We start from the raw sequence: 72,089 nt of genomic DNA on the forward strand, positions 1-72,089 counted from the left end.
AGTCTATATTATGGAACCCCAATGCAGATTCAAAGTGACAATGGGTCACATTTCAAAGGCAATGAAATGAAGAAGTATTGTATACTAAACCATATAGAATGGATATATCATATTCCATATTATCCAGAAGCATCTGGGTTAATTGAAAGAATGAATGGATTACTGAAAGAACAGTTGAGGAAGTTAAGTTCCAATAATTCATATCAACATTGGAAGGATAATTTGTTCATGGCTTTGCGTAATTTGAATAATAGACCATTGGGAGGAATTACACCTCTAGCCAGAATGATGACCCCCAATCTGCAAATTAGAAAACAACAAACACACAAGATCCCAAATATTGAGTATTGGACCTTGAGGCCAGATGTCCCAGCACTGTACCCAGGACCACCTGGTTCAATGGGGTATGATTTACATTGTTTAGAGGACTTTAGGTTGGACAGAAAAGAAATAAGAAAAATCTCCACTGGGATATGCATAAGAATCCCTAAAAATCACTTTGGACAGATTTTACCCAAATCAGGATTAGCAGCTCAAGGAATACATGTATTGGCTGGAGTAATAGATTCTAATTATCAAGGAGAAATTGTTGTAACATTCCAGAATTTAGGTGAAGGGCCCATACAGATTCACAAGAATGATAGGATAGTTCAAGTGATTATCGTTCCTTGTAAAACAATGCCACTTGTAAAAACTGACCCTCCTTCCAAAATAACTGTCACAGGAACTGAAGGATTTGGTTCTACTGATAGAATAAAATCAGGAGCTAAAGAATGGGTAAAACGGAAGCCAGATGATGTTCCAAAGGCTGCAGAGATTATAGCATATGGGAGGGATAACACTGTAACTATTGTTTATTCTGGAGAAGATGATTACAAAATTGTACCCTTAACTCATTTATTCTACCGTGAATGAGGCTACGATAGTCTGGTTATTGTCTCTTTGCTTTTTCTTGATTTTTTGTTTGTTCACCTTGTTTGTTAGATTTGTTTCCACAGGCTTGGTACCCTCCATCTGTAGATGCCTGATAGCTTAAGCTGGATGTCACCCCCTGTCTGCAACTGTGATGTGTCACCCTTGGACCTAGCATCAAGCATATTAAGAACTGACCTCTCAAATGGGACCCCTTAGGACAGGGACAGCTCTACATCCGATTTCAGCAGCAAGTAGCCATAGAAGAAGAGATCTTCACCCCTTACCACAAGATTTTGGGGCCCCATTTGTTCGGGGTGGGGGGAATGATGGGGAGCTTGTGCTCAAGCCCCACCCTAAAATATGGTTTTCTGTGTTTATTGTGTGCTATTCTTATTATATTGTTGTAAAATTTTGTTGACACCAGTTATTCCTACTGTATTTTTGCCAAGTGAGGGACATGAAAGATCTTGGGGCCGAATGTAAGGGTTACGGGATTTAAAGATCTTCCATGCCCCATTGGACTTGCTGACATAGCAGGAAGGGGCGGAGCAAGAGGAAGCGGAAGCCAAGCTAGAGTTCCTGCGGAGGCTGGCGGTGGTGGCGACGGCGGCAGCAGCAGCAGAGGCAGCGGCAGCGCGAAGCCCTTTTTGAATTAGCCAGAATTTCTGCTAAGGACTCCTGCTAAGGACTGCCAGGGGCCGGAGCTGCTGGGAGCGCGCTTCCCGGACGCTGGGTGGTTGCTGTGAGTGGGGAGAGGAGGACCTTTGCCTGAGGTAGCCTGTTCTGTTTTAAAGGCTTGAAAATGTGGGTGCTTTCTACTTTATCTACCTGTGCCAATATCATAACTACTCTGATGGCTTTCACTTTCTGGTTTTGGGACTCAGTCTTTTGGTATCTTAATAAATTTTCTAGTTTATTCCCCCATATGGCAAGCATGACATATTTTGTGATGGATAATTATATCAGCATATCTGTAATCTCCATAGGCATTGTGAATATGGCATTGCTGATACAGATGGCTTCCAAATGCCATAGGGAGAGGGATTTCTCTTCCCCAGGCTACTGGATAACCTCTGAGGCTTCTTTCAGTTCAAAGTCTATAACCCTATGATAAGTTTCTTAGAGGTTCCAAAGCAGTTGTTCAAAGCATAATTTGGTATGGAGTTCTACAATGAAATTCTTAATCAAGATTGCCGTTTTAATTTGCGTTTATCCTGAATGCAAATATCTGGGGAAAAGTATTTAGAGCAGAAGAAGATCTGGACAGGGACTTAGAACATAAATATGTTAGAGCTAAAAAGGACTTCAGAACATAGAACATCAAAAATCATAGTAAGAGGCAGAATATAGACCTTTAAATGTTGGAGCGAGGAGGGACTTTAGAGATTATTTCATCCAACTTCTCAGTTTTACAGAGGAAGAAATTAACATCCAGAGAGAGGAAATTGCTTTCCTGTCTTAGAGTTTAAGTGTTCCTCACACTCTTCTCTCCTGACTCCAAGGAGTTAGCTATATGTCTCCATTTAGCGGAAATGTATTGTTAAATTTAGCTCAATCAGCTGAAAGAGAAATATTTATCTGAATGTCATTATGGATATGAATTCATAGAGATTATTTTAAAATCATGTTTTAAAGGTACCTTCATCAACCCAAAACCCCAAATAGCGTAAGAAAAAAACTGGCTACCCTTTTTGGTTACTATTTATTGCAATAATTGTCTGTGGAAAGCTATTCCATAGGAAGCTATTTACTTTGAACAAATTTCAGGTCCATTAAGAAACTATATCACTGGGTTCTGGCCATAGATCTTGGCCTGTTACATATGTAATTATTAATGGATGAGAAAGAATATTTCTAGACCTTTCAGAGGTCATTATGTAACAAGAATACACTGAAGTTATTCATCATTCCCAAAGGATAACCAATCAAATGCTTGAAGTTATTCACATAGAGGTTATTGGTTTATTTTTATTTGTACAGTATCAGACACTTACTAGCTGAGTGACCATGGGCAAGTCAATTAATCCCACTATGTCTCAGTTTCCTCATCTATAAAATGGGGATGAGGATACCATTTCTCTCCCAGGGTTATTGTGAGGATCAAATGAGATATAAAACACCTAATAAAGTGCCTGGCAAATAGTAAACACTATATAAATGTTAGACATTAGTATTAATTATTTTATAATTTAGAAGGAACCATTAAGTAGAATAAAGGAAACAAAGGGGTCATAATGAAAGAGGGTAAATTCAAGGTCACAAAAATTGTAAAGAATCTTAGGGGTTATCTTAGTTCAATCTATACCTGAAAGAATTTGCTCTATAACATCCCAGACAATTGGTCATCTAGCCTGCTCTTGAAAAGTCACCAAGGAAGACAGTCTACTCCATTTTAAGACAGCTCCAATAATTTTGCCTTCCATTAAACCTAAATCTGCCTTTCTACAACTTCTACCTCTCCCTTCTATTTCTTCCTTCTGGAGCCAAGCAGAACAAATCGAATCCCTCTTTCACAAGACAACTTTCAAAATACTTAAAGGCAGTAATATGTCCCCTGCCCTCTAGTAAGCCTTTGAAGCAATCCCAATCCCATGCACTGAATAATATATCATATAACCTTCTGTCCTCCAATCATTTTGCTCTCATATTCTTACTGTTTCCTCTGGACATGCTGTGATCTGTCATCAACCATCTGCATCATACCTAGACCTGAACACAATATTCCAGATATGCTCTGACCAGCACAAAGTAGAGTGACGTTATTCTGCTTCTCAATGATGCCTAAGATAGCGCTGACTTTTTATTTAAAACTACAATTGTTTTACATTGTTTACCCATTCAGAGCTTGAAATTCACTGAAACCTTCAGATTATTATTCACTCAGATTATTGTCTATCCATATATATGTGTGTATATATGTATATATGTGTGTATGTCTATCGATCTATACTTATACATAGATATGTGTGTTTGTATGTGTGTGTGGATACTGTCCAGTATCAGTATATGCTTGTGTAGTAGAATATTTAGGCAGCTAGGGGACACAGTGGATAGAATGCCAGGTCTGGAGTCAAGAAGACTCATGTGACTCTGGGAAACTAGGGGGCATATATGAATAGAGCTTGGGATCAGGAAGACTCATCTCCATGAGTTCAAATCTGGCTTCAAACACGTACTACTTGTATGACCCTGGGCAAGTAACATAACCCTCTTTGCCTCAGTTTCTTCATCTATAAAATGAGTTGGAGAAGGAAATGGCAAACCATTTCATTATCTTTGCCAAGAGAATCTCAAATGGGTCAGGGAGTCAAACATGACAACTGAAAAAACAGTGACTAAACAGAACAGTTGAATATTAAACCTAGGGATGGTTCATTTCTCTCTATTACATTAAATATTATTAGATTCACTCTATATCAAGATTTATTTGAACTCTGACTCTCATCCAGAATATTAGTTTTCCCTTCTAGCATTATGTCATCTGTAAATTCGATAATAGAAATCAGTTAATCAATAGACATTTATTAAGTGCCTACTATGTGCCGGTCGCTGTGCTAAGTTCTGGGGATACAAAAGGAGGCAGAAGACAATCCCTGACTTCAAGGAGTTCATAATCTAATGAGAGAGACAATATCAACAAAAAGCAAATATGTACAAATTAATTATATACGGGATAAATAGGAAATAATTAAAAGAGGGAATTCACTAGATTTAAGAGGGGTTGGGAAAGGCTTCAGGTAAAAGATGGTATTTCAACTGGAACTTAAAGAAAGCCAAGGCAGCCAAGAGGTAGAGAAGAGGAGGGAAAGCATTCCAGGCAGCCAGGACAGTCAGAAAAAAATGCCTGGAGTCAAGAGAAGCATCCTTGTTTCGGAAACATCAAAGGAACCAGCGTTACTGGATCTAGGAGTATGTGGTGGGGAGTGAGGTGTATGAAGACTGGAAAGCTAGGTTATGAAGGACTTTGAACACCAGAGGATTTTGAATTTGTTATTGGAGGTGATAGGAAAATCACTTTGATGGATTGGAATGGGGAGAGACTTGAGGCAGGTAAACCCACCAGCAGTCTATTGAAATAGTTCAGGTATGAATGAGCTTAGGAGGACTTGCACTTGATCAGTGTCAGTGTCAGAAGACAGAAGGAAACATATTCGAGAGATGTTGCAAAGTTGAAATTGACAAACCTTGGTAACAGATTGGATATAGTGGAGGGTGGGGGGTATGAGATAGTGAAGAGTTGAAAATGACACGGCTAAGAAGTCTTAGGGGTGGGATATAAGCCCAAATTTCCTCTCACTCTGGTTCTTGGCCTCTGTCTACTATAGCACATTGACTTTGAAGTTCTTGTCAATATAGCAATCCAATCCCAGAGTCCATAGAATCTGAGATGCTCTATTATACAGGAAATATCAATGTGGCAAAATTTTGTAAGAGACAAAGTTCCCCATTCATATTTCAGTCCAGTTGCCTCCATTTTTGCATTTTCCCTCTTCAAATGTCCATCATTGCCTTCTCATAGCCTAATCCCCATCATAGTATTCTCTCCTATGGCATCACTTTATCCTTGGGATGTTCTTTCTCTAGCCCTCAACACTCCCTACCAAAATAACTCAATTGAATACCTATCCTTACAATCATATTACAGACTCATTCTTCCCCACTAGTCATAGGTAGTATCATGGGATAGTAGAAAGAACCCTGAACTTGGAGTCAGAAGAAATGAATTCATTTCCTGACTCTACCACCTATTAATTAAATGACCTCAGGCAAATCATTTCACCTCTCTGAGACTCAGTTTCTTCATCTGTGAAAATGGTGGTAATAAAATTCATAGTATGTACCTCTTATGGTTGCTGTGCGAATCAAATGAAATAATGCACGTAAAATGTCTTATGCTATCAGGCACTATTCATATGAGCTGCTATTATTACTGGTCTGGTCCAGCTAAAGGACACTGGAGAAGCAGGATTTTTATGTGGAGGACAAGTATTGTCAAAGTATCCAGGAATGGTTGGACTGGATGATTTCTGAGGTGCCATACAATTCTGAGATTCCATGATTCTGTAATATTTCCTCATCTCTTTCGACCTAGGCAAACATCCAAGAACTGAGAGAAAGGAAGAAAAAGAAAGGCTTCTTTATTATGCTGGAAGAGAATGGCAGGCACCCTGGGCCTGAAGGGAGATAATGGCCCATCCCAGCAGTTAGCAGCAGAGAGGGACTGGCAGGCTTTGAAAAGCAGGTGTGCTTGGCTAAAACCAGAGAGTTTCCCAGCATGCCCCTGGCACCAGCAGAGACACAGATGCACCACACAGGCAGATTAGAGCTGACTAGAGACTAGTAAGGGAGCCAAACATTCAGAGGCCATACAAAAAATAGTCACTGCGTAGTCCAGTGCACACAGAATGAACCTCTCCCTGACCCTGGTGTCCATGGTGTATACTTGACTAGGACCAGATTTCATCTATTAAATCACAGAATCTTTGAGCTGAAAAGGACCACAAAAGTAATTTAAGGTAACCTCCCTCATCCAATTTGTCTTTTTAAGGGGTTTCCTTTCTCACGGGGTACCCAGTTATGGCTGCCAAATCCAAATCTCCCCTCAGCTTGGTTGCTTGTTGTCTTTCATTCTCAAAGAGGAGCAAAATGGCATCACTATGTTCGAGTCAAGGTACAGTGTGTCTAACTGTGGCTGATCAGACCAATATGAGCTCAGAAGGCTCTACCATAGGTGGGGTACAAATAGTCCATGTGAACATCTGGAGTGGAACTTTCTCCAAATTTGTGCATCTAACAGTTCTTTTGAGCTACTGTAATTCTGCTGTGATCACAGAGCACTGTGTCTTCTTTGATGTAGGCATGCCACGCTGGGTGGTTCTTTGTCAGTGTCTCCTATGACATGTATTTGATTCCAAAGTTCCTCAGAGAAACCTTGAGAGTGTCCTCATATCACTTCTTCTGACCTCCATGCGAGCAACTGTCCTGTGTAAGTTCTCTGCAAAATAGTCTTTTTGACAAACATACATTTGGCATTCAAACAATGTGGCAGGCACATTGCAGTTGCGCTCTCTGCAGCAGAGATTAAATGCTTGACAATTTAGCTAGAGAAAAGATCTCAGTATCCAGTGCTTTCTCTTGCCAGGGGATCTTCAGAATCTTCCTAAGACAATTCAAATGGAAGTGACTCAGGTTCCTGGCATGGTGCTGGTAAACTGTCCAGGTTTCACAGACATACAACAGTGAGGTCAGCAAAACAGCTCTGTAGCCTTCAGTTTGGTCGTCAGTCTCATAGCTCTTCTCTCCCATACTGTCCTTCAGAGCCCCCCAAACACTGATAGAAAAGTACTAAATACTGATGAAATCATAGATACAATGCTCTTACCATGTCCCTCTCTTAAATATCCCTGAATTCAACTCAAAGTAGGCATGAATTTTCTTTTTCTTTTCTTCTTGGAGGCAATCACAGTTAAGTGACTTGCCCAGAGTCTTACAGCCAGCAAGTGTCTGAGGTCGGATTTGAACTCGGGTACCCCTGACTGCAGAGTCTGTGCTCTTTCCGCTACACTGCCTAGCTGTCCTAGGCATGGCATGGCATGGCATGGCATGGCATGGCACCAGCCTCTTTTGTGTTTGACTATTATATCTTTGCTGCCTGGCTTCCTTTGAGCATCTTTCTCTCTCTCTCTCTCTCTCTCTCTCTCTCTCTCTCTCTCTCTCTCTTTTTCTCTCTCATTTCTCCTAAATATGAACATATGAATGTTTTGAATGTTTTCCTTTTTTTTCAAACTCTTCTTTCCTTGAGGTTATAGACGAAAGGAGACTAAACTTGGAGTTGGAGGATTAGGTTTAAAGTCCCAGTTCTATCCTGTTGCTACATATTTTGAGTAGTCTCCTAAGTCACAATTTCTGCAACTATAAAGCCGGGATTGTAATATTTGCTTTGCCTATTGCATGGGACTATTTTTGTTTGGAGTCAATCAGGGTTAAGTGACTTGCCCAGGGTCACACAGTATCTGAGGCCAGATTTGAATTGAGGTCCTCCTGACTCCAGGCCTGGTGCTCTAACCACTGTATCACCAAGCTGCCCACTGCATGGGGCTATTTTAAGGATTGAGAACAAATGAGAACCAATTGAAACTCAAAAGACCTTGACTTTGAATCCTGGTTCTGCCACCTGCTACTCATGTTAACTTGGGTAAGTCACTACATTTCTGTAGGCCTCATATTCCTCTTTTGTAAAATAAAGGGGTTGGACTAAATGATCTTCAAGTTTTCTTTTGACTCCAAATCTCTGCATTTTTTATCCTAAATTGCACTCTGGACCACCATCTTTATTCCCTAATCCCATTTTCCTATAATAATTAAATGAACTAATCTACTAAAACAATCCCAAGTCTAAATCCCTGTCAAATGAACTCAGTTTTGGAACAGTAACAAGGAAATGTAGTTCGCAGTTAGCATCAAGCCTTTTAGAAATGAGGGAATTAAAAGTCATTGCTGGAGAAAGATGAATTCCCTGACAGTTGTGGGGGAGGTGAGATGAGAGGCTAAAACTCCAAGAGCAGTTTAAGAGATTTCCTGCATTATTAAAAGGAAGCTATTACTATTCAGGTCAATTATGCAAGGCAAGGTAAATGTGACTTAGAAACCTTAGAGGAGAATGATTTCTTTGCCCTCTGTGTGAGGACCTTACATAAAGCATCATTAAACCTACATGGGCTTAATTAGGGAACTACACACCATCAAGTTATTAAACAAACAGAATGGTGTGCATTCATCCTGATGAACTCTCTAGCTTACACATCTTCCAAGTAGAATGCCCTAAGAAGGGTTACTTCTAACATTCAAGTCTTGGTCGAAAGTTCCATGGTATTATCTAGGATAAGTAATGTTTCATAATGGAAAGAGGTAGTGACACCTGACTTCAAATCCCATTGCTATCACTAGCTTTGTGACATTAAGTAAGTCATTTAACTGCTCTGAGTTTCAGTTTTCTCACCTATAAAATGGGGATAGCCATGTATCTCACTCCCAGGGCTATGTGGAACTCAAAGGAGATAATGTATATAACACGCTTTGCAAATTTTAATGCATCACATACATGTCAGTAATTTTTGGCAAGGGACTGGGAGGACCAAGGTAATCCACACATTTCTCTAAATAGGTATACATGCAGGAATGTCTCTACTCAATGAGATTATGGGATCCAACAACATCCTCTCTTATCAGAAACATCACCTTCATTCATTCACTCACCCAGTATTTATTGAGTGCCAGTTCTGTGCAAGGCCCTAAACAATCCTCTGGGGTAGTAATGCTATAGGAGACTGTGTCATATAGTGGGAAAGATTCCATACCTGGAGGAAGGAGATGTAGGTTTGAGTATATACCTCATTAGTTGAGTGACCATAAAAAAATCACCTGAAACCTCTGATCTTCATCTGTGGTATATGGTCCACAGGTACCACCTTCCTCAGGTGACTGTTGTGAGGAACAGTCCCATTTAGAGGCTCTAAGGCACCACATAAATACAAGTGCATTCTTATTCTTGCACTTATTCTTATTCTTACAGTGCATGTTAGAAGATGCATTTTGCCACCATAGGACATAGATTCTGGGAATTCAGCTTTGCAGGGGATACCGCCATCCTTTTTATGAATGGTTGTCTACTCTTCAACAAAGAACCACCACCCACAAAGACAGAACAAAGCTATTAGGGTATGGTTGTCCTCTCAATCGAGACTGCTTCTTTATTCTGAGACAGCCCCACTAACTACTCCATTTCAGCTGCTCCTACTTGCAAAGCAGTGCAAAGGAACCTGAAAGCAAACTCCTGGATGCTAGAGTAACTGTGAGTAGAGACCTGTGTCTGGATTCCAGAAAACTCGAACTTGAATTCTGCCTAAAACACCTCCCGACTGTGTAATCCTGGGAAAATCACTGAAATTCTCTCAGCCTCAGTTTCCTCATCTGTAAAATGAGGATAATAATAGTGCCTGCCTCACAGGGTGCTGTGAGAATCAAATGAGATAATATATGTCACATGCTTTGAAAACCTTAAAGCATAAAATAAATATTAGCTATTATTATTTGCTCACTGGGTTGTTAATAATAAAGACCAGCAGGTAGGAACGTGTCAACCTGCTCCTAGCCACCTGAACAAATATTTCTCCTCCTTATGGCAATTGTTAAGCAATGATATTGCTATAAAAACTAAAAAATGAGGAAATTTAAGGGGGTGCCCATCAAATGGAAAGAATAGTTAAAAACTGTACTATATGAGTGTAATAAAATATTATCATGCCATAAGAAACAATGAATATAATGAATTCAGAGAAACGTGGGAAGGCTTGTATGAACTGATTCAGGGTAAGTAGGTAGAACTAGAACAACGTGATGCACAGAGACAATAATACTCTAAATAACGTAGCCATCGTGGGTGAATTCAAATAACCTGACCCAAATTAGCTACTACTCCAGGTACTAAAAGAATTTGCAAGTGTTAATTATTGTGACTGCCATTGATAATAATTTTAGATCAAGGAAAATGGAAGTGGTATCACAAATTGGAGAAGGGCAAATGTTTCAAATTTCAAAAGAGTCTGTGAAGTATAGACTAATTCCTGGAAAAAATTCTAGAATTGATCATTAAAAAGATGGTTGACTAACACAGATAGAAATGAAAGCAGTGACTGCCAATAGCCAACATGGTTTTACTATGAACAGGTCATGCCAGACTAACTTTACTTCCCATTTGGACAGAATGACAAACTAGTATTCCAGGGCAATGATGTGGATATATTTTGCCTATGTCTTGGCAAAGCTTTTTGATAAATTGGCAAAGCTTTTTGATAAGCAAAATACTATTCTTGTGGAAAAAAATGGAGAGATTCAAATGTTTATTTAAATGGCTGGTCAGACTCAAAGAGAAGTTGTTAATTGTTTAATGCCTTTTGTTTAAATAAAAATTCATTTCATTTTTATTTGGAATTTTACCAATACCAAATAATATGAGAATTTCAATATACATTTTACAACATAAGAAGATTGTACATGAAACTAGGAACTCCATTACATAGAGCTTAATACTCTTTTTAAGTACATAGTGCATTCAACATGTACATTTCAAAACTATCTTGCTCACCTATGATTCCTACTCCCTTCATTCTGTTCTCTTCTATTACTGATAGGGGATTCTATCCCCAGCCTCCATCACTCTCCACTTCCTCCCTTTGGGGAAAAAAATCCTTGTAAAAAATATGCATTGTAAAGCAAAACAAATTCTACATTGGCTATATCCACCAAATGCATTGTTACATTCTGCATTTCAAGCCCATTACTTCTTTTGCTTAGAAAGAACATAGCATGCTTCTTCATTATTCCCCTGAGGTCACAATCAGTCATTCTGTTAAGCAGAATTTAAATCTTTCAAAGTTGTATTTCTTCACAATGTTATGATTGCATAAATTGTTCCCCTGGTTCTGCTCACTTCATGCAAGTCTTCCCAGGTTTCTTTCATTATTCCTTTTGATATATTCTTCAAATGGTGATCACCCCTTAGTTTCCAATTCTTTGTCCCTCCAGAAAGAACCACTATATGTATTTTTATATATTTGGGTCTTTTTCTTCTCTCAATGGTCCAATATCAACATGGCAGGAGGTTTCCATTGGAGGACTCCAAGGATCTGTTCTTGGCCTTGAGCTATTAATATTTCTGTCAATTACTCGGATATAGCCATAGATGGTATACCCATAACATTTTATGATGAAATGAAGCCAGAAAGGAGAGGAAAACACACTGGATGATTTTCAGCCCTTTAAGTGGTATATATTAGTTACTAATTACTGGTATTGTATTATCATATTGTTTAGAAAAATAATGAATTTGAACTAATCTGCCTCCTTTCCACCCCACTATCAGGTTATTTAGGGGTCTCCAGCAAAATATCACTAATAAATGGCCATCTACTCTTTGCTTAAAGACTGCCAGTGAAGGGTAATTCACTATCTCATGCAATGGTCCAACTGTATATTGATAAGACCTTTTGATCCAAAGATCTTCCTTATAAGGAGTTGGAAGCTGCCTCCCAACAACTTTTCTATAATACCTTCAGTTGAATTTATGATCCATTTGATCTTAGAACAAAATGGTAGCTTTAATGCTTGCAAATTGAGACTTTTCATGTCACTGTTCATAAATTTCAATGAAATCAATGGAGGTTAGCAAGCTCTTGCACCAAGTGCTGGCTATAATGAATTCACAAATTCAGTAGTCATAAATAGGTCAGGGGCCTTTGCCATTTAGACCTTGAGGGTTTATTCAATGTTAAGGCTATTTTTAGAAAACATTTGATCCAGCTTCTCTTCAGCAAGTGTTGGAAAAACTGAACCCCTCTGTGAAGATGAGTCAGAGTTCCTTAGTGGGAACTGTGCCATTTAGAGCACCCCCAATGACAGTCCTTTCACAATTAATCATTTTGCCATTTGCCAATTCAACCACTGCCTATCCAGACTTTTCCAGCAATAACAGAGATGTATCAAAATAGTTTTGCTCTATAATTTTGTGAGGGCAAATGTCAGTTTTCAAAATCTACAACCAGTCAAAGTAGCATTCAGAAAGAGATAAATCACTATTACCAGAGCAGGGCTTTGACTACATTTTCAAGATGCCTTACTTGGGTTTCAAAATCCTTCCATCTCTTTTCCTTCCTCCATTTCTGTATCCTATTATGTCCCAGTGTCTTTGGATTTCTCCTGGTATTTAGAGCTATTTGGTGCTCCATGTTCCAGATCCATTGCTTTTTGCAGTTTCACTTCAAAACATGCCTGCCTCCTGTTTCATAATTACCTCAGGATGTTAACCTGTGAAAAAGTCGAAGGAGTAGTCAATCAAGCTTTCCAGAGCCAGTGTAGATGCTGCAATCATGACTACCATGAAGAAAAAGGACCAGATTCCAAAAGGAGATCTTTGTCAAGAATTTGCAGGTTAACCTATGACTCTCCAAGATTTTGATGTTAGGACATCTCCCCCTCCACATTTATGACACAGGTTCAGTTTCTAAAGGATTTTTACTGAGTAAGTCTAAGGACAGAACCAAAACCTGGAATAAGATTGTGATGAAACTTAGAAAGATTTGTTTAAAGCATACTGTTTTGTTAAATGGGATTTAGAAAATTTGTCTCAGCCCTGACCCTTAAGGAACTTAAATCTAGGAGAAAAGATAAGACACATACGCAAATAAGTATATAAAAATAGAACAAGATGGAGTTATTTATGGTGCTAAATGAAGCCCAAGGAAGGGGAGATAGTTTCTAGTTGAGGATATCAGAGAAAACTCCACAGAGTAGCTAGTTTTAGAGTTAGACTTGGAAGGAGGGGCAAAATGTCAATAGAAGAGAAGAATATTCTAAGCTTATAAGCCTAGGTCAGAATGAACAAAGGTAGAGAGACAGGAAGGGAGATACACATTCAGAGGATGGTGAGTACTGAAATCTATTTAGAACATTGAGCACATAAAGGAGAGAAGAATGAGCAAAGACTGGAACAGTAATTTGGCCCAGTTTGTGAAGTGTCTTCAATGGCAGTCTAAGGAAAGTGGTCCTGAAGCTAGATCGATCTATGGCTTCCATTTCATGCTTTGGAACAAGCGAATCAGACCTTCCTGTTAGGATTTCTCTAGAAGCAATGTGGAGGATACATCAGAATGAGAAGTAATCTGACCCTGAACAAATCATTTAACTTCTTTCATCCTTAATTTCCTCATCTGTAAAATGACACCTTTAACAACAGCAGGGTTATGAGAATCAAATGAGATATTATGCATACAGTGCTTTGCAAACTTTAAAACATCATATAAATGCTATTGATTATTTTTATCAACAAAAGCCCTACCACACCACTCTGATGGAGCAAAATCAACCTACACATTCTTCATTCACTCATCATTCACCCTATCTCCCTGTTCTCCCAGCTCATTTATAACTACACTCCCACCCATCCTCCTGCTTGAATTACTGGCTGTTCTCCATGGCTTTTGGCATCTCACAGCTGTGAGCAGCAAATGTCCCAATTATGCAGCTGGCTCACTGTTGTCCTTTCCTCTGCTGGACCCAGGAAATCCTGGGGTTGAGGAGGAGGCAAGCAACCTGGACCATGGATAGTCAATCCCAATCCCCAGAACCTCACTTACAATGATTTCATTTATAGACATGTGGAGAGAGGCAATGAGAAATGTAAAGAATATCAGAGAAGGAAGAAGTTATCTTGGCTGAAGAGATTTAACAAGTGTTTACTGACTTCTGTTATTCTATTTACTGTGACTCAATCCCTCAGAGCTTATGCCAATTTTGTGCCCTTGTAAATAAATGACTCCTCCCCAATATCCTGGGAACCTCATTGCAATTTATTGAAACCCAAGGAAACAGATATACAGATGAGTCAAGTGGATGACTCAAGGTCATGTGCAATGTGAATAGCCAATCCCAGAATAGGACCTGTGTCTTCAAGTCTTTAGTCTAGCATCCTGTTCACGACATCATCCAACTCATTTTCAACAGTCAGGGGAGCTGGTAAAGGCTTTAAAATCTGTGTTCAACAAGTATTTCTTCCTAGTAATGCCTTAAGCTACAGTGATTGTACCCCCAGAGTAAATGGTCATGAGAAGAAGAAAATTATCTATTTTCTTCTAATAACTTTAACAAGGTTTTTAAAAATAATCTAACCTATGTTTTATTTTTATATTTCCTTTCTAAATATACCCTTCTTCCATCCTCTCACCAGAACCATCCCATACAACGCCTTGAAAAGTTAGTTGTCCACAGTTAAAGATTTCATACATTTCATGCACTAGAGTCAGGGAGACCTGAGTCCAAGTCCTACTTCCAACACATATAACCACATACAGTGGATATAGACCTAGCGCTCGAGTTAGGAAAGCCTAAATTCAAATCCAAGTTCAGAAATGTACTAGCTACATGACCCTGTAAAGTCAATTAATATCTGTCTGCCTAAGTTTCCTGAACTATAAAATGGTAATCATTACAGCACCTACCTTCTAGGGTTGTTGTATGGATAAAATGAAATAATCTTGCTTATCACTGCACCTAATGAATAGTAGATGTTTCATAAATGGTTCCTTCTTTCCTTCCTTCCTGAATGGCCATGGGCAAGTCTTTTAAAATCTACATGCCCCAAACACCTCTTCTAGTTATAGATAAGTAGTCAGTCTGTATCTAGAAAGTAAAGAGTTTCAAAACCAAGAGTTTCCTTCAGTGATGAATAATGGGGCTAGATACACATACACAAACATACGTATAATCCAAAGAACATGTAATTCAAGGAAAGTTGAACATCTCTTTCAAAATATCAGATGTTGCCATGAGAACTTGAGTTCTGGGAATATTAGAAAGTGTGGATTTTTAGTAAAGTCTGTACTCAGGAGGCACAGGTTTAGATTCGGCCTTGGCCTTTGGAGACTTACCAGACAGTGTTGCCCTCACTGGCTGCCCAGAGGCGTCATGAGCCTGAAGCAACAACTCTCAGCGATAGCTTGAAATCTAATTCTACAGCCATCTCATTTCCTCCAGCTCAATCGATTGCTTTAGAAAAGCCTAGCATCCTGTTCCGAATGATTTGTAAACCACTAAGACACACTTACTTTTTCTTTTCTGGGTCGCAGAAGAACAAGGTCAGTTGATTCTTTCCATGATCAGACTTCCCCTTTAAAACAAAATAACAACAATAACAAAAACTTCTCAAATTTCAAACTTTAAAAAAAATCATGCATATAATTTAATTAGATTTAACTGGTTACTTATACTTTTATTTATTCTAACAGTTTATCAAATCACTATTAATGTCGTTATCCTCATTATCAATAAGTCAACAAGCCTTGATTCATCTTTTTACCTACCATGTGTTCTGATTTGTATTAAGGGCATTGGCAGTGAAGAAATACAGGAAAGGCATAGTCACTGTTCTCCTGCAGCTCAAACTCTGAGGCATAAAGACTAATATACATGAAATGATGAACAATAAAAGTAAATTCTTCCTCTGATACCTCAACCTGGGCATGGAAATGATCTTTCAGATTTCTTTGTTAAATGTTGCTGTTATCTTGTATTTTTACGTCACCTACATTTCCAAAAATATCCTCCCATCCTCCCCTACCTAGAGAGCCATCCCATGTATCAAAAACTGGAAAGGAGAGAAAGCAGATCAGCAAAACTAACCTGACACATCAACCAAATCTTAAAAACTATGCAGTGTTCCATACCCATTGTCCTCTTCTTTCAAAAAAAGGGAACAAAGTATATTTTCTCTCCCCTTCATCAGGGCCATACTTGTTCAATACATCACATAGGATTCAGTTTCTGTTAATTTGAGTCTTTCATTGTATATTTTGTTATCCTGGTTCTGATTATTTTGCTTTGCATTAAAATCCCTGAGTTCAAGTACAACCTCATATACTTACTAGCTGCCTGGGCTAGTCACTTAACCTCTGTTTACCTCAGTTTCCTCATCTGTAAAATAGTATCTACTTCCAAGGGTTGTTGTGAGGATCAAATAAGATAATAATTATAAAGTGCCCAGCACACAATGAGCATTATATAAATTTTAGCTATTATTATTATTAATTAAATTCCATGTCAATCTTCCCATGGTTCTCTGAAGTTTTTATGTTCATCACTTCTTATATTTATGTTTCATAGTTTGTTTAGCCATTCCCCAGTGGAAGGGCATCTGCTTTATTCCCAGGTCCTTACTATACAAAAATGCTACATTACAAATATTTTTGTATATATAGTACCTTTCTTTTCTACTTTGACCACCTTAAAGAATATGTCTAAAATTATATAGCAGTAGTCATCAAAACTACTTGGTATTGACTGAGGAATACAGTAGTGGATCAGTGGAATAGATTAGGTACACAGGACACAGCAGTCAATGACTATAGTAATCTACTGCTTGATAAATCCAAAGGCTTCAGCTTCTGGGATAAGAACTCACTACTTGACAAAAATTGCTGTAAAAACTAGAAAATAGTATGGCAGAAACTGAGCATAGACCAATATCTTACACCGTATACCAAAATAAAATCTAAATGGGTTCACGATCTTGATATAAAGGATGATTCTGTAAGCAATCTGGGGGAGCAAGGAATAGTTTACCTATCAGATTTATGGAGTAGGGAAGAATTTACGTCCAAACAAGAGACAGAGAACATTACAAAATGCAAAAGGGATAATTTTGATTACATTAAACTGAAAAGGTTTTGTACAAATAAAGTCAATGCAACCAAGATTAGGAGGGAAGTGGAAAACAGAGAAAGAATTTTTACAACTAGTGTCTCTGATAAAGGCCTCATTTCTAAAATATATAGAGAATTGAGTCAAATCTATAAGAATAAAAGTCATTTCCTAATTGATAAATGATCAAAGGATATGAACAGGCAGCTTTCAGAGGTAGAAATTAAAGATATCTATAAGCATATGAAAAAATGCTCTAAATCACTATCGATTAGGAAAATGAAAATCAAAACAACTCTGAGGCACCACATCTCACCAGTCAGGTTGGCTAAGATGACAAAACAGGAAATGATAAATGCTGGAGAGGATGTCGAAAAATTGGAACACTAATGCATTGTTGGTGGAGTTGTGAACTGATCAAACCATTCTGAAGAGCAATTTGGGACTATGCCCAAAGGGCTATAAAAATGTACATACCCTTTGATCCAGCTATACCACTTCTAGGGCTGTATCCCAAAGAGATCATACAAGTGGGAAGAGGACCCATATGTATAAAAATATTTATAGCAGCTCTTTTTGTGGTGGCAAAGAATTGGAAATCAAGAGGATGCCCATCAATTAGGGAATGGCTAAACAAGTTGTGGTATATGAATGTAATGGAATACTATTGTGCTATAAGAAATGATGAGCAGGCAGACTTCATAATAGCCTAGAGAGACTTATATAAAATGAAGCTGAGTGAGGAGAGTAGAACCAGGAGAACTTAGTACACCATTACAGACACATCATATCTATGATGACTAACTTTGATAGACTGGACTCCTCTCATCAATGCAAGGCTATAAGACAACTCCAAAAGACTCATGATGGAGAGGGTTATCGACATCCAGAGAAAGAACTACAGAGGCTGAGTTCATAGTTAAGTAAACTACTTGCTCTCTCTCTTTTGTGTTTTGTTTCATTCCTTCTTTCCCACTGTTCACTCCATTGGTTATAATTCTTCTTTACAACTTGACTAGTATTTAATGTGAAGGTATTTGTAGAACCTATATCAGATTGCCTGCCACCATGGTGGGGGGGGGGACAGAGAGGGAGAGGAAGAAAATTTGGAATTCAAGACACTGTGGAACTGAATGTTGTAAACTAAAATTAAATAAATATTTTTTTAAAAAAAGAATATCTAATAGGGGGTATCTTTTGTTTTTTGAAAGCTATACAAAAGCTCTAGTAGGTCCTACAAATTTAGGAAAGCCTTGAGTAAGAGTTGAGAATTGAGAGTGTGTTTATCAAGTGAGATCAGTCTAAGGCTAGAGAATTTCATCAAAGGAAGACCACCATGTGATAACCATAAAAACTATGACCATAAACTCTACTAAAGAGCTCATGATGGCTCATGATCTAGATGAGTGAAGGGAACACACCAATGAAATCATGGAAATTTAAAATTTTGAAGTATATAATTAAGCACCAAATTCTGTAGTTCAGAGACATACCATGGGATAGTGAAAAGAACTTAGATCTATGAATCAGGAGACCTGGGTTCTGGTACTGTCTATGCCAATAGTTAGCTGTGTCACTTAGGTCTTCAACCACTTTGAACTCAACTTTCCTCACCTGCAATATGAGAGTAATGCACTAAATTATCTTTAATGTCTTCTAACTTAAACATCAGACAGTAAGAAAGACATTTCAGCTGCCCTGGTGCCTTTCCCATTACACACAGGCCACCAGCCTAAGACTAAAGACATGCTTGATTCTCCATCATTCTGGGAGACATAATCTGTTCACATTAGAGAATTCCCCTAGGGCAGAGTTGGCCTAGTTGAGAATTGGAGGGTTATTACCTCAAATAAACTTCAAATCTCTATAACCAGCCAGGCACCAGGACTGCCTAGACCCCTGTCCTGACCATCAGGCATCTACCCAAAAAAAAACCACCTTTCTCCTTCCTGCTCAGAGAATGATAATAAAATCAACATCCTTGATAGTGTAAAGGGTATATTAAATGACTTCCATATGACTCCTCTCAGAATTCCTGTGACTGAGTCATTGACTGCCTAGTAGGACTCTCCCAGTCCCCCACACCCATCCATATCAGTCCCATCCCTCCCATGTCATTATCTCATAGTACTCTATTATTCCTGTCTATTATTGCAAAGCTGCTTTTCATGTTAGACCTCATCCTAAATGACCTTGAACACATTATATCTACATGTATCTTGTTTGTCCTCTTTCCCCCTCAACAGAATATAAAGGCAATTACTTTTCTATTTCTATTTTTGTATTCCCACAGTCTTGCATCATGTTTTGCACATGTTGTATTTGTTGTTCATTCATTTCAGTTGTGTCTGACTCTTCATGACCCCATTTGGAGTTTTCCTGGCAAAGATACTGGAGTGGTTTTTCATTTCCTTCTCTAGCTCATTCTGTCAATAAGAAATTGAGGCGAACAGGATTAAGTGTCTTGCCCAGGGTCACAGGCTTTGCACATAGTAGGTCCTAAATAAATGCCTGTTGAAATGAATTGAATTTGAGAGGTCCTTTTCTCCATTTAAAAGCAGTCATGTGGAGAGAAAACTAGGTATAAAAACAATCACTAAGGCTCATGCTGTCAGCCTAAATGAATTCCATTTTCTTCCATTTATTCCACAGTTTTTAGATAGAGGAGCATGGGATGGAAGCAGCAGCACCAGAGGGGATGAAAAAGGCCATTCTTTGGTCAGCTCCTAAAGCTAAGAAGGGAAAGTGAATTGTTTTGATGGTTGCAAAAGGAAGCTTTTAAAATGAAATAGCTCAGAGGTTCTTGACATAAAATGATCACAAGTCTAGGTCTCCAATTTAAACTAACTCTAAACAAGATTGAAAATAATCATCCCACACAAGCCTGGAGATAAAACCAGGAGAGAACTGGCCACTGCTTAATAACAATTTAGGGACCTAATTATACTGAAGTCTTTGCTATTATTTATGAAGATTTCTTTCTATAATGATTCACCACAAGTTCCAATGTTTTTACTTAGCTGTTTTAAGAATTAACTTGAATTCAACGAGTTTTGATTAAGCACCCATAATGTATAAGGTACTATGTGATAGAAAGACAAAAAATGATATGATTAATCACTGACTTCAAAAAGCTTGTGGTTTAACACAAGAAGTTGATACTAGCTATGTATACAGGCTAGGATCTGGGCAAAGGAGAGATCCAGACTAAATGCCCCAGGAGAATTCAAGGAAGGAGAAGACTTATGTTGTTGACTAGGGCACTTTAGAAGGTTTCACATAGGAAGCAATACCTGAGCCGAGCATTGAAGGAAGAGAAGTGTTTGGACAGGCAGAGAGCATATTCCAGTCAGCCAGGGGAGATGACCTGTAAAATGAAGCAGGACAGACAGAGTAGGGTGAGTTCAGGAAGCAGCAAGTCATCTGATTTCCCTGGAGAGTGGAACGCATAAAGGAAAGCAATGTGAAGTCAGGCTGGAGAGGGAAACTGGAGCAGGGCTGTTAAGAGCCTTCTATGCCAAGATAAGGAGTCTGTCCTTTTATGATAGAGGTCATTGGGAGTCACTAAAGATTTGGGGACAAAGGAGAGACATGCTCAAACTGGTGTTAATACTCACAAGTTCTGGGTTTTTTTTTCCTCTGTAAAAATAGCTACGTAATCATTATGTAATAAGAACTTCACTCTCTTAGATCACCATAACTAGCTGAAAATGCCTTCTAATCCCTCTGTCTACATAACTCTATCTACCCATGATGTCTCCCCATGCAGATCATTGCTTTTCCTGTGACAGCATACTTTATGTGCACATCCAAATACCTCAGGTGCAATAAACAGCCTCTTGAGCCCTAAATTTGGAAACTTTAATAGAAAGTGACAGAAATGTCCCAAAGCACTGGGCAAAAGGAGCCCAATACCACACAAGTGGAAACCAGAAGCAAAGAACAACCTCAATCTCTTTAGCTTATTGCACAGGAAGAAAGCAGGAAATCATGTGAGTTCCTAATATAACCACATCTCCTGGGATAACCTGTTGGGTTTTGTACAAATTAAAAAGTGAATCATGATTCCAGTCAAACTTTTGATAAAAGAGTTGGGATTTTTCCATGCTCAGGGACCTTGGATTCTTAAGGCTAGAATTCTGCTGCTGCACACAGGATCTCAGCAAAAATCTTTGGGGCAGTTACTTATTAACACAGTTATTTTAGTACCAAATATAAGTGATGGGGTCATAAACTGAAAACCAACAGAAGGCCCAGGAAACTTTTCCAGGTCATAATGTCCAAAGAATTCACCACCTTGGGCCACATTTAGCCAGGGTAGTCTTTAAATTATAAATTTTTTAGTATTGGCCAAGGGATGGATGGTGTGTCTTTCTGGACTGATAGGACCTGTCAGAATTTATGCTTCCCTAGGAGAGCCTTAGGATTTCAGCATCAGCTCTAAAGAATAGGGAAGTAAAAGCCTCAGGGTAAATCTGTGCTGATGAAATCATAGATCCAGCATAGAAGTACATGCAAAGCTTATAGAATTAGCCAAGGTTATAGAGAAAAAAGGTATAACTTCATTAGATCATAGCCTTCTTCAAAACATTCTGCTCACCTTACAAAATGCCTGCTCTTCCTCTTACTTTCATTCCCTTAGAAAATATAAACTCTTTAAGAGTAGGGATTGTTTCATATTCTATATTTGTATCCCTGGTTTCTAACATAGTGTCTGTCATTTAAAAATCTGCTGATTGAACAATGCCTGAGTGGCTCTATAATGAAAGTTTTGATAACTCTCAGTAGGTCCTATCTTCAGTGGAAATTTCCAGGATTGTAACTTAAAACGAAGCAGAGAAACTACATTTCATTTTAAAGGCTTGAAAAAGAAGTGTTATATTATGAATACTGTGGACTTACTCTCCTAATCCTCACATGCAGTCTGGGATCCCAAAGCACAGTTGCTATGTTTCCCCTCAGGGAAAATTCCTGAGTCTGTCTGCTCTGGCCAGAGCCTGGAATCTTGGACATTGTTGCCCTTCTCTATATCCATGAGAAGCCCACTTCTCGGTCTGAATGGTTAAGGCAGCTAAGACATAAAAGGGTAGTTTTCTAATGCTATAGTTCACAAGCCCCCACTGGTGTCCTTGCCATCATTATCATTTGACATCAGGTAGCTAGGCAGGCTCAAAGAGCTTTTAGAAAAGGGTATTTACTAAGGGAGTTCATTAGAACAATTGGTGCAGAAAATCTCTCTACAAGTCTGTGAATATACTCTCCCACTATTATATATTGAATCCAGGGGAAAACTGGTAGAGAAGCTAACTCAGAACTCCTAGAAGTCTTTTTGCTAGACTCCTCAAGATGTTCCTATCATTTATGGCATAGCTTTTCTACTGGGATCTATATAGAGACTCAAATCTGCCTTTCTCCATGCTATCTAGTATGTGTTCAACCCCCAATGTAGATATCACCAGCTTATCTGGAGACACTGCTAGGAGACAGATGGAGGAATCAAAATTCTCTTGTCCTCTGATGGCCATAGCAAGTGTGGTGGGGTGAAGATAAAGACTGAAGCTGGTATTAGAACTCTTCTCCCTCCCCTCAAGTGATTCCCCCTAAAGGTCTCAACTAGAGGCTCTCACCATTCAGTTCTAATCGCTCACTAAGAAACTCAAATTCCTGGTTTCAAACAAACATACAGACTCAACAGGGTATCACTAAGTCACTCAACCAATGTGAAAAGACAGGTGTTGTACCTAGTCAATATACCGTTGATTAATTCAATGATAGCATAGGAGACTTGCTTATCTAATGAAGAGACCTACTGAATAATCTCATTTGATAAAGTTAACTATTAAAGTTTTCTGTATTCTTGTACCTGATAAAGTTACCTGGATACAATATCTTGTCACTTTGGGGGAGGGGGTTGATTGACTCAATAGACTCCCATCCTTTCAGTTACATTATAAAAATGGCAACATTGTGATGATGCATTCAGCATGTGTATTTTATCTCCTGAACATTGAAAATAAGATTTATTTTACCTAAAAATTAATACTTAAAAGTTACATAAAGACAGCCATTTCTTTGTCTTTACCAATTTTCTTTTAAGGGAGTTGTGAATTCAATGAGAAAGTAAGGAGGGGAGAGATAAGAGAGAACTTATGTAGTCTAACCCATTCATTTTATAAAGAAATTATGGGTCAGAAAAGTGAAATGATGTTTCCAAGGTCATGTAGTTGGGACAAATAATTTTAAGTCCTGGAGTTTTATTTTCCAAATATCTAAAAAATTAGAGATATTATCTTAGCAGCCTCTGGAGATCTCAGTGTCAGGGTAAAGGGATAAACCTTCTGTGTCTGTCAAAGGAGCCAACGAAGAGAAGTTGGGTACCGGCTAGAATGGTGTCACAGTAGTGGGGATCATCCCTAGTGTTAACAAAAAAGTAGCACTCTATGATGGAAAGAAACATTACTTGTGAAGTAGGAGAACCTGGGTTCAAATCCCACCCGTAAGGTTAAATACCTATGTCACATTGGTAAGTCACTTAGCTTTCATGATCCTCAACTTTCTTATTTATAAAATGAGAGTGTTGGACAAGATGGTCTCTGAGGCCTTTTTAATTCTAAATTTATGTTCTCTGACATTAGGAATCAGTCAACTAAAGAATAGTCCAAGTTTCATTTCAAACAGCATCTACCATGTACAAAGTACTGTTCTGAGAGCGAGATAAAATTTAGAAAATAAATAATCCTTGTCTTCATGGAGTTTACAGTCCAGTAGTCACTAACTCCATCATTTGTGGAAAAGAAGACCTGGATGCATGTAGGAGAGGTGAGAAGTAATACAAAAGGCCAAGAAGCTGATTTAAGGAGAGGGAAAGAGTATAATCAAATACCAAGGGCAAGAACCTAGAAGCATAGAGGTAAGCAGAAATACCTGGATGTATATGAGAGACAGAGAAAAAGTTAGAGAGACATAAAGAGACAGAGATGGGGGAGAGAAGGGAAGGGAGAGAGACAGAGAGAGAGAAAAATCAGAATTACATCAATTAAGTCAGAAGCTAGAAGTGATAGACAGTTGCTGTTGAGGAGTAAATCCAACTAATCAGAGGAACAACTTGGAAGCAAAAAATCATAGAAGTACCCAGGGCATCACATAATATGACTCAGATTTCATGCCTAGTGTGGCATTAGTCAAGCAGGGCATGCTTATCATTGGAATCATCTGTTCAACGCAGCAGCAACATTCAAAGAACTTTTTCAGAGAGATCCTGATACAGAAAGAAGACACCAAAGTTTATAGTTCCAGCATGGTGAATTTTCTCAAATTCATGAGTTTTTACGTAACTTCTTAACTGGTTCTGTGGGTGTTCATTCTCCCCTAAAGATGTTGAGTGTGCTAGTAGAAGAGTGTGACCCCAGATTTATGTGTAGATTGTGATAAAATTTATTTTTATATATTTGCCTTAATACATGATTCCTTATGATAATGTTATATATTTTGCCTTATTGATAAACAAGTGGCTATTTTAAAGATCTAAAAGTGTAATCATTGTGAGTAATGGGTTTTGCATATATAAAAGAACTTATCGGGAGCTCAAGAGTTAAATAGGTAAGTAGGAGGATTATATTCCCCCACAGTAGGGTTACCATTAGAACCCTGAAAATTTGAATGTAACCATATGGTATTGATCCCTTCTGGGAAACTAACTTTGCCAGTGTGAGGGCAGCTTCAGGAGCAGGTAATTGTTCATGTGTCCTATAGCAGAAGTATGAGGAGCTACCATGTGGGTAGCTACCCCACATGCCTGTTAGACATATATCATCTCACTTACTCCTTACAACAATATGAATAATGTGTTGTTATTATTATCCTCATTTTTAAGCCTCTATTCCAACTAAGATATATTAACTAATTATAGGATTTTTCCCTTTGTTTTGTTTGTCCCAGGATTTTCATTCCCTTTGACCGAGTACAGTTCTAAGGCAACCCAATTCCATCTTAGCAAGCCACGTTTCTATGAGCCTGAGATCTGCCATTTTCTCCATTCTGATTCAAAGCTTCTGTAGAATGATTTATAGTTGTATAAGTCTGCTGCTTGCTGAGTTGGGAAGATGGACGACTGGTAGAGAGAAAGTAAACTATTCTTGACAAGTAGTTCCTTTCTGAGAGTATTTCTTCCATTTTATTTCTTCTCAAAACTGGAGTCTCGCCATTTTGCCATGAATAAAATAGGCATACTTTGTATCCCCTCAGATACATAAGAAGCCATGAATTTGAGTTTCAACCCTAATAACAAGGGATAACATTTACATAGCACTTTATGGTTTGCAATGTGGTTTATATATGTGTGTGTATGTATGTATGTATGTGTATCCTCACAACAATCCTGTGAACTAGGTGCAATTATTATTCCCATTTTAGAGATGAGGTCACTGAGTCAAAGGTTAAATGACTTGCCCAGGGTCACGTTTCTTGGATATATCTAAGCCAAGATTTGAAATCAGGTCTTCTTGATGCTATGTCCAGTGGTCTATCAACTCCATCACCTACCAAGTCACTTAATCTCTCTCAGCCTCAGTTTCTACATCTTAAAAAAAGGATCATAGAAATTACAGATGAAAAGGGACCTAGAGATCTAGACAAACCACCACCTATTTTTATAGCTAAAGGAACTAAGACCCAGAAAAACAAAATAATTTTTCCAGTGCACATAGCAGAACTATAATCAGAAACAAAGTTCTCTGCCTTCAAATCCACTTTCCAATATATCATAATAGTCTGATAGAGTAGAAAGGAAAGGAAACCTAGGAAAAAGGCAAGATGCTGCTTAAGTGGCTTAGAGTCCAGAAGATCTGAGTTTGAATTTCATCTCAGACCAGGAGTCAAGAGACCTGGGTTTGATTTCTGACTATTCCCATTACTAGCAGAGTGACCGCTGGCAATTCACACAGTGTTCTCATTAGTAATGGAAGGATATTTCCATAACAGATAATATTTATATATTGTTTGAAGGCCTGCAAAATGCTTTGCATATACCATCTCATTGGATCCTCACAACTCTGTGAGGCAGGTATTATTACTATTCCCATTTTTCAGATGAAGAAACTGAGGCAGAGAGAGGTTAAGTGATTGCTAACAAGTGTCTGATGTCTGACAATAATAAGTGAGAATGGTGCTTTGTAAACCTAAAAGTGAATTCTCTTTAGAGAAAGTCATAACTATAAACTGGTCCCATAATCTAAAAGGAAAAATAGAATCAGGCAATCTGGTGGGGTTTCATTTTCAGTCCTTCAAAGCTCTTGCAAATCACTCAGGCCTCTTTTGCTGAGATCTCAAAGTACTGCAGCCAGAGGAAACTGGCCCTGGTTGTGCAGCTGACTACATTATAAAGGAAGCTGGCATTATCAGAATGTTTGCTGCAGAAATCCCCATCTGGCCAGCATGCAACACCTCCCTGAATGTTTATAATCTCACAGCCAGCGCCTTTGCATAGATTTTGCAGTAGTAATTAAAGAGAAATATAGGTGTGTAAATTTTATATTCTGTGAGGTTTCCAAGGGCTCCCCTCTCCCCAGCTCTTAGGGCTTTATGAAGGGATATGTAAATGAAAAGTTTATTTAAAATTCAGAGAGAGAGAGAGAGAGAGAGAGAGAGAGATGTTTCATATAGCCATCTGTCAAAGGCAAATCTTTGGAAAAATATAATTCTATGGCTTGGACATTGCCAGATATTTAAAACACCTTTCAATTTTGATAGCATCATGCCATCCCAGAGCTGACAGACACTTCAGAGGTCACCCAATCCAACTTCCAACCCAAGCATGCACTGCTGACTTGCAGCTCTGATGTGAAGATGGGCCCCAACCCTATGCCCATTTGCCATGCCTCCATGGGTGTCTTTACTTCTGGCCAATTTAATCACATCAGCTATTCTTTTTTATTTTTCCTGGCATGAGCTGCTATATGCAGAAGTCAGTTTAGCCATTATCTTTTCTATTTTAACCAATAAATGTGCAATAAGAAAATTCTTTGGGTGCAGCCCTGGATTACTAGAGGTGCCATAAGGGATTCTGAAGAAGTAGAAGAAACAACCCCACCCTTGAAGTGTCTATGATCTCACTTAGGAAAGAACACACATGTGCGCACACATGTCAGAACAACGCAAAATATAAACTCAAGTGTTGAATTAGGCAATGATAATGAATGGGGTAACACTGACTCTACATGTTGGAGACTGTCAAAGAGGTGCAGCAATCTGTACAAAATTACCCAGGTCAAAGGCAGCACTTGAACCCAGGCCTTCTAACTGATTCACGTCGACTTTTACTACTCCTTGAAGCTATCTTTCTGTTAACAGACTATTTGACCTATAACAAGACCCCTAAGGAGTCAGGACTTCAGTTTCCCATCTACTTGCCTTGGTTATGGGGAAGATAAAATGCAGCACACTACACTTTTGGAAAAAATGGAAGAGTTTAGTGAAAATAATTGTGGTGATGTGATGCATGTATGTGTCGGTTTGGGGGATCCATATCTATTATTTCATTCATATAAAAAACTCTTTTTTATGGAAATCCTCTCCACAGATGAAGATAAGCAATTTATTTGTACTTTAAAGCCTTAGAGAATTGTCTGAGTGTACCTGTCCACTGTATCAAAGGGAGGATTTGAATGCAGATCTTCCTGAACCCAAGGCTGCCTCTCAATGAAAATCATATTTTTATGTACTTCCAAATTGATTCTCAGATATATTGTACTTTTTTTCCTTCTCTAACTTATATAAAACCTACATGTAGCCCATAATCTCATTTTCCATAAGGCTTTTTGTTCCAAAGAGATCTCATTTTAAAGGTTTGCCCTATATTTGGGGACAGCCTATACTGAAGGCTGTGTTTACCATTTGGAGCTTAGTTAGAATGTCCTGCCTTTGAAAACATTAACGTTTCGTGCAACTGCTTTTGACCTTTTTTTTACATACATTAAGTACAAATATTGATCCATTGGAAAATCCAGCAAGTTTCCAAATAAATATTTTCATCTTTGAAGCTTCAGTAGAAAGGGGTTGTCTTTCAGGATAATGTGCCTGTTTAGGAAACATGGTAGGATTGATTTCCAAAACCCAGCCTGCGCACTACCGGTGGTTCTGTGTTCACAATGGACTGTTTTTTTAGCAGGAATTCACATCTATTTGAATATAGATTTCACAAAATTTATTCATAAAGCAATAGGGGAAAACATAGGCCAGACCACACAGCTGGCCTAGGAAACAATGTAGGTGCATTTCTGTTCAGTAAACACTTGGAAGGTGAAAAACATTCTCTTCAATGCCAACAAAAATAGTAAAATGACAAATGTTTGTTCTTGCCAAATTCATTCTGAATTATTTAAGGCCTGCCATATAACAAATCATGCTAATAATATTTCAATGAGCTGAATAGGATGTCTAAAGAGAGCTTTGGGGCTGAATAGCATGAGATCATAGAAGTTAGAATGGAAAATGTCCTTTGAGATCATCCAGCCTGGCATATTTATTTCACATTTGAGGGCTTAAGAGGGCAAATGAATTGCCCTAGGTCATTCAGCTTCTAAGTAAAATTCAATTGGGTAGACTATCAAGCACAAATATTACACACACAAGGTAGCAGGAGATGACAACCCTTAGGAAGTAAGGAGACAAAATGGTGTCTCTTGGTTTTATAGAATGCCCACGGTAACAATGGGGTAGAGCAAGTGGGAGATGATCCCATGCTCCTCCAATGGAAAAAGCAACAATGGGTGTAGAGTCAGAAAACCTGGATTCAAATCCCAGATCTGCTATTGGTTATTTGCATGTCCTTGATCAAATAATTTTCTTTAAGTTACAGTTTCCTCATATACTGGAAAAAAAATCAGTGGATAAGACCAGATGACCCCTATGGTCCTTTCCAGCTCTAATTGCTCCAATCCTCTGATTCCCACAAGCAGCAAGGTGTCATAACAGGATGTGCTGGGGAAAGGAAAGAGGCATAGGAGGAACAACTGATTGACATGCCAGTATTCAGGTCCCCATTACTAGAGTCCTAACATTTTTAACTATAAGAGACCAAAGAGATAATCCAAGTCAGTCTCTTCATTCTAAAGATGAGAAAACTGAGGCCAGGAGAGGTATGACTTGCCCATAATCACACAATTAGTAAATACAAGAGACAGAGCTTGATTCTAAGTGGTCTCTTGATTACAAGTTCTACCCTTTTGACACTATACCACATCATAGTCCCACTTATTCCCCAGTAAAAATGGGGTCTCAGATTATTCTACCTTGCTATCTGTAAGTCAGTCTTTGTGATGAACCACTAATCTTCAGGTGTCTCAGCTAATAGACCAGTAGGACTCTATTCCTAGACACTGCCTTCCATGAAACATGAAGAAGATAACTGTGTCTTCAGCTAAAGACTGAAGACTCTGTGGTCAAGGCATATACTGAGAGAAAGAACTGGGTCACTCATAACCAAAAGGGAGGTGTTTAATCTGTTTTATGATGGATCAATGGCATTGAAAACAGGGTCCAATCTCAATATCAAAAGCCTCTGAGAAAAAGGGGCACATTCAGATGTATAAAAAGCCAGGAATGAGGGTAAACCATCTCCTCACTGACCTAGTCCCTGCCCTGAGGTCAATAGGTCTGAACTTCTTTTCCAGGTTGTCTTTAGAAGCAGAGATGCTCTGCTCCTTAGCCTCTCACCTTAGTCTCCAACTAGGGAAGTTATGGTTATCAGTGGCAGCCTCATGGATGGTCTCTAATTTCATAGTAATGAGACAACTGAAGATATCTTAAATAAAAGATGTGACCCTGCTCCACTGGACAACTCACTGATTTCACCACCTGATTGTCAACCTATATTTTTCCTTCAGGGGCCAAGGGCAGCATGACCCAGTAGCCTAACAGAGATTAAAAAAAAATAAAGGAAAAGATGAAACACAGCATTCATTTTAACCAACCAATTCCCTCTTTCACCATTTTTCCCCTTTGAGCAGTAAATAGCACAACTGAAATACAGCATCTGTTCCTATTAAAAACAATAGAGAACATAGGAGTGAAGGGAGGATTCTTAAAATGATAAGCAGCATCTATCTAAAACCATCAGCAAGCATATATAATGGGGACAATCTAAAAACTTTTCCAATAAAATTAGGGGTGAAACAAGGATGCCCATCATTACCACTATTATTCAAAATTGTATTAGAAATGTTAGGGGGCAGCTAGGTGGTGCAGTGAATAGAGCACTGGCCTTGGAATCAGGAGGACCCGAGTTCAAATCCAGCCTCAGACACTTAACACAAAAACTAGCCATGTGACATTGGGCAAGTCACTTAAACCCAACTGCTCTACCTTCCCCCCTCTAAAAAAAGGAAAAAAAAGAAATGTTAGCTTTAGCAATAAGAGAAGAAAAGGAATTTATAGGAATTAGAAAAGGCAATGAGAAACCAAAACTATCATTCTTTGCAGATGATACAATGGTATATTTAGAAAATCCTAGAGAATGAATTTTAAAAAACTACTTGAAATAATCAACAAAGTTGCAACATATAAAATAAACTCATAAATCATCAGCATTTCTATATTTTACTAACAAAGCCCAGTGGCAAGAGAAGGAAGAAATTTCGATTTAAAATAACTGTAGACAATATAAAATATTTGGGAATCAAGGTGCCAAGACAAACCCAGGAATTATATGGATAGAATTATAAAATACTTCACACAAATAAAGTCAGATTTAAACAACTGGAAAACCATCAATTGCCCGTGGATAGGCAGAGCTAATATTATAAATATGACAATTCTGCCTAAATTAGTTTACTTATTCATTACCATTCCAATCAAACTACCAAAAATATTTTATAGAGATAGAAAAAATAATATCAGGGGGCAGAGTCAAAGAAGGAAACTACATGAGCTCCTGCCACAACCACCTCCAATACTTATAAAATATGACTCTAAACAAATTTTAAAGCTCCAGAACCCACAAAGTGACAGAGAGAAACAAATCTCCCACTGAATGCACCCCAGCAGGCCAACAGGAAGGGTCTATCACACCAGACTGGGAGCCAAGCCTGTGCCACGTGAGCCATGCCAAGCCCAGGGGCGCCCCTGACCAGTTGGGGCAGACTTCAGGAGAGTGAATCACCAGCAGCTGTGATGGTTTCCAGACTTCTCAACCCATAAACCCCCAAAAGAAAGTAAAAGGTCAGTGGGGAATTCTGTTGGAACTGGGTTAATGAAGAGCATGATCCAGCCCCTGCCCCCAGGGTGAGAGGTGACAGTAGGCATGGTGGCTGCAGCTGCTGCCGCGTGGCTGCCTCCAGAGCTCTTGCCCTGCAGAACATAGAGGGAAGTGACCATTCAGAGGGTAATTGTTTTGTTTTAACCTGCTTGGATCTGGATTGCAGTCTTGGTGGTGGTACTGGGGTGTGTGGCCAGTGTGCCAGAACTTGGGGTGGCTGTAGAGATGGTGCCCTCCTCACACCTCTGACAACATTTGCAAAAACACCAGTGGTTTGGGACAAAGCTCTCCATTCTGGAAGCAGAGTTTTACCATGGCAAAGAACTCAAAAGACAAGTAATTGGCTGGCAAGATAAGCAAGCAGAAGAAGCACAATAAGACCACAGAATCCTTTTTGGAGGACAAAAAGGATCAAAACATGGAACCAGAAGTCAACAAAGGCAAAACTCCTGCACTAAAAGCTTCCAAGAAAACTATGAACTGGTTATAAGCCATGGTGGAGATCAAGAAGGATTTTGAAAATCAAGAGAAGTGGAGAAAAAATTTGGAAGAGAAATGAGAATGGTACAACAAAATCATGAAAAGTGAGTGAACAGCTTGCTAAAGGAGACCCCAAAAAATACAGAAGAAAATAACCCCTTTAAAAATAGACTAACTCAAATGACAAAAGAGGCCCAAAGAACCAATGAGGAGAAGTATGCCTTAAAAAGTTGAATTGGCCAGATGGAAAAGGAAGAAACTCACTGAAGAGAATAATTTCTTCAAAATCAGATTGGAGAAAATGGGAACTAGTGACTTCATGAGAAATTAAGATACTATGAAACAGATACAAAAAAATTTTAAAAAATAGAAGGCAAAAAAAAAGAACTATTTTATTGGAAAAACCACTGACCTGGAAAATATATCCGGAAGAGATAATTTAAAAATTATTGGACTACCTGAAAGCCATGATCAATAAAAGAATCTAGAAATCACCCTTCAAGAAATTCTCAAGGAAAATTGCCCTGGTATTCTAGAACCAGAGGGCAAAATAGGAATTGAAAGAATTCACTGATCCCAAAAAGAAAACTTCTAGGAATATCATAGCCAAATTCCAGAGTTCCCAGGTCAAGAAGAAAATATTACACACAGCCAGGAAGAAGCAATTTGAGTATTGTGGAAACACATTCAGGATAACACAAGATCTAGAAGCTTCTAAATTAAGGGATCAAAGAGCTTGGAATATGATATTCTGGAGGTCAAAGGAGCTGGAATTAAAACCAAGAATCACCTACCCAGCAAAACTGAGTATGATGTTTCAGGAGCAAATATGGTCATTCAATGAAATAGAGAACTTTCAAGCATTCTTGATGAAAAAACCAGAGTTGAATAGAAAATTTGATTCTCATATACAAGAAACAAGAGAAGCATGAGAAGGTAAACAGGAAAAAGAAATCATAAGGAACTTATTGAAGTTGAACTATTTACATTCCTACATGGAAAAAAATATAATTGTAACTCATGAGACTGTTCTCAATATGAGGAGAGTTAAAGGGAATATATATGTATATGTACATATATATTTATAAAGGAGGGTGTATGCGTATATATATATGTATATATATATATGAATGTGTATATATGTGTACATGTATACATTGACAGAGGGCACAGGATCAGTTGAATACGAAAGGATGATATCTAAAAAATAAAATTAAGCAGTGAGAGAGGAATATGAGAGAAGGATAGAGGGAGAGATAGAATAGGGTAAATTATCTCATATAAAAGAAGCAAGAGGAAACTGTTACAATGGAGGGGAAGAACAGGAAGGCAAAAAGGAATGGGTCAACCTTATTCTCATTGAATTTGGTTTAAGGAGGGAATAACATACACACTCATTTGGGTATCTTGCCCTACAGGAAAGTAGGGGGGAAGGGGATAAGAGGGGGATGATAGAAGGGAGCACATTTTTGAAAAGGGACAGGGTCAAAGTCGAAAACAGAATAAGTTTGGGGTGGGATAGGATGCAGGGAAATATAGTCTTTCACAATATATCTACTATGGAATCATTTTGCGTTACTACGCATGTACATCCTATATTGAATCGCTTATCACCCCAGTAGGGGTGGGTGATGAGGGAAGAAGAGAAAGAGTCTGAAATCAAAGTTTTAAAAACAAATGTTAAAAAAATGTTTTTTTACATGCAACTGGGAAATAAGATATATAGGCACTGGGGTATAGAAATCTATCTTGCCCTACTAGAAAGTTAGAGAGGGCATGGGGGAGGATATAAGAGAGAGCAGATTGGGGGAAGGGATTTTCAGTAGGCATGCTATTTTGGGATGGAGGGTAGGGGAAAGATGGGGAGAAAATTTGTAACTCAAAATCTTGTGGAAATGAATGTTGAAAACTAAAAATAAACAAATTAAAATACTAAAAAAAAGAAAAGAAAAATAATAACAAAATTCATCTGGAAGAACAAAGGGTCAAAAATATCAAGGGAATTAATTTTTTAATGCAAATGAAGGTGAACTAGTCATACCAGATCTAAAATTATATTATAAAGCTTCAATTATCAGAACTGTTTGGTACTGGCTAAGAAACTGAGTGGTAGATCAGTGGAATAGGTTAGGTACATAAGACACAGTAATAAATTACTATAGTTACCTACTGTTTGATAACCCCAAAGACTCCAGTTTCTGGGATAAGAGCTCACTATGTGAGAAAAACTACTGGGAAAACTAGAAAATAGTATGGCAAAACTAGGTATAGTTGAACATCTCACATAGAATACCAAGATAAGGTCAAAATGGGTACATGATTTAAATACAAAGGGAGATACCATAAACAAATTAGGAGAGCAAGGAATAGTTTACTTGTCAGATCTGTAGAGAAGGGAAGAATTGATGACCAAACAAGTGATATAGAACATTATGAAATGCAAAATGGGCAACTCTGATTACATTAAATTAGAAAGTCTTTGCACAAAGTCAATGCAACCAAGATTAGAAGGAAAGAAGAAAACTGGGAAACAATTTTTATAGTCAGTGTTTCTGATAAAATCCTCATTTCTAAAATATATAGAGAACTAAGTCAAATTTATAAGAATACAAGTCATTCCTGAATTGATAAGTGGTCAAAGTATATGAACCAGCAGTTTTCAGATGAAGAAATTAAAGCTATCCGTAGTCATATAAAAATGCTCTAAGTCATCATTGATTAGAGAAATTCAAATTAAAATACCTATGAGGTATCATATCTCAGCTTTCAGATTAGCTAATATGACAGAAAAGGAACATGATAAATGTTGGAGAAGGTATGGGAAAATTGAAACACTAATGCATTACTGGTGGAGTTGTAAACTGATTCAACCATTATGGAGAGCAATTTGGAGCTATGCTCAAAGGGCTATAAAACTATGCATACCCTTTGATCCAGAAATACTAGTTTTAGGTCTATATACCAAAGAGAACATCACAAAGGGAAAAGGTCCCACATGTACAAAAATATTTATAGCAGATCTTTTTTGTGGTGGCCAAGAATTGGAAGTTGAGGGGATGCCCATCAACTGGGGAATGGCTCAACAAGTTGTGGCATATGAATAAAGGAATACTATTGTGCCATAAGAAATGATGAGCAGGTGGATTTCAGAAAATCCTAGAAAGACTTACATGAACTGATGCTGAGTAAAGTAGGCAGAACCAGGAAAACACCGTACACAGTAACAGAACACTGTGAAATGATCAACTCAGATAGACTTAGCTCTTCTCATCAATACAATGATCCAAGACAATTCCAAAAGAGTCATGATGGAAAATTCTATCCCCATCCCAGAGAAAGATCTATGGAGTCTTAATGCAGGTGGAAGCATATTATTTTCACTTTTTTATTTTTTCTTTCTCATGGTTTTTTCCCTCTAGTTCTGATGCTTCTTTCACAACATGACTAATGTGGAAATATATTTAATATGATTGTACATGTATAGCCTATTGATTGCTGTCTTGGTGAGGGCAGTGGAGAAGGAGGGAGGGAGAAATTTTGGAAATCAAAATCATAAAAGTGAATTTTGAAAACTATCTTTACCTGTATTGGAAAAAAAATAAAAACTATTAAGTGGGGGAAAATTAAGAAAAAAATTAATTTCAAGGTACTCTGTAGGTTCATAGCCACCAAATTATAAAATCTCATGAAACTTCAAAAAAAAGAGAAAGAAACCCAGCATTCATTTTACCCAACTAACCAATTCCCTCCTTCACCATTTTCCCCGCTTTGAGTTGTTGAGCAGTAAATAGAACAACTGACTGGCTCTCTCTCTTTCTTTTTTTTTGCTCTTCAGGGGAGGCTCACATGCCTGTGGTTACACTAATCCAAATATGTGACTCAACCTGATAGTTTCTGCAAGGAATTCAGATTTTGGTGATACAGGAATGAAAAATCCAGACAGCAGATAGTCAAGGATTATCTCCCTTGCTTACAATATTCCATGGTGTGAGTTAAAGCCCCATATTAACATTTCTTAGCAATGTCCTAAGATATCAGAGGCTGTAGCCATTCCCTATCACAGGTGATGCTCCACAGTGACCCAAGAAGGTCTGAATACACCCTTGGCTTACTCTTACTTCCCACAAACCAATAATATATCTCAAGCTTCTACTACTTAATGACCTGCTGAATTAGACAGACAATGTAATGTATTTCCCATATTCTGTGCCTTAAGAATACTCCCTATAACCACTACCACCCTGGGAGTCACAAACTTACACATGACAAAAAGCAGGAACAGGATCCCAAGACTTCTATGAAGGGAGAAATTCCCCCTGGCTATTTTGACATAATGCTATCTCACTCTTCTATGTAGACAACCTAGTTCAAAGGTTATTGATCTGCCCTTTTCCATAACCAAGATGGTTAGATTGCCAGCATAAGTAGAAGCTCTGATATGGTCTTAAACAGGTTTGCCTTCATCCCATCAGAAACTTGTTGAGTAGATGGCCCAACCTGTACCCATGATTCTGGCCTGCTTGTTTTCTGTTCTTTTCTGTCCACACTGGGGACACATTCCTGATCATGGTAGGTTTGAAAGTTCCGAACTGCATTCAGTGTGAGAAACTCCAAATTTCAAGCTAGTTCCATTCAGCAATTACCCCCTTGAAAATCTATGTCCAGAAGTGCTCGCTGCTCCACTCCCCCTCCCCAACCTTCCTATGCCTGTCTGGAGTGAGGCTGAGCCTATCTTCTTTGGGCTCAAATCGAGCATTTATCCTGCTACTTTGATGAGCATTTTTCCTGGGTGCTTTTTCTCCCCTGTAGTTGCTCTACCCAGGCCTCAGAGAGTGACTGATCTTTCTTCCTGTTGACATTATATAGGCAAAACCCAAGGCAAACATGATGGAAGAGAAGAAGCCTACAAATGTGAATTGGACCATCCAACCACTCTTCTCTGAACTTGGCCCACAGTGTGTTGTAGCTTACCTCCCCCTCCCTGATGCTTTTCCTTTTCTCAGAAACTATCTCTGGTGGCATAAGGAAGGAGAGTATTGAGGAAATTATTTTGATAAATAAATATTAAACATTTAAAGGATATTTAATATTTCAAGAAAAGAATTCTGCTGTTGTTAAGATGTAAGTTTTGGGGAGTGGAAGTATTCAGACAGTCTGTCTACCTGTATCAGATTCCTGAGATAACTGTTCGATGTGTCTTTTCTCTATTTATATAATTTCCTCCCACACAGGATACAACAAAGAGAATAAGTAATCCCCACCTCCAGAAAGTATCAAATAACTATTAAAACTTTAAAATGGGCACTCTTTCAGAGAGCACACTGAGTATTAAATTTTAAAAAGTGTTTTCCTCAGAACCAGAGTTCCAGAGCCATCATAAATGTCTATTTGTAAAAATTGTAAAAAATAAAAAGGATATATATTCATCTGTATTCTTTATAGGTAGAAATCTGTTAACCTGATGAATGCAATCCTGCAACAAATGAAAAAAGAAAACTTCTAACTGCTTAATATGCCCAGTTTTCTTTTGAAGAAGCAGAGAATATTGTCATTATAGAAAGAAAATCAGGGATACAATTGGCAATTTAAAGTAGACAAAGAGTATCTCTTTAAAAGCAAAAAAGATTTTGGATGGCAAAAAAATAGGCATGATTAGGATATTTTTGAGAGAGTTGTTTCAGAGAAAAATTTGATCAAGTATCATTCAAAATGATGTCTGTATGAAGGTTTCTTAACCAAACAAGGCATAGTAAAGATCACAAAAGACAAAATAATTAATTTTGATTACATAAAAGTTAAAAGCTTTTGCATAAACAAAATTAATGCAGCTACGATAAGAAAGGAAATTGTTGACTGCAAAAAGAAATAATGTATCAAACAGCTGTTTTGGGGTCTAAGGAAATTAACACAAATACATAAAACTTGAGAGATATTCCCCAAAAGGTAAGTAATCAAAGGATACAAACATACAATTCTCAAAAGAAAAATTGCAAACTATTAACAAACACATGAAAGACTGATAAAAATCACTAATCATAAGAGAAATGTAAATCAAAACAACTCCAAGGAATACATAATTAGTGGAACTGTAAACTGGCCCAAACATTCTAGAAAACAATTGGAAATTATAGTTTTAAGAAATCACAAAAATTTCCATACCCTTGGTCACACAACTAGGAACATACTCCAAGGTAAAAAAACAGAAAGAAAGATCTCATATATCAAAAATATTCATAGTAGCCTGTTAGCAGGTGGGACTTGAAATCAGTCTTGAGGGAAAACAGGGAATCCAGAAGGTAGATGTGAGAAAGGAAATTATTCTAATCATGAGGAACAAACAGTATGAAGGCACAGAAATGGGAGATGAAAGGCCCTTTGAGAGAAACACCAATTATGTATAGACCATGGAGTGTGTGGAAGAGAGTAATGTGTAATATGACTAGAAAGATATGAAGGTTCCAAGTTATAAAGAATTTTAAATGACAAACATTATAAAGAAGGATTTCCTAATAATGATTTTAAGAATCTCCATTAAATCCCTACTATAACTCTACCAGGGTATTGTGGGGACCCTTGGTGCTCATAGGCATACCACAGGTTCTGATGATTTTATTAAACAGGAAAGGTCTGGATTGTAGGCCCAGTGAGTGTCTATATGTCCATCATCTGAGGACCAGTCTAGTGAAATCCAAAGAGGCCTGTCACAAAACTTGGCCATTAGGTAACAAATGTTATTGGTTACAGACAGAAGTATTTTATAAGGAGTAGAAAAAATAAAATCTCTATCTGGGAAAGAAGTGCTCATGCATGGCCTCCTAATATATTAAAATAAGGACTTTTGAGCCCTATGTTAGTTGCTAAATAGAGTTGGTGAATTTTTGTTGTTGTTGTTGTTGTTGTTGGGTTTGGGGGGGTGGGTTGATCATTACAAATTTTTCCTAAATCTTTATCTGATGAAACTAAGTCTTCCTGAAGGTTATCTGCTTGTTTTGTTTCTGATGACCTCCCAAGATCCCATCCACCCTCTGTCTATGTTCTCTCTCTCTCTCTCTCTCTCTCTCTCTCTCTCTCTCTCTCTCTCTCTCTCTCTGTCTCTGTCTCTTCAAAGCACAAGAATGAAACTGATTGCTTACCTTTCAGAGCATCTCAGTGGGATTTATTTATAGCATAATCACATGACTTCCAGAAATACCTATGTACCAGTAGGAATACCAGACATCTGGTCCCTCAGTTTATATGCTCAGAATGATTCTCCTGGATGTTAGTACTTAACACAATTTGGTCACAGTAACATCCAATCTGTATATTTATAGGCAGAAAAATGTGTGTAAGTTACATATTTGGACTTGTTTCTTTAGGAAGTGAAAGTACAGCTCCAGCCATATGCTTGATGTATACATAATCCCAAGCTTCCTATACACATATCCCGCACTTTCCTGCCTCTTCCCTTTGCTAACATCATTTCCTATTACTAGGATGCTTCTCATTCTCCTCCTCCCAGCCTACTTAGGGTTTAACTTGTCTTCAGATCCTCTTCCATGAAGCTTTTCCTGACCTCAGGATAGAAGTCCTCTTTCCTTCAATTCATCAAATAATTGTCAAAGCTGTATCATATGTTTTAAATTGTTCAGAAATGGGGTACAAAGACGAAAAAAGACATGACACCTGCCCTCATGAAACTTATATAGGGAGTATGGGAAAAAACATAGACCCCAAATAACTGTAATAGGAACAGTAATCTATAATTTCACTGATTTCAGGAAATCCCAGATAAATAAATTCCTTCTATTAGTGCAGAGGCTGCCAAACTTATTTGGCCTATCACCCCCGTTAAAAAAAAAATATTGAGTACTCAATGCTGAAAAATCTATTTTCTTTAACCCTTTTATGTTTTTAAAAAAGTTGTCTCATTTCAAAATATATGTATATTAAATACATCTTAAATTTAACAATTTACTATAAAATTGTGTTTTTTTCTTGCATTGAAGTTTTGATGATGCAACATTGAGTCATGTAACGGTATGGTACTGTATTGCAAACAAGCCATTACATGCACATATCCCTGTTAATGCATCCTGGATTTCCTGACAATTGCCTGCCAATACTTGTTTGTTAAGACCTGTAGGTGGACTTGACCACCGATCAGTTGTAACTCGCATTTTTCGTATTTATTTGAAAAATAATGTAACCACTACAACTTTAACTCTGTTACACAACAGATGAAATACATATGAATGGTTTTTCAAAACTTTCTTCTCTTTTTTCCTTATGCTTCCACCACCTCCATATTTTTACTCAATGCTCCTCAACTGCACCCAAAGCTACCACACCCCTGGATCATTCCAGCTCCTCCCAGGGGGAAGTATTGCCCACTTTCCTCTTTTTACAAGTGGCACCTTTCCTGCAACTTGAGATTTGCCTAATCCATTGAGAGGTTAATCAATATCCCCAAAGTCATACATCCACAAGCTAGAATGTGTTTAAATGCATAGGAGAGATCATAGTGTCTCTGAAGAGGAACATCATTTCTAGTTGAAGAGGTCAGCAAGGACTCTGTGAAGAAGGTAGCACCCACAGTAGGGCTTACAGGAGGATGTCCATGAGTGAGGAGGTATTCTCAAGGCAGAGAAGGTGGCATGTACTATGATAGATACTCTTATAACAAACAGACACTGAATTTCCAGGCACATACTTAAAGTCCCGTCAACCTGTTAGTAACTATTCACTCCATGGGTATATAACCTCCATTGGTGAGAAGGCATCAAAGTGTCAAAGAGGCCTTTGTGCATAAATGACAACAAATGTCAGTGGAATGAATGAATTCAATATGAAATTCTGGTAACAGAAGTAACCTCAGAAATTAAGTACAGCTGCCTCATTTGGCAGATGAAGAGACACTGATGCCCAGAAAAGTGAAGAAAGTTGGCTAAGGTCACACAGCTAGATAATAGCAATGCTGGAGCCAGAACTCAAGTCTCCGGGCTTTTTTAACTTTAAAATGCTTTAAATGATCTCTGCTTCAGATAACAATATGTTTACATTCTCCTGAACCAAGGATCATTTGTGCCCAGTCTCTTAGAATGGAACCAACCCTCTCACTGATTGCTAATCAGTTATTATTGACCTGACATGCTGAGTTCCTAAATAAAATTACATTCATGCTATGTCTCTGAGAGTTTCAAGAAAAGGCTGGAAGCCAAAGTAACCAGTGGAAATTCAAAGGCATGTGTCCTCGCCCCATGCCTGCTTACTAGTGTAAATAAAGAATGAGCTGTTGGATAATTATACAGATACAGGCATTTTTACAATTGAATTTAGTTTTAAGTCTGTTTCTTAAGGACTCGATTGATTAGGTTCTCTCCTCCCTTTTAATCTTCTGTGGAATAGAGCAGCCTTAATGCTCAATTCCCAAACCTGTTAAGTTATTTGAAACATAGTACAAGCAAAAAAAAAAAAACCCTGAAGAATCAGAGACCCAAATTTAGGTTATAACTACTATTCACAGTTGTTCAGTCATTTCTGTCAAGTCCAACTCTTCATGACGCCATTTGGAATTTTCTTGGTAAAGACACTGGAGTGGTTTGCCATTTCCTTTTCCAGCTCATTTTCCAGAGAAAGAAAATGAGGCAAACAGGGTTAAGTGACTTGGCCAGGGTCACACAGCTAATAAGTATCTGAGGCCAGATTTGAACTCAGGAATACTCATCTTCCTGACTTTGCACTATGTGCACTATGGCGCCACCTAGCTACATTTGAGCAGATGTCTCAGTGTCTCAATTTCTTTGTATGGAAAGAATAATACTCACTGAATCTAATTCATTTGCTTATTAGATAAAATACTTTCTAAACTAAAAAGCAACATAAATGAGTTATTGTTATTAGTTAGTGAAGACACAAGGGATATTGAGCATTTAGAATAATGCCTCTTATTATCTTACATTTTTACCACTTAGAAAACTCCCTCTCTAAAGGAAAGAGAAAGAGAGAATAGGGAAAGAAGGAGGGGTAAAGGAGAGGACAAGAGAGTTAGCCTCAGCATCAAGAAGATCTCTCAAGTCCTGCCTCTGACACACAGAGAAGCATTAACATCTACTTTGCTGCTGAACCTCAAAGACCATGGGACTTTGCCATCTAACTTGCAGCTGAAACTTTCCATGTATGTTGCCTCTCCCATTAGAAAGTGAACTTCCTGAGAGCAAGGATTGTCTCCTTTTTCTGTTTGCATCCCCAATGCTAGGCACAGTGCTTTGCATATAGTAAGAGCTTAATAAATGCTTCATTCATTACCCATCCATCCATTCAGGTTGTGGGATCATCTGCAAGTCTTTTGACTTCACAAGTATTTCCAGGCATCTCTCCAAGCTGCAGACCTGTTTCTGAACCACATAGGTAGAAGGTAGGGGGAGGGGGGTCTCCTCACCAGGAAAATCACAGTTTCAGAAGAAAAAAAACACTCCATACCTGGCCTTTTGGAATGCTTTTGGGTCCCTGCAGCATCCAGAAAAAGCTACTGAAATATTAAAAAAAAATTGAAATCAACTGTCTAGTGCCATTTACACAGTGTATTGGTGTCCACACTGCTAATACATATATATTACATGAGATTTCACTGTCACTGAGAATATTGGATTAACTCTCAACCATGCAGGATAACAAAGAAGTTTTTGAAAACATGCCTTGTAGCACAATAACAACTCACACGTACATAGTATTTTAAGCTATGGTGAGTACTTTCCTTACAATGGCTTGATAAGGGCAAGTGAAAATAGTTTTAGTACTTTGCAGATGAAGAAACTAAGAAATTAAGTGACTTGCTGGTGGTCACACTGGTGTCAGAACTAGGATTCAAAGCCAGGTCCTCTAAATCTAGATTTAGAAATATTAATGCTACATCCTACTGCCTTTCTGTTAGACTATATGCTCCCTGAGAGCATGGGCTGTGCTCTATAATTATATTAAAAGGAAAATGGTAGTGAATTTCCATGCTGATGATGCAGAACCTAGCAATTCAATTAAACAAGCACTTGTTAAAGTACTCTTATGTACAAACCACTGTGCCAGAAACTGAAAACTTATAAATAAAAACAAAATAAAATAAGCTGTGATCTCTGTTCTTATGTAGCTTATAGTTGATTAGGGGGTAAAAGGCACATATATATATATATATATATATATATATAATGCTCTTTTATGACATGAGTATAGAAAATCAGAAACCTTGGGTATTCCCAAAATAGGTGCTCAATCAAGATCTGCTGAATGTACCAATGAATCAAAGGAGGAACAATTCATCTCTTGCTTATGTGCAACCCCATAAATGGGATCTATACTCTCTCAAAGATGTTTAGCCTAACTATTCACTCAGGAAAAACCAAGTGGATGAAAAAGGCTTATTTTCTAGATTATGCTATGAAGTTGGATGGATCACTGGCAGAATTCATTCATTAGTAATTATATATCTTGGTTACACGCTACAAATAAACACTGAAAACAAGCTGAACTAGGAGTTTAACAGAAGGAAGGGACAAGGCTGGATTGCCATTAGGGAACTGTCCAGTGTTTTACTGACTCTGAAGCTTCTCTCTGAAACAAAAATCCCATTTTTTTTAACACTAGAGACCTTTCAATGATATTGTAGGGATGTGAGTCATGCAATAGCATAGTCCCTGAAGAAATGATATTGAGGATCACCCAAAAGCAGTGAACAGGTGTATGTATAGCATGCACCAGCAGACAAAAAGTTTTAAAGACATGGAGAAGGTAGCATGATAGATGTCAACACAGAAATATGTGACTAGAAAAACAGATGGGTTGGTCACCTAGCAGAAGAGTAGGATGCTTTTGGCATCTGTGAAGTATGAAGAGAACTCAGGGAAGGCCCAGTCGCCCTGCCTCTTTCCTCCCCCAAACTACTAAGTAGACATCTTTTGAGAGATTTATAAGACATATCCAAGAATCCCAAAAGATGGGCAGGCATGGATGGAATAAGTTCTGCATCCTTGGAGAGAGCACCAATATTGATTACAGCACAGTTCCATTTGATTTTTCCCTGTAGTATTGTAAGGGGAATGTAACTTTTAAAGATCTTCCCTGCCCCTAGGCTAAAGTGCACCTGGAGCCTGGGGTGGGAGGCTTGTTTTTCAGTAGATACTTCTTGATTGGCCAGTGAGTCAATAAGGTTGTTACATTCTCTGAGCCAGGAGAAGGCTATATAAGCCCTGATGTGAGGCTTTGTTTTGGGGGCTCACTTTGAGAAGTGTTCTGTGATTTGATATGGACTCTGGGAAGCCGTTGTCTGGAGGGCCCCCCCCCACCCCGGCTTTGAAAAACCCAGATGTTGATTGGGTATGGATGTAATGGTTGGACAGTTTGGAAAGCTGTCTACTTGATCTGTTTCTGTCTTGATAATTCTGCCTGTATACTTTGAAGTTCGGGGTGCTGACCTTTTTCCCCTGAACAAGGTAAATGATATATGGTCTGACTGATTAAAGTAAGCTTGTTAACCCATTTTGAGTTGCTTTCCTTTATCAAAGCAGATCCAAGAACCTGTGTTGGCAGCAAACCCTGAGGACACTTGGGGTGCTTGCCGCTACAAATATATAATGCCAAAGTATTCTTATTTTTATAATTTCCTTTACTCTTCCCAATATTCCAATAAGAAACCAATTACAGGCAATTCTCCAAACTTACTGACAGGTTCAAGATATTGAGTTGTGAATATTGATGCCTTGTGGTAGATGTATCCTTCCATATACTGTATAGGTAAATATGCATCTGTTAATTTACATGTTGTCCCTCCATTAGAATGTTAGCTCCCGCAGGGAAGAAATTGTTTTTATCTATTTTTGTATCCCTATCACTTAGGGTAGTGCCTGGAACATAGTAAGAGCTTAAAAAATGCTTCTTGATTATTTTATTGATGCTACCAATACTGCCTGCTGTGAAAAGGAGTCAAGTATTAACCATATTTGAATAATGCAAATAAGGGGAATAAAATGTTCATGCCCTTTGAACCAGAGAATCTATTACTGGGCTTAAACCCCAAGGAAGTTGTCAATTAAGAAAAAAAGTCCCCATATGCATCAAGATATTTGTAGAAGCCCTTTTTTTTTGTTTTTGTTTTTTGCTTTTTGGAGGGCAATTCGGGTTAAGTGAGTTGCCCAAGGTCACATGGCTAATTTTTGTGTTAGGTGTCTGAGGCCAGATTTGAACTTAGGTCCTCCTGACTCCAGGGCTGGGGCTCTATTCACTGCGCCACCTGGCCACCCCCATAGCAGTTCTTTTTGTGACATCAAAGTATTGGAAATAAAGTAGATGTCCATTGGGGAATGGCTAAACAAATTTGGTACATGAATTAATGGGATCTTGCTGTACTGTTAAAAAAATTAAGAATATTCTCTATATTCTTAAGAAGAGTAAGCAGAGCCAACAATATACACAGTAAGTATAAAATATATATGAAAAGAACAACCACACACCAAATAAATACAAGTGAATGTAACAAAATTATAAAAATCAAGCAAGCATGACTTGAATGAAGAGACATGATCAGACATCCTCAACTCACACCTTCATGGAGGTGGGAGGTCCAAGAGTATGACACGCTGCACGTTTGGGGTCTTATCAATATATTGATAAATTGTATTGATTTTTTCCTCTTTAAAAATATTTTTTGTTATATTGGATAGCTCTCTAGGATGGGGAAGGATAGGAAGGAAAACTATAATGAGGTAGGAAACAGATATCAATAAAAATTTCTTTTAAAAAATAACCCCACTTCAAGAGGTTGCTTTGAGAATCAAGAAATATAATACTTGAAAAGTGCTTCAAATATGTTTACATGTTTCATAGATAAATGTTGACTATTGTCATCACAGCCATAATTCATTCTTGTTAAAAAGCAGACTGGAAAGTATGAAAGAGAAGTCACAGAAACACCAAATTAGAGTTGGAAGGAACCTCACAGGATAGTCAGTTCCAATCCCATTCCAAAGCCTGAATCTCCTTCCCAACATTAACTAGATCCAAGTCAACTTCTGCTTATGGAGTTATGGCTATGGGGAACTTGATACATCTCTTTCCTTTTGTGGACGGCTCCAGTTATTAAGACAAAGAGCTGAAATCTACCTCCCAGTTTCTAGTACTACCCTCTTGGGGTAAGTAGAACAAATTGAATCCCTCTTGCAAGTGATAGCCCTTCGTATATTTGAAAACAATGATTATGTTCTCCAGTGCTTCTGTACTAAATATCCATCTCTTCTTCACCCAATAATTCTCTCATTTATTTTCTTCTGGGCATACTGTAGTGTGTCAATGTTCTTCCCAAAGTATAGTGCCGAGAATTGGTCACTCATCTACAGATATGATCTGACCAGCAAAATATATAGCAAGTCAATCTCCTGCTTGGTAAATGATACTATGTGTTTATTAATGCATTCATTTATTAACTCATTCAACATTAATTTATTGAGCTTATTAAATTGTTAAATTATTCAATGAAAATTTCATTAAATTTCTCAAGCACAGTACTGTGGTAGGTCCTGGAGAAATAGAGACCTAATTAAGACAGGTTACCCTCAAGAAGCTTCTGTGCTATCAGAGAAAACAACTTATAGACATATAAAGAAATATAAACTTATTCAAGACAAATTTAAAGTAATTTCAAAAGGTACTAGAAACTTGAGAGATCATGCAAGGCCTCATGTAGGACTCACTTGTGCTAAAAGGACTCAAGAAGAAGAGTGTCATTCCCTGTGACCCTTGTCCTCCCATAAATACTCCAAAGCATGCTGATCAGGGGAGGTGCCCACTATCCTTTCTATTACTTCCTTCCATTCAACCTACTTGTTGCCTACTTGTTAAGTAGTTGCAATCAGTCCAAATTTTTGTGACTGCATCTGGAGTTTTACTGGCAAAGATACTGGAGTGGTTTGCATTCTCTTCTCCAGCTCATTTTACAGATGAGGAAACTGAGGCAAACAGGGTTAAACAACTTACCCAGGGTCACACAACTAGTAAGTGTTTGAGGTCAGATTTGAACTCAGGAAAATGAGTCTTCCTGATTCCAAGCCCATTATTTTATCCACTGTGCCATCTATCTCACTACCCTTAGTACCAAATACTGAAGTTTCCAGGTCACCTGGTGGGGACAACAAGGCAGAAAAAAATGGAAGCCCTCTAGGGGCAGCTAGGTGGCGCAGTGAATAGTGCACCGACCCTGGAGTCAGGAGGACCTGAGTTCAAATTCGGCCTCAGACACTCAACACAAAAACTAGCCATGTGACCTTAGTCAAGTCACTTAACCCCAATTGCCCTCCAAAAAGAAAAAAAAAAGGAAGTCCACAAGATAGATCCAGGTCCTTTGTGTGTCAGGAAGGAGTCTCTGACACAAGATGACACAGGCTAAGATGCATTAAATTTTGAGCTATCACATCATGTTGCTGGCTCATACTAAGCTCTTTAAAACCCCATGTTGATTTTAGAGGATACTTTCTTCTTTCCTTCCTCCCTCTTTCCCTTCCTTCCTTTCTCTTTCTCTTTTCCTTTCTTTCTCACTTCCTTCTTGAATTTTCATTAAATATATATGTGTATATATATATACATACATACACATATATATCTTTTTGCTACTTTTAACTATGCTTAATTTCCCTTTACTTTAGAGAAATGTTTCATGAATTTATCTACTGGAAAACTGGGGAAACTATATGATATGATAGACAGTGGAATAAGCAAAACCAAAAGAACACTCTACACAAGGACCGCAACAATGTAAACAAAAAGACCACTAAAAGTCAGGCCAACTCTGAGTAATCAACAATGATCCCAGAGAGCAGGAAATGAAATGTAACTGCTTCCCCTTGACAAAGAGGTAGAACACTATGAAAGAAGAGTGTTCTCCACACTGTCAGAGATGGTCACTTGATTCCTTTGACTCAACCATGTTTATCTTATTACAAAGAAGGGTTCAACTTTTGGAGGTGGTGGGGGCAGTAATATCCAGGAAAAACTCTAAATATATAGCATTTTCATAGAGGCCATAATTTGAACTTCATTGTAAATTTTAATCAATTGAAAGGGCTTTTGAAAAGCAAGTGGGAAGTCATTTGAATCTTTTTATGATAGCAACAAATATTTGCGGAGTGTCTAGAAACTATCTCAATACAAATGAGAAGGAACCTTTTTGTTATGACCCCCCCTACATTACTGGTAGACTGGTACAGAAAGACCTGGAGGGTGACAGACTTATGAATGATTAAAAAATGACTCAGGAGTCAGCAATCCTGATGGCAACAATGTCCAAGGAGGAGGGGAACAGTGAAGATTTTTAATGTCATGTCATAGTAACACTGGAGGTTATAATGGTCTAATATCTTACATGACATGATAGTAGAAAGAAATGGAAATTACTTTAATGTCATTAATATTTTCCTCAATTTCTCACTGTAGTATGGAGGTGACTCCAGGTTCATCAAGGCTATGTCAACAGAACCCAAGCTCTGGTAAATCTTACCAAGCTAGACAGGCTTCAAGAGTAGGTCCTTTTGTGGACTGGTTATTCATTAGCAAAAGATAAGCTAAGTGTGCAGACTCATCAACATGTTGGCTATGGGACAATGAATGTTTGGCTATGGCAACTTAGAAAAAACAATCCTAACAATTGGAGATATCCAAAAGTGCTGTGAGCTGCCTCAAGAGACAGAGGGCCACCTCTACCTGGATGTCTACCAAGTCATGAGAGTAGGGAGGAGGTGTGATCTTCATTAGTGAGAAGTATACACACACTAACATCACCAGATACTAAAGAATTGCAGTATCATGGAGAAGGAGTCAGGGGACATGAGTTCTTATCCTGAATCTGCTACTTACCAATCGTGGAACCTCAGGCAATTCATTTCATGTCTACAGGCCTCAGTCTCCTCATCTGTAAAATGGAGGGGATGGATTTGATGACCTCCAAAATATCTTCAAACTATAAAATCATAACATTCTTTGATATGTGAAGTGTTTCCTTTATACTCAGATACCTTCTGCCTTTGATGCAAATTCTGGATGGCATGTCATTCTGCCATGAATCTTAGCTGAAAAAATCAATTAGCATCGTCTAGCTGGTAATTCCAAACTATATGCTAGAACAAGAAGAATGATAGTGAATGAGCAATTTAAGTTGATAGCTACATCAACCACAGTACAGTTGATTAAAAATTTAACAGTTTTCCTGATGAATGTCCTTGCTCAGATTTGGAAAACATCAACGGATTTAATTTTCCACTGACTAAATAATCATTTTATAAGCCATGTATAATTCATGTCATAGCAACATTACAGACTTGTTAAAAATTATTGCAACTAAACAGTTAACATTTACCCAGGGAACTGGGAGTGATAAAGAACTATTGGCATGAATTAGTTGGCACAAGAGAACCAAAGACAAGTCAGTAAATATGGAATCTTTGAAAGCAAAGTTTCTTCAGCTTTATTGCATGTTTAACATGGACAGATTAGACCTCAGAGTCTCAGAATACAATACTGCTGAAAATTAGGCCTTGGTTTCCCAAATTCCGTCCTCCAGTACCTTGTTCCAATAATTATCCTGTTTTCTTTTCTTTTAGTATAGTGATTAACACATAATAAGTCCTCCCTCCCTCCCTTCCTTTCTACATTTTCAATCCCTCTACTTCTATATTGACTCTTTCCCACTAGCCAAAAACATTTTCAGATCTCCTCAATTCCAAAAGAAAAAGAAAAATCATTCCCTTAACCCTTCTACTCTGTTTATTACTCTCCTATCTGCCTCTTCTTCACTTTGGGGGATAAAGTCATTTAGGGCATAGTAAAGGTCTCAGCTTTCAAACCTCTCCCAAAATATCTCCTACAAAATTACCACAGAAAACAACAAATAGAATTCTGAGTGGAAAAGCGCACTCAAGAAGAAAAAGTCACAATGAGTCATTTTTCCAACCTATGCATCTTAGGAGGTCAGAAAGAGATGTCTGCAGACAATAGGTTGGGGACTGGCCAGGAGCACAGCCCAGCAGAAGCATAGCAAGCCAGTAGACTACAGGATAGCAGTAGCTTCCAGGATTGGTAAGGGGACTGAACACCTGGTTAGAAAGAGATCCTAGGGATCCCTGTACAACAATAAGTGCAGGATTTAGTGTGATTTGGCAGCTTTGTCACCCATTACCTGGTTTTAGGTCATAGTTTCTATGTGGAAAGGAATGGTTAGATTAGGGAGCAGAGACCATACCAGTGTAAGGACCAGATGGAGATGAAGAATGGGGAAAATTATCTCACATAAAAGAAGTGCACATGGAACAATTTTCATAATACAGGAGGAAAGTTGTGGTGGTGGGGAGTGAGGAGCACTTAAACCTCAATGTCATCTGAATTGGCTAAAGGAGGGAAGAGTATTTATATAAATATACTTCCTGTTGGATTAGAAATCATCTTACCCAACAAAGAAGTATGAAGAGAAAGGACTAAAAGAAAGGTATGGAATGATAAGAGGGAGGGAAGATTAAGAAAGGCAGTGGTCAGAAACAAGGTTAAAAAAAGAGAAGAATAAACAGAAGATAATAAAATGGAGTTATCAATCATAACTGTAAATTTTAATGACATGAACTCACCTATAAAATGGAAGAAAATGGCAAAATGGATAAGAAATTAGAATCTGACAACTTGTTGTTTAAAAGAAACAGTGTGTGTGCTTCTGTTTATGAGAAACAAAGAAACAGAGTTAAAATAGGAGGCTGGAGTAGAATCCATTATGCTTCAGTTAAACAAAATAGCTCAGACAAAGTAAAATCAAAAATAGATCTAAATGAAAGAGAACAGGTGTAAAGCCAAGTATGAGCAGCTTTCCAGAGGACTGCTGCTATCAATAGCTTTCAAGGTTCTCATTACACAATATAGCAAGCTCTCTATTTATTGAATAACAAATCAGAGCAAAACATACATAGAAAATCAAAATACAGCATTCAGAATGTTACAATTTATCACAGAAAATCAAAATACACCATTCACCATGTCACAACTCAACAACTTATCACTAAAATAGCCACATAGTTTTCACCAAAGTGGTCATATAGTTTTGAAAAAGTACAATCATTTAGTCAATCACTTAGTAACTCAATCATTCAATCATAAAGTACAAAAGGTCAAAGTCCTCCACCCCTGAGGTACACTAAATTACAAATCAGTCACTACTCAGTCATCAGTCACTACTCAGTACCCTCGTAAGGGGTAGTGGGAAATATACAATCCATCCACCCCAAGGTCACTAGTGAATTACAATTTCATCACTACTCAGTACCCACAGAGAAGTCTTTTCATCTCGACTCAGGGCAGGCTTTCAACTTTCATCGTCCCAACCTCTGCCCGAATCTAACCAAATGCCACCTGAGTTCAAAGGCAGACAGCTCCTAGTTCCTTGTCCAGCTATCAGTGCAGTTCCTGCTCCACATTGGAGCTCACAGGGTCCAGTCCATCTCAAGTCCTTCACATTTTCTGTTCCTGGGAAGACAAGGCTTAACAAAGCCACAAGAACATTCATATACATTAACAAAGCCAAACATTTGTACAGAATACCGACACCACAGTCATGCTTTCTCAGTCTTCAGCAGCTCCAGCTGGCCCTCTGAAGTCTTTATCAGCTCCAGCTAGCCCTCAGAAGTCTTCAGCAGCTTCATTCTCAAAATCAAAATCACTTTCTCCTGTTCTCAAAATCAAAATCACTTTCTCCACAGAAGTTCCAGTGCAGCAGCAGCAGCCTAGCCTTCAGATGCTCATCCCAAGAAGTTCTGACTTTCCCAGATGAGATTTTTCCTTATATATAATATTGCTCCTCCCTTTTCAGCCCCTTCCTGTTACATGAGCAACAGAGGTTCATACCTTCTGTTTCTTTAACAGAGGCTTAATTTGAAATTAGGTGCTAAGTACCTGTCAGCTTAGCAATACAAAGGGATCTTCAAATTTCATTACTATTACATCAGGGAAAGCACATTTTGCTAAAAGATACCATAGACATTGAAGTAATACCAACACTAAACATATACACACCAAAATGATGTAGCATCCAAATTCCTGAAGGAAAAGTTAAATGGGATTTTAAAACAGGAGGAAACAGATTGTAAAACTACACTAGTGGGAAACTTCAATTTACCCCTCTCAAACCTAGATCAATTTAAGCATAAAATAAATAATAAAAAACTTAAGGAGGTAAATAGAATTTAGAAAAGTTAAATATGATAGACTTTTGGAGCACGTTGAATGAGAATAGAAAGGAGCATACCTTTTATCAGCTGTACATGACACTCACAAAAATTAACCACATACTACAGCAGAAAAACCTCACAATTATCAACAAAAAACCTGAATGAATCTTTTTTGGATCATAAGGCAATAAAAATTACATTCAACGAAGGACTTTTTATGTATAGATTAAAATTAATTGGAAAAAATAACCTAATTCTAAAGAATTAGTGAGTTAAAGAACAAGTCATGGAAATAATCTGTAATTTTATTAAAAATGAGACAAAACACCAAATGTGTGGGATGCAGTCAAAGCAGTACTTATGAAGAAATTTATATATTTAAAGGCTTATATCAATAAAAAAAAAGAAAGAGCAGATTGATTAATTGGACATACAACTAAAATAAAACTAGGTAAACAAAAAATTGAAAATCTTCAATCAAACAACAAAATATGAATCCTAAAAATCAAAGGGGAGATTAATAAAACTAAGTTTAAAAAACTGAACTAATAATTAAAACTAGGGGTTGGTTTTGTTGAAAAGTTGACTAATGTGACTTCAGAAAGAAGAAAAACAAATTGCCAGTATCAAAAATGAAAAGGGGAAATGCACAACCAATTAATATGAAATTAAAGCAATTATTAGGAGCTATTTTGCCCAAATTTATGCCAATAAAACTGAAAATCTAAATAAAATGGATGCTGTATTTACTAAAATACAAAATGCCCCGAAAAACAGAAGAGGAAATAGAATACTTAAATAATCCTATCTTAGAAAAAGAAATTGAACAAGCCATAAATGAGCTTAGAAAGAAAAAAGAAAGGACCAGATGGATTTATAAGCAAATTCTGCAAAACATTTAAAGGACAACTAATTTCAAAACTATAGAAACTGTTTTTAAAAATAGGTAAAACAGTTCTACCAAATTCCTTTTATGACACATATATGGTTCTGAAACTTAAACTGGGGAGAGCAAAAACTGGGGAAAGCAAAAACTGAGAAAGAAACCTATAAAACAATTCCCCTAATAAATAATGATGAAAAATATTTTAAATAAAGTATTAGCAAGTAGATTACAGCAATATAATCACAAAGATCACACCTATACTATGACCAAGCTGGATTTATACCAGAAATGCAAGGTTGGTTCATTATTCAAAACAAAACTATAAGCATAATTAACGATACCAATAAAAATAAAAATCATATTATATCAATAAATGCAGAAAAACTTTTGACAAAATACAGTGCTGAGTCCTACTTAAAAAAAACTAGCAAACACAGAAATAGCTGGAGCTTTTCTTAAAACGATAATTAGTATTTATCTAAAACCATCAGCGAGCATTATCTGTAATGGATAAACTAGAAGCATTTGAAGCAAGGATGTCTATTATCACTATTATTATATATTGTTGTACTAGAAATGCTAACTATAACAATAAGAGAAGAAAAATATATGAAGAAACAAAAAAATCACTTTTTGCTAAAGGTATGATGGTTAGAGAACCCTAGAGAGTCAACTAAAAAACTAGTTGAAACAATGAACAGCTTTAGCACAATTGCAGGATATAAACCCACATAAGCCATCATTATTTCTATATATTACCAACAAAATCTAGCAGGAAGAGAAATTCTACTTAACATAATATCAGACAGTATAAAATACTTGGGAGTCTACCTGCCAAGATACCCAAGATATATATGAACATAATTACAAAACACATTTCACACAAATTAAAACAGACCTAAATAATTTGAGAAATATTAATTGCTCAAGAGGAGGCTAAGCCAATATGATAAAAATGACAATCCTATCTCAATTAATTTACTTATTCAGAGCCATACTGAGCTATCAATGAAATTTTATAGAGTTAGAAAACAATAATAACAAAATTCACATAGAACAAAAGGTCAAGAATATGAAGAGAGTCAATTAAAAAAATACGTGAAGGAAGGCAGCCTAGCAGTATAAGATTTCAAGCTATATTACAAAGTGGTTATCATCAAAATAATCAGGTACTGGCTAAGAAATAGAGTGGTGGATTATTGGAATAGGTTAGGTATACAATATATAGTAGTAAATGACCATAATAATCAAGTGCTTGACAAACCCAAAGAACCAAGCTTTTAGAGCAAGAATTCATTATCTGACAAAAAAAAAAAATTATGGAAAAACTAGAAATCAGTTTGGCAGAAACTAGGTATGAACCAACATCTCATGCTGTATACCAAGTTAATGTCAAAATGGTACATGAATTAGACATAAAATGATATCATAAGTAAATTAGGGGAACACAGAGAATTTTCCCTGTGACATCTATAGATAAGGGAAGAGTTAATGACCAAGAAAGAGGCAGAGATGAGCACAATAAGTAGCATGGGAAATTTTGATTACATGAAATTAAAAAGGTTTTGTACAAACAAAACCCATGCAGTCAAAATTAGAAGGGAAGCAGAAAACTGGGGGGTCTTTCTCTGAAAAAGGCCTCATTTCTCATATATATATATATATATATATACATATATACATATATATGGAACTGATCTAAATTTATAAAAAAATAAGATAAATGGTCAAAGAATATAAACAGATAGGTTTAAGAAAAAAGAAGTAAAAGCTAGCAATAGTCATGAAAAATGCTTATAATCACTAATAATTAACTAAATGAAAATTAAAACTCTGAGGTACCACCTAATACCCAACAAATTGGCTAAAATTATATTAAAGGAAAATGTCAAAAGCTGGAGGGCCGGCAGAAAAATAGTTACACTAACACGTTGTCAGTGGAGTTGGGAGTTAGTCCAACCATTTTCCATCTCCATAGGAAAAGAGTTCCCTTACTACCTCACAATCTTTAGGCCCATTTTTTGGCACTACTTCTTCCTGACCCCTAAATACTGATGTTAAGATTCTGCCCCCTTCTTTTTCTTCTATCGCATCTTTATGTACTTGCCCTTGGCATTTTTACTTCAGAGACTTTGGCTATCCACTCTGTTGTTGTCTCTTAGAAACATAAAAGCCAAAAGAGTTCCTAAAGGTCATCTCATTCAACACTCATTTAGTAAATGAGACTTTCTTTGCCTTTCTTTATATCCCCAGTACTTTGTGCAGAACGTGGCAAACAGAAAGCCCTTCATAAATGCTTGTTGACTGATTTGCCTAAATTCATAGAGGTAGTAAGTGAAAGTTGTAGGATTTAAACTCACATCTTCTGACTCCAAATTCAGGACTGTTTCTATTACAAAACAACCATCTCCAGCACTGAACTCCAGACTTGCATTTACAACTGTCTCTAGTCACATGAATTTCCTACTCAACATGTTCAAAACCAACTTTATCTAAAAAAAATGTTCTCTCTGAATTAATGGCACTATCAACCATCTATTTATTTAACTATTTTCAAATCTTGTTACTATCTTTAATTATTTTTTCCTCTTACCTTTCTCATCCAATCAGCTGCAGTGTCCTATTCATTTGACCCCCATCATATATCTTACCATTACATTTTTCCCATTCCCACTAATTCTACCCTAAGATAAACATTCATTACTATTGATTTACTATTTCATTAGTCTTCTAACCAGTCTTGCAGTTTCTAGCTTTCTTCTACTGCAATCCATATTACATCACTTTCAAATTATTCTTCCTTTTGTACATACAAAACATACAGATCTTATATACTTACAATCCTTAGGTGACTATTGTCTACCTAGAAAAGTGTGAACTCCTGGCCTTCAATACTTTTCATCTGAGGCCACCTTCTTTCCCACTCTTATATAATACTACTTGTAATTATAGAAGTTCAGAATGAGAAATATCCTTTAGGGCCTCTCAACCAGAATCTTCTCTCCAATCTTTAGGATGAGTGGCCAAGCTAGTCATTATTTAAAGACCACTAATGGGGAGGTCCCACTATCTTCCCAGAAAGCCTATTGAACATTTTCATGGATCTAATCATTGATAAGGTTTTTTCCCCTCCCATTGAGCCTAAATTTGCCTTTCTACAAATTCTACAATTTGCCCCTATTTGTGCCATCTGGCACCAAATAAAACTAATCTAACCATTAGTCCACATCATAGCTCTTCAGATACTTAAAGACAGATAATGTCATCCCAAGTCTTCTTTTCTTTTAGCTAACCCTTTCCAGGTTCTTCTACTGAGCTTCATAGGTCAGAATATCAAGGCCCTTTGCCATCCTTGTTATCACACCTTGGACATTCTCGAGCTGATGTTCATGTGCTTCCTAAAATGTGTGACCTAAAACGGAACATAGTATGCCAGGACAAAAATGGGCTTCATGTGAGTAGAGTTTGTTGGAAACTGTTTCTCTTAATGTATCCTGTGATTATATTAGGCTTTGGGGGTCTCCATATAACTCCATTTGAACTTGATTCAGTAGGAAAGAGAGTCCCTGAGAATTTAGACCAGAAGAATGATGTGACTAGATTTACACATTAAGAAAATTTGGAGAGATAGAGGGTCTATCCTATGGTCATGACAATGGAATTAAAGAAGGGATAAGCAATGCAAGAGAGAGGGAAGAGGAATAATTGATGAGACTTACTCATCTGCTTTGATATGAGGAATAGGAAAGAGTCAAAGATAACTATACAGTTTTGAAGACTATTTGAATGGTTATCCCATAGCAAGAAATAGTGAAGTCAAAACAACAGATTTAGAGGGAAATATGATAAACTCATATTTAACCATTGGAGCCAAAACCCCTTCCCCACCACTCCCATGCAACTTAGACTAGTTTCTTTTTTCTCTCTCTAAAAGGCAAGGAAACTGTCTGCAAGACTTGACTGACAGTCAGTTTCCTGATGGCATATGGCTATATTGACTTGGCTTTCACATCACTTACAAGCACAACAAGCCCTATTCACATGAAGTCAGGGGGCTTCACACTGGGCAGATGTCCTAAGATGCAATTCACCACTATTTACCTTGCTGAATAGATGTATTTAGTGAGGAAGAGAGGTGTTTCTGTACAAGCTAATTCGTGCAATATGTTTTCTGTTATAGCTGAGCAAACTTCTTTTTGTTAACTGTTGAATAACCCACAGGTATTTCATTTTGTTCCAGTATCAAACCTAAACTAACAAGGTACTTGTCTGAGTTAGGCCTACCCACAAAAGACATGTTGCATTTGAGGACCTGGTGAGTCAACAAAGAGAAGATATTCTGAAAGAAGTTGGAGATGCAGACACTCAGTTGTATGTTCCCGGGCAAGTCACAACTTCCGTTTGCCTCAGTTTCCTCAACCTTAAAATTGTGACAACAGCATCTACCTTGAAGGGTCATTGTAAAGATCAAATGAGACAAAATTTGCAAAGCAGGAAGCCTAGTGCCTGTCATGTAGTAGATACTTAATAAATACTTATTCCTCTTCCAAGGAAAAGGAGGAAGAAGAAAACAAAGATGAAGACAAAGATAATGAAGACAAAGAAGATGAAGGAGAAGGAGAAAAAGAAGAAGAAGAAGAAGAAGAAGAAGAAGAAGAAGAAGAAGAAGAAGAAGAAGAAGAAGAAGAAGAAGAAGAAGAAGAAGAAGAAGAAGAAGAAGAAGATGAAGGAGAAGAAGAGAAATCAATAGTGGGAATTATTTGGAAGTCATATGAATAAAGATGATTGATCAGGGAAATCATTATGTGAATATATTACTTTTTTATTTAACAATACTTTTAATCTCTTTCCCACCACTACTCCCCAAGCAGAGGAGAAAAAAAATTTGAAACCAACAGTCAAGCAAAACAAATTTCCACATTAACCATGCAAAAAAATCTGTTTCGTTCTGATTCTTGAGCCCATTACCTATCTATCAGGAGGTGGTGATATTCATCACCATATATCCTCTGGAATTATGGTTGGGCAGTGCATTGATCAGAATTCTTAATGTCTTTCAAAGTTATTTGTCTTTACAGTGCCATTGTTATCGTATAAATTCTTTTCTTGGCTCTTCTTACACGACTATATCAGTTCATTCAAATTTTCCCAGGTTTCTCTGAACTTGTCCCTTTCATCACTTTTTAACACACAACAATATTCCATTAAATTTATTTACCATGAACAGTTTAGTCCTTCCCCAATTAATAAGCATTCTCTTGGTTTCCAGTTATTTTCTGAGTGCCTTTTCCAAAAAAGAAAATGGTTTACTGAAAGTCAGCCTGACACACAGATCTTTCCTATTCCAATCCCCATACTACTATCTAATGTGTCTGACAGAAAGAAAACATCAAAAATCTAACAGCAATAACAGTTCCCGCTTATGTAGGACTTTAAAAACAGCTTACAGGCACAGTGAATAAAGCTCTGGACATGGCATCAAGAAGACTTGAATTCAAATTCTGTCTTAGATACTTTACCTCTAGCCTTTCAATTTTCTTCATTTCCAGAATGGGGGTGGACAGTGGGATCCCCACATTTGGGTCCTAATATCATAGTCCTAGGTATTCTTATGGAGAAAGTAGAAATTATATCAGTGAAGAAAAACAAAGGATAAGCAGCTAGATTCAACCAACGACATATAGAGGAGTTCTATGCTTTTCCCAGCTGCCTAAAGATAGCCAAACAGGCATCCTCTTAACTTCTCTACCATGGCTGTCTCTCACATATGCCACTACATCTCCTATCTCTTCATCTTTGCACTGGCTGTCCACCATACTTGGAAGATCCTCCCTCCTAATCTCTACCTTCTTCCAGCCCCCTTTATGTAGGAGGCCTTTCTTGATCCTCCAGGCACCTTTGCCATCTATTTGTATCTTTATATACTTATATATGTATATATTGTTTTCCCCACTGGAATGAAACCTTCTTGAGGGAAGGTACTTTTGTTTTGTTGTTGTTGTTGTTGTTGTTGTTGTTGATCTAGTGCCTGACACAATCAAAGCATTCATTAAATGCTTATGAATTGACTAATCGGCCACTGATTCTGATCAATCACTCCTAACCCCAGCAGTCGTCATTCTTTCCAGTAATAGATATTTCTGGCCTGGATAATCAAAGGCCAGTGTCCAGGGGTGAAATGTGTGTTGATTTTTCCCAGCTTTGAAGAGAAGAAAGATGTTTAGCTGAGAGTCTATGCTCTCTATCTCACAATGGAGACTACTGCATTAAAAACAACAGGCCTACTTATAGAGGGAGATGACAGTTCCCTTAGATAGAAGTTGTTCCTTCACTCTGTGACATCATGTTTCCATGGTAACACTTGGCAGCTTTTCATACAGGATTTCTAAGATTCAGATAATGGCCTTTAAAAGGTTTTTGTTTTGAACTTTTCAGGGTCATTTAGAAACTGAAGGCTTTTCCCCTTTATTATCTTTCTGGGGACAAAAACTGAAAGTCAGACTAAGATTAAGGATATAGATCTTCCTTAGAAGAGAAGTCTCTCCCCTCAAGACCATCACCCCCTGTAGCCCTGATACTCTTATACTTAAAAATCTTGACTGAAGCCTAAGCTTCTCCCATGTGGAACAGTTAAAGTGGGTCAGTGCACAGAGGTTCCCTTACAAAGTTAACAGGTGTCATCTGTCATGAAAACGTGTGGCAGAATGGATATCCTTGAAATGGTCCAGGAAAGATGCTCTCAGTAGGTTTCAATGACATACTGAAAAGTCAATGGATCCTTCAAATTTTTATTCAAAGGCAACAAACATTGAATAAATACCTACTATGCAAAGCCACACCGTGCTATGGTGCTGGAAATAAAAAGATGGATGGATGGATAGAAACACATTTATTAAGTTTCAAGCATTGTACTATTGCAGATACAAATACTAAAATGAGACAATACCTGCCCAAATATTAGAACGGCATTCTAATAGCAGGAATGTAAAGCAATGGTGTCAAGGGAAGGTGAATGAGCACTAAGCTCACATAATCCACTGTATCTATGCAGCACCAGACCATGTTTCCGTATCCCATTTAGCCATCTATTCTAGGAATCTTGCTATTTTTTTCAGTTGCCACCAAACCAGAACTCCCTCAGAGTCTCTTGATTCTAAGTCCAAAGCCTTCCTTGGGCTCATGTCCCAGGACTCAGACTTCTCAGAACTTCCCTGATGGGATAATCCAGACTAGAATCCTAGGCTCCAAGTTCCCCATGGCTTGATTCTCAGGTCATAGACTCCACTCCCTGAAATTAGAACTAAAAAAGACAAATGAAACAAGACAAAATTCAAAGTCTATTTCTTGGGGCCTTGAGGTCGAAGGAGAGGGCAAGATAACCAGTAGACCCTTCCCCACTTACTGCATGGTACCACTTGGTGAATGAAAGAATCCTTTGCTCTTAAATGCCTCTAGAAATGAAAAATGGACTCAGTCACAGTCTGATAAATCTAAAAATGAAGACGGTTCCAGCTATACAGCCAATGAAAAAAGTCTGCCCCCACCCACTTGGTGGGCCCACGCAGATGTCATTACCTACATTAGTCCTCTTGTCTACCAAAAGGAGGTCACTGGCATCTCCCACATGGGTGTTTCCAAGTATTTTAGGTGATCTAGGTATACCCCAAACACTTGTTATACTACTGATAAATGCTTATTGACTGAATGATGGTTATAGAAGACTTCAATTATCCCTGAATCTCCTATAGCTCCCTGCTAAAAACAGGAAATCATAATTCCCTTATTTACCTTAATGATAATTAAACTCCAAAAAAAACCCAACAGGAAATTCTATTCTGAAAGTTATTTATGTAGAATAAAGAAATAGTTGCTGACACACAGGAAAATGAGAATGGAAACAGTGGGTAAAATGAATTATCCTCTTCAAATTTATAATAAAGAAGAGGGAAGCTGGGCATAGCCCAAAGTGTATCTCAGATTTTAGAAAAGTGGATTTTAGAAGAAATAGAGAAAAGTGATTGATGAGATTCTGTGGTCAAAATGGGGTCATGGACAGTCAGACCTGACTGAAATGACTGAACAACAAAAATAACAAAAGAATGGAAAAGTTTCCAGAGGACTGGAGAAGGGCAGATTTCCAATTTTTATATAAGAAAAGAAAGTACAATTTGCCAATTATATGCCAATAGACTACTTTGATTCCTGGAATAATTCCCCAGGTGGCACAAGATAGCAAATGACAAAACCAGAATTTGAACCCAGACCCTCTGACTCTAGATTCAACACTTTCCACTGTACTCCACTGCCTCAGTGAAACAGGGGTTAGGAGAGAAAGCAATTTGCTTAAGGTCAGTAAATATTAAAGTAATTTTTAGATAGTAAATATTAGAGGTGGGATTTGAATGCATGGTGTTCAATTTCCAGAGCCAGCATTTCTTCCACTATGCCAAAGGCTCCCTTTTCTCATTCCATACATAGAATACCTGTGTCCTTCTCCTAATGCTTTCTTCTCAGCCACCATCTCTAAGATGCAAAGCCTGGTCCCTGTGAGGCACACGGTTATCCTCACAAGCCTCACTGACCTTGATTGTCTATTTAGCCCATCCAAGCTCCACAGGTACCTCAAAATGCTGGAATGTGTCTGGTTGCTATCTGAAAAGTTCTGCTTCAGTTGGATTACTGAACCTGGAAATCCCCTCTGGGGTGCCAAGGAAAATGGTTTAGAATGTGAGGTGGAGGTCAGCACAGGCAAGAGGGTGAGGACTTCTCATAAAAACGAAAAGTAATTTGGCAGGAAGGATATGCAGAGCTGTGATGTCTTTCAAAAACAAAAACAAAAATCAACTATTCCATATTTAGTAACTAGCAAAAGCAACATTCAAATATACAAACATAATCATATGAATACTTGTAAGTTCAAAGTGTATTAAGGACAACAGGACCTGCTGGATCAAATACTAGACTTTTATTTAGCAATCAATCACCAAGCATTCATGAACCAGACCCCATGTTAGACGCTATGGCTACAAAGACAACAGTAAATGTTCTTAAGAAGCTTCTATTTCCTTTGAAGAAACTAAGTTTAAATCCTGCCTCTTTCATTTGATGCCTGTGGGCCCACAGCCTGATTTAAACTCCCCAAACCTCAGAAACCTCTCTGAGCTTACCTTAGAAACTTATCTATGGACTGTGGGCTATGATATGCATTCTGTGCTAACAAGGATAACTTCACACAAAGAAGAAATAACTTTGTAAAAATGTGTACATTAACTAAAGAAATTTCCAACCCAACCCCCCATCCCTAGGTTAACTTACTCTTTTAGAGGGTAAAGGGGTCCAGACCTATGATTTTATCAGCAGAGGGAATTCCTTCTATGGATGAAGATAAGCAACTCCTAGAGTCCTGAGAGTTAACAGTGGCATTGTCAACAAGTTAAGTGACATGTCCTTAGACATGGAGAAAACATGTATCAAGACAAGACTTAAACCTAGGATTTCCTGACTCTGAGGCTGGTCCTCTATCGATTATGCAAAGTTGCTTTAGGTTTTGATATATCTGTGGGGGTTTTTAAATTTTGAGATGTATAGAATTTTAATGATTGGGAAATTCCCCAAAAGGTCAGTGTAGTACATAAACATGATCGAATATCCTCGAATCATCAAAGCAAAGGAGATAAGATTTATAAAACACTCAGTACAGTGCCTGACACATAGTAAGTGCTTAATAAAAGTTTATCTTCCTCCCTTATTCCCATACAAAATAACAAGTACAAAGACCGCAGTGAAATATAGGAGGACATAGCAGGTGATACAGAACAACAACAACAAAAAAAAAAAACAGTCATTGTGCTATTCAAGAGGGTGCCAAGATAGAAAAGACCGCAAGGGATAGTGTTGATGCATAAATAATCCCAAGGCATCATCATCAAATCATCAGTGCTAATACCCATGATTTATCTGGGTGGAATGTTGGTTTTTTCCTTTTCAACCATGGTTTCTTTATGCTTATCCCAGGAATAGCAAGTGCAAACCTGAGTGTAATTAGGAATGCACACAGAGACATTTTATTAGTCCTCATCCATATTCCTCATAGCAATTAACATGACTCAGCTCTAAATTTGCAGGGCTTGCCACATAATCTAGTAAACAATCTTTTTAATGAGCAGACACCCCCAGAGAGACTTCAAAAACCTTTTTAAAATTTTTATTTATCACATGGCATCTCTTATGCTACAAAACAAAATTATGAAATTGTATACAGAGACTTGAGGTATCTTAGGAGTGGTCTCATCTACTTTTTCTTTTTACATGTGAGGAAATCGAGACCTAAAAAGGTAGAAGACTTGTTCAAAGTTACCCAGCATGTCAATTCAAGATGGGCAATAAAACCCATGTCTTCCAATATGGTCTTCTTTCCATTACACCACAACAATAAAGAAATGGAAAATCCTTTCATAGAGTATTTTCATATTGAGTAATGGTCTGGATATCAGAAAACCTATTGTCTCTTTCCCTTCCATACCCATAGTTTGGTGACTTTGGGCAAGTCAGTTCCTGGATCTTGGTTTCAATTTTCAGTTCAGTAAAATGAAGAAGTTAGAATAGATCTGTGGTGTCAAACTCAAATAGAAATGCGTATTGACTTAGAAAAAAAAAACACACAGATTAAGATCATCTGTGTTGTGTAGTATTTTTATTTATTTTGGTAAACATTTCTGAATTACATTTTAATCTGCTTCAGGCCATACTCACAAAGTATGCTAGTCCCTTGCCTAAGGGTGACAGCTCTGAATTAGATATCTCCCAATGTCCCTTTCAGAACTCCTATTGTAGTATCATAGTCATAGGCTCAAAACTGAAAGGGACCTTGGAGGTCATCTGGTCCAACCTTTTTGCTTCACAGATGAGAAAAATGTGACCCAGGAAAGTTATATGACTTCTCAAAGGTCATATAAGTCATAAGGGTCAAAGCCTAGATTTGAATTCAGATCGTCTTGTTGACTTTTCGAAACATATATTTTTATCTAACAGGGGTCGTATAAATAACCAGAAAATTAGCAATTATTTAATTCTCTTCCTAAGGGGGGTATTACTAAATTTGTTGCTCCATAGCCCTGTAATAACTTTCTACCATCAACTTTTTCATGTATTCTCCTTGCCCTCCATCCCTCTAAAATTTTCACATCTTGCCACGTGAACGAGGATTTTTGTTTTTGTTTCCCAAAATTTAGCAGCTGGAAGTGACGTCAGAGATAATTAAGTCCAAACCATACCACAGTGAAAATCCCTAAAGTGTCAATGAGCCTTGCCTAGAAGATGAGTGAAGGAGAATCCACTACCTCCCAAGACAGTCTATTTCACTTTGGAACATCTCAACTAACTATACCAAAACTTAAATTGGAGGCAGCAAAGTATTGAACTTGGAACAGGAAGTTCTTGGTTCAAATGCTGCCTCTGACACTAAATATCTATGTGACTTCTTGGCAGCTGAACCTCAGTTTCTTCATCTGTACAAAGGGGATAAGAAGACATGTAATACTTAGAAAGAATATCTGCATCAATAAATTCACAAGTTCTTGTGACTTTTTGAGGATAAAATATAGTTGATAAAGATGTAGAGACAGAAGGAAACTTAAAGATTAGAAAGTTCAATTTCTTCATTTTACAGATAAGGAAACTGAGGCCTACAGAGGCCAAGTAACATCTATTTTAAATTAAAGAATAAGTGAAGTTATTGGGCTGAAAGGAAACCCACAATATATTGAGTGCCTACCAGTAAGTTATAAGAACAAAGATAGTTGAATAGAAACATTTCTCCTTAAGTAACAAATAAAAATACTGTCAAGTTTCCATGCCTAAAGTTAATTTTTCATTTTACAAAATAAAATGAGGGTGATCAAAATGTCAGCCAAGATTTCAGTTTGATTTGCCTCATTTCTTTAAGAAGCTCTTAGTCATGTTGCAGGTAATTTTAGAGAGATCTAATGGGTCTTTGATGTCTGAAACTTTCCATTTCTGTTGGTGGCTATTTATGCATTGGGATTGTGCTAGGTCACCTAGGAAACAGGGAAAAGGCAACTTAAGAAGAAATGAAAGAATCTTTGGCCGGAATGATTTTCACAGGAAAACAGTTAAAGTGGGTGAGGTGCCCCTGCATAGAGCTAGACATTACCAGGCTTGCCATTGAAGCAGTTCCAAATTAATTCCCAGATTCAATTAGGGAGAGGTGATGTTTCTAGGTTTAGCAGTCATTCTTTGCCTGAGCCAGCAAATTTCTGGATTCTGTGCTACCATTTGCCTTTAGAAGCATTTACTTCATTGCAGTAGTGAAACTTTTTTTTAATATAAAAAGGATATTAATGTTTCCCTGAGATATATGGTCTATATCCAGGGGAAAATGGAGCAAATTCCTGGGGTACAATTTGACTCTGTTGGATGGTACCCTTTGTATTACTCAATTATAGTGATTTATTCTTTTTTGAACAAAATGATAATGGGAAACCAGGGTACATCGCTACTAGTTTGCCAAATGATTGTCTCTCTGAAGCTTCATGTTCTTTGTTTAAAACATGAAAATTTGATAATAATAAAGTCTTGGATATAAGTTAAAAAGTCATCAGCATGAGTACAGAATGGAAGTCTGAGCTAGATGATAGTATATATGAAGAAGATGTAGGGATAATTCAATCCTAAGGAAATCCTTCAATGTATCCAACTTCTCATGGGTGATCTCTCCACCAGCAAAGAATTCAAGGCAGCCATGCCCTCTCATCTTCTATGATTCTTCTCCATGCCTTTTAATAAATCTTGCATAAGACTTTTGATATGGTTCTTTTATTGTTCCATCCCCCTTTCCTCATTGGTGACTTCCTTTTGGAACCTCTATTTTGTGGATGGACCCAGGCTGGCCCTCCTTGATTTCTCTTCAAATCCTGTTCCTGACTTTCTGGACTTCAAAACCATGTCCCCACATCATATACCTTCATCTCCCTTACGACCCTCCCAAATTTTCAGTCTTCTTCAGTGTATTATTTTATCCCATTAGAATATAAGTTCCTTGAGGATGGAGAATGCCACCTTTTGCCTGTATTTATATGCTTAGCACTTAGCATATGGCACATACTAGTCATTGCTTAGTTAACTCTTCCTTCCTTCATTCTTTTCTCCCTCCTTTCCTTCCTCTTCCATTCCTTCTTTTCTTCCATTCTGTCTTCCTCCCTCTTTCCCTTACTTTCTTCCCTCCTTCATTTCTTTCTTTTTCTTCTCTTCCTTCTGTCCTTCCTTCCTGGGTACAATATTTGGGTCTATTACTGTAGCAGCAACCACACTGGCTTACCCAGGATGACTGCTAGCACAGGTTCTTAGATTTGCTTTACTAGAAAAGATAGCTGTTTAAAGAGTTAACAATTTTTTAAAATTACATTCACTAGTTCAGGAGAAAAGTTAGCACCCTGAACTTCAGAGAAAATACAAGTGGAGAAATAAAGACCAGACAGGGCTCCAACTGCCTGAATAAAAGCAATTTTGCTATACACTTTACACACATCCCTGGATTGAGAGAGCCTTTACATCTAAGCAGTCAGGGAGCTCTGAACATACGGCCACTCAGAATCTCAACCAGGGAATCACAAGATCCTTTTCATTAGCAAGCCCACAAAGAAAAATACCATCTCAGAGTATATATACATTTCTCAGAGTCTGAAGGCATCACAACCATTGTGATTCAGTGCCCAATTAGAAATTAGCAAAAGGTGTGAAAGCCTTCCTACAAGCAAGCCTCTCCTAAGCTAGCTTCCCCTAATGGACTCCAAGTGAAGCCTGTTAATGGGTAGGAAAGATCTTAAATCCCATTAACATTACAGTTACCCCCTCACTTCATAGTCTGCTATCATGCAACATCAGGGTGCAAAGGAAAGTGTACTGGACTTGTCACCACAGAACTCAAGTATAAATCTCAGTTCTGCCACTTACTCCTTTATGTGACCTCGGGCAAATCACCTATGCAGACCTTGAACTCCTCATCCATAAAATGAGAGTGCTGGGGCAGATAATCTCTCTGATCTCTTCCAGCTCTAAATCTGAGATTCTATAACCTATCACAGATAATCTACTACGCTTTTTGGTCATACATGTTCTTCATGATGCAACATTAAAAATGGACAGTTAAGAAAGGTTGTTTCTATTCCCAGATCTTCCTTACCACTTTAAAGCAATAAAAAAATGAACCAAATAAAATAATAAAAATGTCAACAACAAAAAAGGGGAAAAGACAGAAAATCTCCAGAATTTTCACAGAAAATACTAGTAAACTCCTCCCTCCCCATAGTGCCTTCAATTTGAAATTACCTTTGTTTTCCACTATATGTGTATAGGTGTATAAAAATATACCTCTATACATATATATCTACTAATACACAGATATATAAATATTGCTTATACATGTCTGAACATATGTCTCTAGTGTGTGAATTTATGTAATCTATACATATACATATGTACTTTATAGTTTGAATGCTGTGTCCCCAATTGGAATGGGAGTTCCTTCAGGGCAAGGACTATTTTTTGTCTTTCTTCATATTCCCACCTCTTAGCACAGTGCCTAGCATGTATGAAAAACTTTAAGTTTGTTGGCTGTCAGTATTCCATTCTACATTCAGGGCTTATTACACTTGGCATCTTGCTCACTTTACTGGACTCCATGTTCAAGTTTCCACATGGGATTGGCTGCAGTAACTGCAGAGACAATTGATTACTAGGAATACAAGCAAATGTGGCTATCCTTCACTAGGTGCCTTCATCATCCAAACCAGTGTCTGTCACTCTGCCTCTCAGAATCTTCCCTCCTAAACAATTCATCCAGGCTCCCTTACTGTCTGCTGATTGAACTTGATAAGCTCACTCTATCCTCAGACTCTGAGCAAGAAAGAGAAACCAATACTACCTGTAACAGAAGGGGAGGGATGAGGTGGAACTTCCAGCAATAAAAAGAATGAGCGAGAGATTGTATATGAGACAAAAACTTCAAAACAGCTAATATACCAAAAAAAAAATTAAACAATAACTAAGAGGGGAAAGGAATGGAATTTCCACGGAGAATCTTCATGGTAAGGAGGGCAAGGAGGTGGGAGACAGGAAAGGAAGTGTGAATAAAGGAAGGAAGGAAGGAAGGAAGGAAGGAAGGAAGGAAGGAAGGAAGGAAGGAAAAGATAATGAAAAACCCAAAAGGTAAATTGATAGCTAAGAATCAAAGTTGGAAAATTTTCATGAGGCAGTGGATATTGAGGAAAACATTTGTAAGAAATATAACTTAAAAATTCAATAGTATGAGAAACAGAGCCAATTTAAAAAAAACATTAAAACTAAGAAAAAAAATATTTATAATAACTGTTATTCTAAGTGAGTTCAGAAAGATAATGTATGAATCATTAACCTCCCAGGGGAAAAAAACAGAATGAAGGAAAAAAATTTGAATATGATGATTGGGCAAAGCAATGTGAGGTACCATTTTTAGTGTCCCAGGGAAGAAGACTGACAATACTTCTGCCTCCTTTGGTCAGATCACTTCTAGAGTACCAGGTTTTATTCAAACAATGTATTTTGAAAGAGACATCGACAAAATGGATCAAGCACATAGGAAGGGACTTCAAAACATGTCAAATAAGAAGTAATTCAAAGAGCAATTGAACCTGGTCAAATGTGTAAAAGGCTTGGGGTTGGAAAGGGGGTATATAAGGAGGAGGTATGTCACTATCCCTAAATACTGATCAAATAGAAGAGGGATGAGATTTATTGGTAGAAGTTGCAGGGAGACAGATTCTAATTCAAACCCAGACTCTAAGCTGGGGTATAAAACAAGTTCTGTGCTTTATCTTAAAATTGTTTTATGATCAGTCTCCCAGAGAAAGTCTGTGCAGAAGTGGGCTGGTAGATGTTTAACAAGTTCTTTGGTGGAAAAGTACATAGGATACCCTTATAAGTTTAATCTGCATTATTAACATCTTTTCCATCACTTTCTTAAGTCTAAACAATCAACAAAATAATAAAGCCTTGATGTGTAGCATTTGCTGATCTCCAACACATAAATGTTCACACAGAAAATTTAACAACTGGATTCTTTTCAGCTGGTTGGAGCTGGTTCCCATATACCCTTGGATCTATTCATGGGGGTCTTAATATATCTTATTATCCCTTGCTACCAGCTCATCTCCTTTTCTGTACTCAGAGGATTTGAGTGAGCTCAAACCTCTCCCTCTTACTACCTATGTGAAATTGGGCAAGTCAAATAACTCTGTCACTCTCGACATCAGTGTCTTCATCTGTAAAATCAGGTGGCTGGAATTGATTACCTATAAGGTCTCTTCAAGCTCTAAATCTATGATCCCTCTAAATGTTTGATTTCATTCTAGAAAACCACTATTTTTTGAGTTAGATAATTTTATAATCAGCTTCATTTTTGACTCCTCCCTTTTATTTACTTCCCCATATGATAATAATAGTGCTTTGATACAGCACATTTTTACAAAGCATTTTACAAACATTGTCTCATTTCATCTTCACAATAACCCTAGGAGATAGATGTTATTATCCCCATTTTGCAGATGTTGAAACTGAGGCACACAGATTAAATGACTTGACCAGAATCACTAATAAGCGTTTTAGGAAAGAGTTGAATTCAGGTCTGCCTAACTCCAAGTCCAGCATTCAACCCACTGCACCATCAAACTGTACTATCTATTGTCCAGTCTTGTCAACTGCACATTTGCAACAACTCTCACAACCATCCCCTCCTCTCCATCCACATAATCACCACTCTAATCCAGGCTCTCTGTGAGATCCTTGAAGGCAGGGTTTGATTTTTACTTTTCTTCATAACCTGGTGCTTGGCACAGTGCCTGATATACAGTAGGTATTTAATAAATGTTTTCTGTCTGACTATTGTAGCCTAATATAATAGCCTATTTAGTTTTCTTTATTTTCTCTCCTCTAAAATTCATTCTCCACAAATGTACCAAATTGATTGTAAAGCACATATCTGACCAAGTTACTCCCTTACTGAAGAAATTTAATGGTTCTCTAGTGGCTTTAGGGAAAAAAAATATAGACTATTCCAACCCTTCACAATCTGACATCAGCCTCAGTTTTCAGACTGGAAGGAAACAAGCATGTATTAAGTATCTATTATGCACCAAGCTTTGTGCTAAGTACCTTACAAATATAATCTCATTTTATCCTCATGACAACTCTGGGAGATAGATGTTATCATTGTCCCCATTTTATAGTTGAGAAAGCAGACAGAGTTGAAATGACTTATATACGATAAGAAGCTAGTAACTACCTGAGGCTGGATTTGAACTCAGGTCTTCTTGACTGTACATCCACTGTGCTATCCAGCTGTCTCTTGATTGATTTCAAATCACTGCCCTATATGCAAACTACATAAAACAACCTTCTATCTCCTGCCTTCATGAATTTGCATTGGCCATCCCCTAATTCCCACAATGTTTTCTCTCCTTAACTCCATCTTTTAGAATCCATTGCTTCTTTTAAGGCTTTGCTCAAAGTATTGTCAGTCTTCTTCCCTGGGACACTAAAAATGGTGCCTAAGATTGCATTGTCCAATCATCATATTCAAGTTTTTTTCTTCATTCTGTTTTTTTTCTGGGAGGCCAATGAGTCATGCATTAATCCTCTCAGGTGGTTAGTGCCCCCCAAATTATTTTGTATTTACTTTGTACATGTTGTGTATGTGTGCTCTTTCATTCCCAGTACATTGTAAGCTCCCTGAGGATCAGGATGGTTTCAGTTTTGCTTTTGCATGTTCAGAGCCTAGAACAGTGTCTGACACTAGGAAACACTGACCAAATGCTTGCTGAATGAAGCTGCATCCTATATATTCTTTCTCTTACGCAATTCTGCATTGGTGACAAGTTATAGCCTACTAATACTCATGATAGATTCAATAAGAGTTGTCCAAAAATAGTTATATTTTTTGACAAATCCAGGAACACAATCTACTAGAAAAAAAGACTCACTATTCAATTAAAAACTCACGAGAAATGTTGAAAACAGTTGGGTGGAAAGTACATTTTGACCAATATCTTAAAGCATGTGCTAAAAGAAAAAAGCTCCGAGAGGATATTTTGTCTGGATATAAAATGTCACATTATAAAAAAAATTAAGACAACAGAAGGAGGTATTTTTCACAACTTTGGCAAGTAGGAGAATTCTTACTCACACAAAAGACAGAGGTGTTAATAAATGAAATGGACAATTTTGAAAGGACAAAAATTTTATTTTATTTTAAATTATACTTTTACAGAACAAAATCAATGCAGCTGCATAAGAAGAGAAACTACTTAATGGGTAAATGAGTATCAGAGATCTCTTATTAAAGTCTGATATGCAAGATATTTAGATCATTGACACAAATATATAAAACAAAGAGCCATTTCTTCACCAATATGCAGTAAAAGAAAGCAGTTTTCAAACTAAAAAGTATAAAATAGAACCATACAAAAATGCTACAAAATACTAATAATAAAAGAAATACAATTTAAACACTGAGGTATTATTTTGTATCCATCAAACTGGCAAAGATGATAAAAGACAAAAAAATGTCACTTTTTAAGGGATTGTGGGAAGGTAGGCACACTGATACACTGGTAGAAGAACTGCAAATTTAACCAACTGCTCTAGAGGACAATTAGAAATTGTGTAAAAAGGCGATGGTCTTAATATTAGTCAAAATTCCTTTGGATTTCAAAGACAGAAATAAAGGTCCTGCATATACTAAAACATATGAAGTAGAGCTTTCTTGGGTAGAGAAAAACTGCAAATAAAATAAATGTCTATCAATTGTGAAATTACTTGACAATTGCAGTATGTGAATGTAATAGAATGAAGAAACTACAAACATGAGCAAGTCAGAGAAACACAGGCAGGCTTGAAAATATGCAGTGAGCAAAATGAAATAAGAGGAAGTAAGAGTACAATGTACACGGTATATCATAGAGGCTAATTTGGCTGGGATATGAGTTCATAAGGAAGGGGAATGTGTTATCATTCTAGAATGACTGGTTAGAACCAAACCAAG

This window comes from Petaurus breviceps, unplaced genomic scaffold, assembly GCF_028583685.1.
Source record: "Petaurus breviceps papuanus isolate PSGF00001 unplaced genomic scaffold, PetGlider_PUasm1.0 140, whole genome shotgun sequence".
Classification (NCBI taxonomy): domain Eukaryota; kingdom Metazoa; phylum Chordata; class Mammalia; order Diprotodontia; family Petauridae; genus Petaurus; species Petaurus breviceps.